Source organism: Mercenaria mercenaria, chromosome 2 (genome assembly GCF_021730395.1).
Source record: "Mercenaria mercenaria strain notata chromosome 2, MADL_Memer_1, whole genome shotgun sequence".
Taxonomy (NCBI): domain Eukaryota; kingdom Metazoa; phylum Mollusca; class Bivalvia; order Venerida; family Veneridae; genus Mercenaria; species Mercenaria mercenaria.
The window spans coordinates 42,075,050-42,141,001 of NC_069362.1; the positions used below are offsets into that span (position 1 = coordinate 42,075,050).

The window sequence follows — 65,952 nt, forward strand, 5'->3', positions numbered from 1 at the left end:
CGTTTAAACAATAAAACCCGTGAGATCTAGTCTAGCCGTGTTCTGTAAAGTCGAAAGCAACATCTTATTTCTAAGACGACTGCTTTACATATTTAACCTAATCTTGGCAATTAGGATTTCTAAAAATAAGTGGACTGGGAAAATAACAATTTCCCCCATGACATCATGATCAATATAAAATGGAAAACGCAAAACGCAAAACAGGATTAAATTTCAAGTGCATTGATGTTTATTATCTAACTTGCTTGAAATTTTCCTAAAGACAGGCATTTTTTTCCTTCGAAATCAAAATTATCTTTTCACAGTAAGCAGATAGATAAACAGATAGAGAGAGAGATTCGCCTCATATGGAGAGTATATTAATTGATTACACCCTTGAATATATTTGATACTGCATACTTTAAAAGCATTTTATTCATGAATATCAACGTAACCGTCATCTATTAGCACTTGCGGGTATTTGATTAGTTGAAATTTGCTCCATTTAACTGTAGAAATGGTTCCGAATTGCACTACGGATATTCTAGGGAATTATGTTACTTTATTGATCAAATTAGCTGATAATAAATGAAAAAATAAATAAATCATAAATGAACATATGGGCTATGATATGGTGAATTAACACTAAAATGTATAGGTTCGTGATTTAGCAGAACCGCACTTAACACGCTGATTGCAAGACATTATTCAAGAAATAATTTATAGCAAAACCGTGTTTTAACACTATTTATACACGATTGGCGGTTATGCGTCGGGTGTAATGATTTCACGAGAGCGTAGCACGTATAACCACCCGAGTGTATGAATAGTGTATAAACACGGTTCTAATATGTCTTTTATAGCAACTTTTAGATCAAGTATGATAGAACTGTTTCCTCCTCGCGTATGTATGGCGCCAAATGGTATGTCGTCCTTAGTTGATACACGCCAGGACCGGAAATGTAATACGTCTTGCGGAAGAGTTCCATTTGGGAGCAAATGATGGGGAATTATTCTGCTGACCGACTAACTATTTCAGTGTGTGTGTGTAAACTAATTAAAACAGTTATGCTATGTGACATTTCGTTTTAAACATGTTTTAAGTAAAATATTTTATCAAATTTGAAAGTGCTATTCCTCGATGCGTTCATAGCGCGTGACGTCAACACTATCTTTGTGATAATTTAAGCATTGCTAGTCATACTAGAATTGGAGTTACTTGATGTGTCAAATGTTTTAATATCATATTTCATCTTAACAGTAGAAAGATCGTAACGTCGCCGTTTAAAAAAATTACACACGGGCAGCCATTTAGTCATATACATGTAACGATTTTCATGTCCGGCTTTTTGTACATCAACTGGATAAATGACTTTACGCCATTACGCCATTCGGGTAAATCAGTTGCGCAGAACTACCTTTATGTAGAGTGTCTTCGTTGGCATCGTAATCATTCCGTAAAATGCATCAATCTGGTCTGGAATACAAACTCGAACGCACGAGTACGTCAACCTGATAAAGTATGTTAGTACAAAAAGAAAGATAAGATAAAAAAATTTCTATTGATATTGCTCGAATGAATTCATTTCATCAAGAAGTCTGCCTACCTTATATACAATATGGTTAGCAGACTTTAATCTCGCTTTATAACGGAAGTGAAAATATTTACTCTTACGGCGGCATTCCGTTAATACCCTTTCAATTTTTCGGCGTGTTCGAAATTGAACGTGTTTTAAGCTCGCCCTTCCCACTCAAGACACTTGAATACGTTTTTGTCAGAAGGTAAGTATGGAGCTAGATGATGAAGAGTTGTTTCTGCCAATAAGTTTGAACGGCAAGAAAAAACGTTCAAAATATAAACGCTTACATGGAATTTGGAACAAAACGTTCTCTACTTTGACCTCTAAATTAGATCAACTCATTGGAAGTTATTTGACACAAAAAGAGCAAAATTATGACTAAGTGACAGTGAAATTTCAGGGTCGGATCATAGTATAGTATATCATCTAAGCAGGATGATGCTTATTCAATCTATGCTGGTGGAAATATTTCTGACTCTAGATCAAATCGGTTTCCCAGTGACAGTGATTCAGTCGTACATAACTGCAAAACGTTGTCCAGTGAAACTGAAAAAGTGTTCATTCGATATTTTGGATAAGATGTCATTGTGAAAACAACAGGAACAAGGCGTGATAGATGAGTTCTAGGAGAAGGTGTTAGACACTAGTTATCGAAGTAGCACACCAAATGCATTGACAGCGTTCAATGGAGATAATTCAAATCATTTTCGGTAGACTCTGAGACAGAAAACTATTTTGAAGTACCCTCTTCAGACAGTATGGAGGAAGGCTGCCTGGTGCAAAGACAAGGAGCTAAGGCCTCCTTTTCTGAAAGCAAGCCCTGTAAAATGATAGAGAAAATTGCATATACAGGTCAACAAGCTTCAAAATAAGGTCATCTTTAATAGAGGGCGTGGACGGTAGCATGAATTGCCACTTACGTCCATGCACAGGCTCAATCAAACTTTCATTTTTGTCGTGTTGAGCGACAGAATCTTCAAACTTTGGTGCAAGATATATTTAAGGAGAAATTGTATAAAAAGATACTCTTGATCGATCAGATTCAGAACATTTTTGCCATAACTACGAAATGTCTTGACCAAGTTGGTGGCTCTGGTGCTTTTCATCACACTATTACAAGAACTGCTATCATGGCTGACATGGCACGTTATCAGTTGAATGACTCAACTTCCTTTGTCTAGTGAAAAAATGCTTGTGTCAGGTTTAGGATGACTTCTTGAATATAGAAAAGAAAGGAAAAAACAAAGAGAAAATTTATTACCAGACATCGATAGTTTTCGCATTCTGTAATTTCCTTAAAGAGAGCAACAAGTCTCAAGACGAGAGTATCATGCTGCGTATGTTCCACACAGGGACAGAAGCACCCATACCATTTCCTATAAAGATCCAACTTCTAAATGACAAGATAAGCATGTTTATAGCAGGTAATCCAGAAATACAGGTCGACTGTCATATTATCAGGCAGATTGGCAAAATATAACATTGGACCAATGGGTTCTCAATATAATTCCAGAGGGATACAAATTAGAATTTGCTTGAAAACCAAGCTTTCGGGTTATAAAAAAAACAGTTTTGCCTGCCAATCAGCTACCTTTTTTGCAAAAGAAATCGAGACATGATGACAGACTTTTACGGCACATTATCTTTACTTTCCAAACAACTGTCAAAAGAGTTTCAAGCCAGGTAATTAACGTCTGACTACTTAACCGGTCTTTGGTGAAGAAACATATCAAGATGATAAAAATACTTAATCTAGTCGGAAAAGGAGACAATATCTGAAGAACGCTTACTTCCACATAAAAATGTTCAAGCATCATTGAAAAATCCTTCGGTTAAATTTTCAAGACCAGGCTTATCAAATACTAAAATGCCAGACTGTTCATACGTCCTATCCAATTTCATCTGTATTCAGCTTAGTTTCATAGGAATGTCAATGTCCCATCCAATTCTGGTTACCCCATTCCTTCCCCTCCCATTCAATGGTGGTTACATGAAGCAAATATTCTAAAGGGTGGTTTCTACAACCGGCACATTTTCCGTTGACGACATTTGTCGTCTTTTTGATTGGAGGACACAGGAACAACAATACAGTGGAAGGCTGTTGGTCCAATCTCCAAAACCTACAACATATCTAGAGATGGAGACAGTAACTTATACAGTCGGGTATTTTCAATTAAAATGCCTGTAACAGACAATACAACTGTATGTCAGTACATAAGTCGTCGATGGGATAAAAAGGTACATAGAACAGTAGAATCTGACACGGAAATCTTGATCTCTTACTCTGGAGGACACCATATGTCTGAGGGCAAGTTACATAGCGATTGAGAAGAATGTAATAGAGGACAGGTTAAACAGACACTCTGCCAGACAAACATAATGGTCTTTAGCAATGGTTCAATGCATTCGGTAGCCGTTCTGAACGTTATGAGTTACAGGATTCAAGACCATTTCTTAACAAATCAAAACATAACAGATTTTTGGACGTTTTCTGTCGGCACAAAATGCATTTATTGCTAAAACCGATTGCATAGTATATCTCGTACAATCCTGTTCTTGCCTTGCATTAAACTTGCACATTAATTTGGTATTATTTCCTGTAATCGCAATCAAAGAAAAATCAGGACCAATGATAAGGTTTTTCTTTCATGAAATAAGCATGACACATTATTCCAAATAACAGTTTTGAATTACCAAAATTTGAATCAGATACATTGAAAGAGGAACATTTTAATCAATAAAAATGTGTTTATAGTGTTCCAAACAGTTGCATTAAAAGAAATACTACCCACGTATTTCTTTTTAAAATGACTTCTTAGCAATATCATGAAACTAACTAGAAATTTTCTTTTTTTAAAACAACCTTAAATGATTCATCAGATGATGTAACGATTTCTTTCATTTTCAATTGTCAAGTTTCGAAAACATGTCTTAAAGGAGTAGCAGATGCATGATCTGAACTAAATTAGATTTCCAATCTATAAAGATGTGATCTTTACTACATTTGAGAATGCAATTGGATATGTTTGTCTTCTTTTTATTTCTCAAGCAAAACATAGCATCATATTAAAGTGAAAATTGAAAATTCTCGAATGAATTGTTCTGTCAGGTTACAGCTGGCAACACTAATCTACAGAAATAAATCTCAATTTACAAACGAAATGTAAAAGAAAAAGCGTCTGCTATTACTTAAATAATGAATGTCGGATTTGTATTTTTCATTCTGATAAGACAAATCTTTTGCATGATTGAATTCTGCTGTGAAGAGCTACGCGCGTACTTACATTTTTCAGAGCTGTTGTATTTTCTGGTCGTTTTCGGAGAACATTTAATTTTATTATCATGATAGAATTCTGCTTTAACTGCTAGTAGGGTGAGGGATGTTGCTCATTTCATGAACTTTCATAACAGTCTGAATCAAACCAAGTTACTGTCATGTTGCTTTGTTGTGTTCTATACTTCCGAAGGATCTTTATACAAATTTTAAACATAACTTATATTTTTCCATATGTGCTCCCTTTAATGCTTTCGTTAGTTCATGCATTTGAAACGATATAAAGCATTTCAATGAATTAGAGTTAATTTCTTCTATAAAATGCAGCTATAAACCTTCTGTAACCATCATAACAAAATGATCGTGTATCAATTTATTTAGGGGAGTAACAAGAATGTCAATAAGCAATAAAAGGGAGTGCTCAATTAAGTACTATTTGTATTCTGTAACATGTACATAGACATGAGATTTACATGTTCCAGCTCTGCATTGAATTAGACAATTCTAAATTCTTATGCTTAACAGATTGTCCAAGCTTCTATTTTATTTATACACAACTAATATTTATAGAATTTAAGTATGGTCAAGTGTTGTTTTATTTTTAAATCACGTAGGTCAGTTGATGTGATGCAATTGACGATCAGCAGGGCATTATAAATGCTTCGAATAACATCACCTGAAAATCTCGAAGGCACTGTTCAATGACACTAACATCCAGCTTAAAAATAAGTAATGTTTAAGTAAACAAATAGATCTGTTAAAGTTTTCGATCCGATGTGAAATATATCAGGCATGTTAAAGGTATTAAAGGAGATTTGATAAAGTACATTATGTCTGAAATCTTTCATCCTCCACTGATTCACATGGAAATATTCATAGTGACAGTTTTTTGCGGAGAACAGCTAAGTATTGACACAGAATCCAGAAATACTAGTTAGGTTAACTGCCAGGCGTTACATAACTTAAATAATGGTGCTTTATCTAAGACAAGAGCTCAATGTAACAGTCATTATGTAGACTTACAACTGATACCCAGTATAATGGATGCCAAGCACAGAATTGAAATTAACTTACTGATATGTCGAAGTTATTATCTGCGGCCTGAAGGCCGCAGGTATATTGGAATGCAACAATTAGTATAGCACATGGAGACTGGGTGATTTCACGTGACTTTTTACCGATATGCGATTGGCTTATCGCATTTATGGAACGCCGTTTTTGCAATATAGCTAGCACTCTATATGATATATAGAGAAATGTTTGTGACTTAGATTCCTCATTCATTATTTCATATAATTTATTCAAACTTTCAGCAATGATCAATATTGATACCTTGTTGTGCATAAGGGTTTTCATGTTAATTGCTCTTCAATTTCCTAGATTATGGTCCTGTGTTGTCAAGCAAGTCCAGGTGAAGGCATGAATCACATTTGTGAAAGCTCTAGTAAAGTATTTCAATAGTCAAGGAATGCGACCAGTTGTGCTTAAAGTTATGTTATACATGAAAGGGAAATATAGTTATTTTTGCTCAAAACAAAACTTTCAGAATTAAGAAATACATAGTTCATATATCTACTTGTAAATCATGTAGAATGGAGTAATATTTCTTACATTAAAGCGTAATGGTATAATAGAAACAAAACAAGTACGTTATTCACCCATAAGTTATACTATCAACAATTTCTGGTCTGTATAACTTATGGCCGCAGGAAATCTTTCGACTTGTGTTCTATTTGGTTATAAACAAGTAAGAAAGGAGTGAAAGTAATAGAAACTGGATTAATTAGATGCGAACGATGTCCTCTTACACGTATATTCATTAATTGTGCTTTTATTATCAAAGTCTATAAAGTATGTATTTACACACTAGTTAACGTTCTCAGCAAGATTTTACAAACAGGAAATCAAATTGCAATACGTCTCTTGTTAATCTCTGTAATCCTCTTTCTCGCAGAATAAACCGGGCAGAACTAGACTTTCGTTCAAGGCCGCAAGATATGTCCGCGATTCACAAATTAAATAACAAGATTCATTGACCGGAAGACCTGAAGAATGTTCCTTATGTATTATTCATCTCTTAGTGCAGACCTTTTGGGAGCAAATTGATTAAAAGTCAGCCGGTCGTACTGCATTAATAGTGCATGAAACGCGTCCTTTGAGATTAAAAGTATTTTATTGTATTGAACTTAGATTTCTGTAAATTAATATTTTTTTCTTGCCATGTGAAATTCTAAGGGAAATAACATTCTTACATGCCATACATATGCTAGGAGTATTGTTTCACTTCTTTTTTTATTTGAAATTTGCCACTACTTTTGAAAAGCATGAGAAAACATTTGTTCTTTTTAAAATGTTATCCGCTGGTTGTTGAGACCCGTCAAACATTGATGATTTAAATACTCAGAAAAAGATATTGAGATGAAATCATGAGATGAGCCGTGCCATGAGAAAATCAACATAGTGGGTTTGCGACCAGCAAGGATCCAGACCAGCCTGCGCATCCGTGCAGTCTGGTCAGGATCAATGCTGTTCGCTAACTGTTTCTGTAATTGAAATAGGCTTTGAAAGCGAACAGCATGGATCCTGACCAGACTGCGCGAATGCGCAGGCTGGTCTGGATCCATGCTGGTCGCAAAGCCACAATGTTGGTTTTCTCATGGCACGACTCAGATGTTCATCAAAGGTTCTACCCAGGTACACACTCAAGCTCACAATTATGACATAAGGGACATCGTGGGTGTTTCTCCACCATCAAAAACTGGGAAAAGTCGTCAAATGGCCTACTTTGCGGGACTATAAACGAGTTTGTCGGAATCTTAAACACTGGTTCATTTTGTAATATTTCTTTTCCGTCTTTTCATTTTTTATTATTAGAAATGGCTGGTAGTTTTAACCATTTAAATTTTAGCAGATTGCATGAAAATTTTCTTATCAGTTTAAGTGCAAACTATCACGCTCATCTCACTAGATGAAAATTAATTCATACGGGTTTATAAATTGACTATAACATGAATGACTTCTCGTTTAAGAAACAATCTGAATGTTTATTTCTAGAAGATATTTAAAACAAGATTGAACATGTTGATCAAATAAGGAATGAAAGATTGGAAGCTGAAATCGGTATTTTAGTTAGAAATCAAACTTTAAATACATTTTATTTCTCCTAAATGATACAATTATTTGACGGAAGCAAGAATTGTCGAATCAATTAATTTTATAATACAACCAAATGCATCACACGACATCGATCTAATTTAAATCGTAAGAGACTTGTTCTAATTTTCTACCAGTTTGATATGCCGATAACTACAACCATCATGCAGTAGATGTGCACTAAATTGTATTTGTGAAAGATCGACTGTTGGAATAGGTATTTCATTTCTTTATTTATATTTTTAGTAACCGAGTTATACATTGAAATTACATTTGCAGCTTTCCGTATGATTGCTTTTCGCATCTACTATATGAGCCATGCCATGGGAAAACCAACATAGTGGGTTTGCGACCAGCATGGATCCAGACCAGCCTGCGTATCCGCGCAGTCTGATCAGGATCCATTCTGTTCGCTAACAGTTTCTTTAATTACAATAGGCTTTGAAAGCGAACAGCATGGATGAGACAAGTCGAAATATGAACCCTAATATTCCGTCAAATACAATTTAGTCTAGATGTATTTTCTTGTCAGTTTGATTTACAAAGTGTTTCAAAACAATCTATACATTGTCATCAAAGTAAAGGATTCTTAGAAATAAATTTAAGATTATAAAATAGGATAGGATTAATGATGTAAATAGATATAAAATTGAATGCAATTTTCATTTCAGAATGCCAAACAAAGTGAAAACAGTCAGGGCATTAGTTAGTACTGATAACTTATAAGAAACAAAACAAACAAGACAAATGTACTTAGATATGAAATTATCCAAATAAAAACCAAATCTGCCCTCGTTACCGCCGAAACAGTTACCCTTGAGCCAGATATTTTCAACGTACCTTCAACCAATGAAGGATTCTTATAATCTACCATTTAAAGTGCAAGTTGGATCAACTCGTCAGCATGGCGGCCGACATAGTTACTAAAATAGACGTATTTACACCTCTAGAAACTTTATCAAAAAGTGACCTTTCTCAACTGTTTCGAAAAAAAAATGTGTGAACAGATTTTATTTTTAAGAAATCCAGACTACTTTACGAGCCTTATTTTAAACTCTGTGGAATTTAATCATGACAATTGCACATAAAGTTCTGTAAATTAAGGAAGAAGACACCAAAGACACTAAAATTGCATTAACTAAACTGGAATTAATCCTGAGAGAAGCTTTTCCACGAGAACAAAAATGAATTAATTAACTTCAAGTCTCGTTAGAGTCGACAACCTTGGGCTTTGCTTTTATTATATTAGTCTTGATTTCAATATAATTATAGCAATGAGTCTTTTTCATACGACATATGAAACAAATAGAGAAATCGTGAATCCAAACAAAGCTGATGTTTTGGGAATATTTTTATATATCACGTCACCTTTATCCCATTGTAGTTTCGTTCATAATCTTCAAAATAAACGTATTTGTACTAACTAAGCATTATCCGTTTCAATTTTTTTTTGGCAATTATGGGTAAAAATAGTATCTTATGTCTACCACTTATGTTCTGCCGCCTAATTCGCTACATTTTTTTGTGTCGTAACGTTGATGGGTATGTTCTTTCGTTCTGTCGCTCTATAGTTTCCGTTCAGTTACTTTTAATAAGTGTGTGTGTGTGTGTGTGTGTGTGTGTGTGTGTGTGGGGGGGGGGGGGGGGGGGGGGGGGGGGGGGGGGGAGGGGTGATAACATGAGCCACGTGTATATTCATGCATGCCAGACAGAATTTTCCCGTGCTTTTGTCGGTTGTCTTGCACAACAGGAAGGATTTTCTCGTGTTTTCGCTGGAGGTGTAAAATCTCGTCTTACAACCATGGATGTTAGATAACTCACGAATGAGTAACTTCTTACACTACTTTAATAAAATACTGCTTATTAAAAGAAAGGCATTCGTTTTATTCATTTCTTCTATTAACTGAAGATGTTTCCATCCGTACCTTCGGCCAGTGAAAGATGTTTAACTCTTTACCCAGTGAAAGTACCCGCAACCTATACAGATTGACAACCTTGTGGCTTTCATCTTGTTCAGCTATCGAGGTAGGATTGGTTTTGAACGAAACCTCAACTCTTTCGGACATGATATTTAAAAAAAAAACATTTTGCGACTTAAAAAAGTTACTTTTATCATGCATCACATAGGACAAACGGTGTTCTCCTGTCTTTTGGAGAAAAGTACGAAAATATGTGTAATATTGACTTTCAACAGTTTCGTCATTGAGACATGTCTATTTCTCACTTACGCCTCTAATGCTGTGTAGATGATGAATAAAAGTCTGGTTTCAGAGACAGGATGGTGCTTTTACCTGTTAATTTACGATGATAATACAGACAAAGAAAAATGAGCCGCGCCATGAGAAAACTAACATTGTGGCTTTGCGACCAGCATGGATCCAGACCAGCCTGCGCATCCGCGCAGTCTGGTCAGGATCCATGTTGTTCGCTTTCAAAGCCTATTGGAATTAGAGAAACTGTTAGTGAACAGCACGGATTCTGACCAAACTGCGCGGAAGCGCAGGCTGGTCTGGATCCATGCTGGTAGCAAAGCCACTATGTTGGTTTTCCCATGGCGCGGCTCAAATATACTTTGTGGCCTCTCGTTGAAGACCTTTGTTATCTACATAGAGTGCACACTGGCCTCAATGAATCATGTGCCTTTAAAAACACTCTTTTCTATGAAAATGCTTTTACCATTCTTTTACTATCCTTTACAAAATTCTCGGTGTGTCAATGCATTTGAAATTACTCGCACAGAAAGCAATGTAAAAAAATCAATGGGATTAGAAAACCTCGAAAAATCCAATGACGAGCCGGAAAAACACTATCACTCATTTCTACTGTATAGTTTTATGAAATGGTCGGAGTCATTCATAACTTGAGCCGCGCAATGAGAAAACCAACATAGTGCATTTGCGACCAGCATAGATCCAGTCCAGCCTGCGCATCCGCGCAGTCTGGTCAGGATCCATGCTGTTCGCTAACGGTTTCTCTAATTGCAGTAGGCTTTAAAAGCGAACAGCATGGATCCTGACCAGACTGCGCGGATGCGCAGGCTGGTCTGGATCCATGCTGGTCGCAAAGCCACTATGTTGGTTTTCCCATGGCACGGCTCATATTTTTTATTATTTCCGATTTTTAAGCCCAAGACCAAGTCTATAAAAATGTCGATTTTTGTAGACTAACGTTAAAACCGTAAGTTACTACATCTTTCGCTTTAAGAACATTCCCTTATTTAACTTTTTGCTGAAATATCATGTCAGCATTTGATCTTTTAAATGTGGTCAGTCACATTAACGCAATGTTGTATGACATCATTCCCTTTTCGTATATTCTAGACACATTATATTGAGTAAGATCTTTATTGGAAAATGTACATTTTATTGTGATGATAAAATTTAATAATTACTCCTCTTCTTTGACTTGAAAATATATATATAATAAATAGCTAGATATTTCTTTGATCTCAATGTAATTTCTAGTTTAACAGTAAATGGTTTTTTTAACAGAATGAACCAAAAAGCAAGTTTTATATCTGCTTGTAGCTTCAGAGTTCATTCATTTTAGATTGAGTAATCAAGATAGTCAAAGGGATGAGGGGGATTTTACAAACGTGCTATTCTAATGCATTTCGGCTTAATATATAAATGTCAGACTGAGTGCAAATCTTTGACGAGTATATTACAAAAGTTCTTAATATATTCATATAATGTTTTAGGCTGAGTAAACGTATAATATTGATTTTTTGGTAAAATATTTGTATCTCAGTTCAGCAACAATGATCGGTAAATCAAATTTTAACAGTGCCTCCAGTGATAATCTTATTTAGTATAAGTAAGTGAAAATGACTAGATGATAAAACAAATCCATTCCTTGACCAACATCTGATTAATCACCTTTAAGGATAATTTTAACGTGCGACTTTTTACTTTAACCCATGTAAGTATTTGACCTTTTGTTTTAAGATCATGTCAATCTTTGACCTTAAACACCATGTAAGCCTTTGGCATTTTGCTCAGATTTCATGTCAACATTCATTCCTTTGCTTAAGGATCATGTTAGCATTCGTACATATTATATTAATGTTTGACATTTCGCTTAAAGATGCTGTCAGCAGATCACCTTTTACTTCCAGGTCATGTGAAGTAATATGCAAGTCGCAATTCGCTTTTTCGTTTAATTATCATGTCAGAATTCGACCATTACTGCTTTAAAATCATGTCATTATTCCATCTTTTTTAAAGTCCAAAATCAGCTTTTCGCAATAAGATCATGTCAGCATTCAAGCTTTAGATTTTAGGTAATGTAAGCATTCGAGCTTTAGATTTTAGGTAATGTCAGTTTTCGAGCTTCTGATTTCAGGTAATGTTAACTTTCGAGCTTTAGATTTCAGGTAAGGTCAGCTTTCGAGCTTTTGATTTCAGGTAATGTCAGCTTTCGAGCTTTAGATTTTAGGTAATGTCATCATTCGAGCTTTAGATTTCAGGTAAGGTCAGCTTTCGAGCTTTAGATTTTAGGATAATTATTATGTCAGCATTCGAGCTTTAGATTTTAGGTAATGTCAGCATTCGAGCTTTGGGTTTAAGATCATAACAGCCTTTAACATCAGGTTTTAACCTCTTGCTTTAAATTCATATACATTTGGACATGTTCGAATGTGCAATTAACACAAAATTTAGCAGAATGTTCCTTGGTGGAAAAAAGAACAAAATATATATATATCTACACAAATACTTTTGATCTCAACACTTCCAGTAGATGCGTAGATTGAATACAATTTTATTAAAATCATTATGCAGATTATCTTTCAAAGTGACTTTGAGAGAATTTTGCTAACCTCAAAGCAAAGTGATTTTCTTCTTGTGAAAGCTTTAAAAATTAATGCTGATTACAACCGACTCGCGTATTACTTCACGGTGTTGAAATTCAGCAACCAGAGACAGATGTAGAAATAAATCGCAACTATAAACCTCAGACAGATTGGGTCGAGACATAAATGACACACAAACTGAAAGTAAAAACCATTAAGTTGTAATGGCTGAAGGATTCAATTTCTCGAACAAGAGGTTGAAGTTGTTCTAAGATGTTTATCTGTTTAATTCTAAGCTATTTTGATTTGCCAGTGGTTTTAACAATGTATGCATAGCACTAGTCAAACTCTCAGTATTTAGTTAAGTTATTATCGAAAGTTTTTCAAAACAAATCATTAACCCTTAGCTTGCTGGTGGCTAGTGATTCTGTCTTTGCGACCAATGCAGACCAAGACCAGCCTGCACATCCATGCAGGCTGATCATGGTCTGCACTGTTCGCTCTTCAGTCAGTGAATGTTCGGTTAACACGCGTGTGGTACTTCAAATTAAATGATGGATTAGTTCATTTTAGAAATTTAGCAGGGTAAAGGTTAAAAGAATGTTTCTTATTAAGCTTGAAGAACTGTTCAAGAGAAGGATTTAAAGAGTTTCAATATGTAGTCCAGGCAGTTAGTTTGTGAAAAGTTACATGAGATAATTTCATTTTGAAAAAAAATCTGAAACGAAGTTTGCACTAATTTACAAAATTCCTCATTTTAAAATCTGAAATTTAATCTCAAAGTTTTGTCAATTAATGAAAAAGACATTTAAAAGACTTAAATTGCATTAACGAACTGAAATGAATCGTGGAAGGAAATATTCCAAGAAAAAAAAGAATTTTTAAAGTTAATTAAAATAGAAAAGCTAATACTGATGTTTAAAATGACATGACAAAAAAGTAGTTTTTATTCAGCCGTCATTAAAAAGATCGTCAAAGGAAATATTTTACGGAAAAAAATGAAATTCTAAAGTTAATTAAAATCGACAAACTAACATTGATGTTTAGAATGACGTGACAAAAAGCACTTTTTTCAACCGCCTTTCGTGTTAAAGATGTTTAATAGTGATGTAAGCGTAGAGACATGCGATATTGTGGTGAAGTAAAATTATGTTTAAAGGCAAGCTGTTATAACATTTTGAAATTTATTTCACATTTGTTCTTTACTAGCATAATTGTTTTATGTACCACGAAGGGGCCATTCAGGACTTGGAAATTAACGTGATTAAGGGTATGTTCAATAAGAGTTGTTTGATTTGGGTAAAAAGCTGTTTTTCCTAAAATGTTTCAGTTACTTTCCAGTCTATTAATATAACCTACCCAGAATTCCGCCATTCTTTGCCAGTACATCGACTTAACGTAACTGACAAGTTCCCGACTTTTGTAGGACTAGAGACGCAGTCGCAAACCTTGCTGACAAATAGTCTTGCTTTTTCCATGTTGAACTAACGAGGTCGGATCCAGTTAGAACAAAGCCGTCGCTCTTTCAAATAGGCATGTGACTAACATAATTTTGCCGTTACAATGTATTCTTATTTTGCGAGAAAAAGCATTACTGGCTACAGTGGAGCACATTTGTTAACTCCTCTACCAATCAGTCTTGCCAATTGATCACTTAGGCTGCTAACTGTTCTTCTCTTGAGAAGGAACACTTAGAATTGGTAAGTCACACTTGACTGAGCAACTAACTTCGTAAACTGTTGTCATTACAAGCTGTCCAATCAAACTCCGTGACCTTAGAAATAACATCTGACGTTAAAATTGAGGCGAATCTCTGGGTGAACATGCACCGCGGAATACATATTACTAAACCCGAGGATGGAAAAGTGGAAATGTTGAAACATGCCAAACATCTATATGATTTGTCACAAAGGTTAACATACGTCGTTACCTTCGAATGCATGGTCAATATGGGGTGAAAACAAACCCCATTGCGACCCTCTCATTGTGCGCAACAAATTCACGCATCGAACCCGGATGTCACACTCAGGACAGATACTACTAAATTATAGCCATGAATTACATGATCAATGACCACTAAGTTTGTTGTGTGCGATGAGGTAGATTGTTAGCGCATCAAATCACTACATTAGGATTTTAAACAGAAAAAAGGCGAATTTATGTCAAAAAGGTAGAATGGTCTTGTCCTTGCGTCCAAATCCTGGGTTCCACACACTGATGACCAATATTTAAAACAAACATTGCAACCAAAATTTTACAAGATGACCATTACATATTTATATCGATGTGCCCTAGAAAGAACTTTTGCTATGCTTTAACTTGTATTATGTATATGATTGATACAAGTCTGGCTCCCGAGACAAGATAGTCTTTATATTTAATTTTACAATAATCATAGAAAAAAAAGAAATATTCTTTGTCATGACTTAAGACTGAATTTGCATCTGACATTTGTCGGTCGAATACTATTCTTTCCATTTATAGAATTTACTTTTCCTAAAATGGGTTTCCCTTTGTGGATTACAATTGGATAGTGCAAATACATTTTTCATTTACTCACATTCCAGACAACATTCCCTTACATCCTAATTTTGATCAATAAAATCTTAACAACTTGTGTATTGTTTTCATTTAACGCAGTTTTGCGTAAAGAAAAAATGTTCTTAATCATTATCAAACTGCACGTGCAAGTGTTTTTCACAGAGATTAAGACCCGTGTGCTTTTCTGTGTTTTTATTATGCGATTATTGAGCAAACACTCCCAAATGATACCACAGAGAGTCATAAATGAAACAATTGCAGAAATATATTCTGATTATTCCGTATTTTTACCAGTATTCTCAATTATAACAGATATCTTGTGTCATTAAAATGCATTTAGTTAGTATGGTTTTTTCCATAAAGACAAACAGACGATTCACGTTGGCAGTTTAAAATAAATAATATAAATATATTCCTGAAACGCTCCAATCTTCCTCTGGATTCAAACTTTTGCCTTTAGATCATGTCAGCTTTTGTTCTTTCGTTTAAAGATCACGTCAGCATCCGAGCTTGTGCTTTGCGATCATGTCAGTATCCGACATCGCGTTTTAAGATCACGCCAGCATCCCAGCTTGTGTTTAATGACTGTGTCAGTATCCGACATTGTGCTTTAAGTTGACGTCATCATCAAAGCTTGTGCTTTGCGGCCATGTCAGTATTCAACTTTGCGCATTAAGTTCACGTCAGCATCCAAACTTGTGCTATGCGACAATGTCACTTAATCAACATTGCGCTTTACATTCACGTCAGCATCCGAGATTGTGCTTTACGACCAGGTCAGTAAGATTACGCTTGCAGGTCATCCCACCATTCAGTCTTTTGCTTAACAGTCATGTCAACATTCGAACTTGCTCAGCATTCCACTTTCGCTTTAAGATCATGCCAGTATTTGACCTTGCGCTTAAAGATCATGCCTTAGTTAATTCTTGGCGCATAGAACTGTTTGACTAGGTGTTCTAAAATGTTTAAATGGAACTCTAAGTTCATCGACCATTAGCTTCATCGCTTGTTAAAATTTTGAACGTCAGCATTTGACATTGCGCTTTAAGTTCATGTCAGCATTCGACATTGCGCTTTCAGGCCATTTCGGAATTCGACCTTTAGCTTTACGATTATGAACGGCTTAGACCTTTCACTTAAAGACACTGATTCTGGTATGCCTGGTATGTGGCCTATGGCGATGATAAGGTCTGCGTATTGGCGATAAGGGCCAATACACAAGTCAGGACCATTGGTAGACTTGCTTCTGTTTATCATAATAAGCTACTGTATAGCTACTGTGCAGTAAATAAATTGCAGGTGATATTTCTCACATTTATAGCAAATCAGTTCTCACCTTTATAACGAGTTTGATTGAATTAGGGCTAATTAAACAAAGTGATAAGATACAACAGTGTTTTGTCATATTTTTAATAAAGTAAGTTTTTTAACAATTACATCTCATTATTGCTGTTTTTTTATCAAAAATATAAAAAATGCATTCAGGCACATAGCTTTTAGAAGTAATAAATTATTGTGTATTTTGAACAATGATATATCTTTATTGCTGGATTTTATTATACATAAAAGAAAGTTAACATTATTTAGACAACACAAGAGGAATTAAGCATTTTTAATATATAACATCCGTCTGTCTATATACCTTCTTTATCTATTAAAAATGCAACTGAACGCTTCCTTAATTTCTAATAAAATCCAGCAATTATCTTTTTTTTTTTCGTTTTTATTTTGTTACTTTTGATAAAAAGATCATAGTCATTTAATAAACAAACTTGTAATTTCTCTTATTAAGTTTTGAATAATTATTTTATAGTGAGAAATGCTTTGCTATAAGAGTTATAATTTAATTGGCCAGGACATTACTCAACATGACTGAGCAATCAAAATTAGTATCTTATCAATTAAAATAATTTTGTGTACATGCTGAAAAAAGACTAAAAAAACAACAGCATTTCAATTAATAAAATGCAAAACACAGGAAATAACCAATTTACCTGTAGGCAATAAAATTTATGATTCTCTGACTATAATTAGGCTACATGTCAAGTCTACAGGGGTTTTATGGACCCTTATCAGACTGGACCAGACAGGATCTTGTATATTGGGGATTAAAAAGTCTGGTAATTGGGGGGGGGGGGGGGGGGGTCACTTATATAGGAGATTTTCTTTGCCTTTAACGCCCGCTTAGCTCAATTGGGAAAGCGCAGATCTACGGATCGCGGGGTCTCGAGCTCGATCCCTGGGCGAGGCGCATGTTCTCCGTGACGTTTTGAGAACACATTGTGTCTGAATTCGTTTGTCCTCCACCTCTGATTTAAACGAGGAAGTTGGCTGTTACATGCGGAGAACAGGTTTTTACTGGTACAGAATCCAGGAACACTGGTAAGGTTCACTGCCCGCCGTTACATAACTAAAATACTGTTGAGAAACGGTGTTAAACCCAAAACAATGCAAGACCTAGATTATTTGAAGATCATATCATGAGAGATTTGCTTTGTAAAATGCGTAACTAACAAATTTTTTCAGTAAAAAGAGCAAGCAAACATCCAATTAAATACTTTGGTCTGAAAACATTTATAACATGCCTAGAATAGAGAAAGTTTCAACATGTTCAACGAAACAATTTCACAGATTATCTCTTCACGCGACCTTTCAGATAAAGTTACGCATGAAAATATGTCTAGTGTTTAGTGACTTTCTAAAACCAGTCTTGTGAACATTTCAAAAATATTGGACGCGACCGGTCTCATAAATTGACAGAAAAATTCCTCAACATATTGGATTAGGAATGTTTACGGCGCTAAAATTCAGCAACCCGAGACAGCTGTGAAAATAAATTGCAGTTATAAACCTCAGCTAGATTGGGTCGAGACACCAATGACACCCAAAGTGAAAATAAATTCCATTAAGCTGTCATGGTTGCCCTGAATGGATACAAAAGCGATTCAGGCGGCAAATGGAATAACCATTAATAACGCAAAGGCTTCTGTGAAGGATCCCATGCCTTTGTTAAAGTAAAGAACGCAGTCGTTCAGTTTAGTTTCCTGCAACACATGCTTGGGAACTTTAATGACCGAAGGTTTTTCTAGGAATATCATCTCAGCGTCAATATGTTGTTTTTCTAAGCATCAACAATTGTAGGTCACTACGAATTTTTTCTTTACATTTTCATGCTAGAACGTTTCTCATCGAGCTTGGTGAACAATATGTTAAGTGTTCTACAGAAGAAGTTTTTTTTCCAGTTTTACCTAATTTTAGAGTCCGTGCAAAGATACTTTAGCAAAATTTGGCGGATAGCCACCAAACTCTTCATGGGAGTTGTTTAAACAAAGCACTCACAATTCTCTACGAAGACTGTAGTCAGGGAATGACCAGTCATATCTTGTACAAACCTAAGAGGAAAGCATTACGTAAAATAACCTCCTGGACTTGTACTTTGAGGTTTTTGTTTAATTTTCGGAATCAAAGCAGGTAAGTCCCGGGCTTAGCCAAATCTGACATCATGGGCATGATCTGAAAATGTTATTGGTTTGGTGAAACTCTGCAAAACAGTTTGAAAAAAATATGATAAGAAACCAACAGACATAAAAGAAACATGGTGGCCGGAATAACATTAAACAAGAGCGCAATAGTTTACTATTGCTCTTAGATCATTAAAACCAACTTGATTGTCATAAACCTCTGCCCAGTCTAGTAAACGAGTATTCCTGACAACGTGATGTCAGTAAGTCGTCCATTCTAACTTAATTCTATATCACCCTGAGCTCGAGTCTTTCCTGTGACCATTGTCGCGTTCTGAGAATGCGTGTGCCAAGTTATTTGAATATTTATCCAAATACCGAAATTCTAGCTACACCAAGTTTAGTGAAGATCCATCAAGCGGTTCATGAGAAGACTTTAAAGGTTTTCAATTTCTAGCAGAGTTGGTCCCAAAAATCAGTCAAGAGAAACCATTTGAATTAACTTTACATCGGACCATACAAGGATGCTCAAGATCAAGTTTGGTGATGATCCCCGAGTAGTTTAAAAGTTTTTTTTTTCTATTTTCAGCTCTGCCAGACCCCAAAATCAGCCAAGCAGAACTATTTGATTAATTAGACTGAGAACATCTCAAAGATGCCACACAGCAAGAGCAAGTTCTGTCATGATCTATCAAGCTGTTTGTTAGAAGAAGTCTTTTAAAAAGCAAAGAGCTAATTCCAGACGAAGGGGGCAACGTAGCCACATCAACCTAGCTTTTGCTTCAGGACATAATCCTGAACTCTTTTACGAGAAAAATTTGCAGAATATACACAAACATTTTTATCTCAAATACTTGCTTATTTAAAATATTGTATGCATCTGTCGTAACTGACTGCAAAACACCAAAATAATCACGTAAACTAAAATGTATACCATAAATTCATCTTTGTGTGCAATTTTAGTCAAACATAGCTTTTTGCTTATTAAACTTCCCCCTATTTTACTTACAGCTGAAGTAATAATTAAACTTTTGTCTTGATACATATTTAATTGAACTCAACAGAAATAGTTTCTTTCTACAGCCATTTTTCCTCTGCAAGACATACATTTTGTTTTTCTAGGATAATACAATAAAGTAACACCATCTCTTCTACTTGTTTTATTGTTTTCTATATTAACATGAAATACAACGAAAAACAATACAGTCAAACTTCAGTTACTTGTTATCGAGTAAATTTACTGCTGCTGAAAGTGACTGGAGATACAAGGGCAACACGAATAAATTAAGTTCACTGTTTTTCAGAACACTGTCCCTTAAGCGATGCTCTTAAGCCAAATTTGCACATCACTGCATAATCTATAACTGCTAAAAGCCAGAGTCTGGTATTTGTCAACAAAAACGTTCTACAAAATGAGAAATTACAACGGATTTTTTTGCAGTTTCTTTTCCATGAAAAACTAGTGACTGAAGTTCGACTGCTGAGGGAAAAAGTGTCTCTTGTCACTTGAAATTATTAAGTCCAATTTTTAAAAAGATCAGGACAGTTCCTTTTCTTATGTAATGCAATATGCACTAAATAAAGACTGCTGTGCACAAAATTGTTAAACCCCTAGACATTACAACTAATTAAACCTTGTGGTTGGTTTTTGTTTTATTTTTATTGTAGCAAGGCCAAAATTCTGGACCTAAACCAAATATTTAGACAATCTTTAAGACAAAAACAAACATTTTATTCCCTCATACTTTTTGCAAAACTTAAAAGTGTAACGCAATAAGTGGCAACTAAAATCACTGGTTTAAATGCATAGCATATTGCAGGTAACAAACTTTTAGTCAAATGGCTGGTCTGGACCCATGCTGGTCGCAAAGCCACTATGTTGGTTTTCTCATGGCGTGGCTCAATTATCACATCTAACATTCAAGTATATTTTTTGTCATATTTCTCATAGAGATTACCCAAAATTATCACTGAAATGTTTTTTACCCTGCCCCACTATGAAGTTAAAACTAACCGATGGTTAAATGAAATGGCTATAATTATTTTACTTAAATGGCATGCAGTTTTGCTATCTAATGAAAACTCTATAGCATAATGAATTACTTGACAAGCAAAGAGTTCCTCTGTACAATATAAATTTAATTTTCTGCTTAAACTCTCTCTAAAAGATTGCAAAAACTAAGTAAATATTTGTGTGTGTAAAGTCCTACAATTAAAACATGCTGAACAATTTAAAGAACTTGAGTAATTTCCCCTTTACATACTATCATGCACTACATTGCTAGTCTCTGATCCAAATCAAGGATTCTGATGAAGTTCTTGTCCAAATGTTTACCTGTACATATACATATTTTTATAATCATGGGCAGTAATTTTAACTTTGTGGAAATTACCATTTTAATTTCACTTAAATTTTACCAGTTTGAATATTAACCAATGATTACAAATGTAATAAACTAATATCAACATCAGTATCATGTTGGTACATGTGCTGAATAAAAGTTTTAAAACATCCATTCCTAATAGCGACATATAAACTTTAAACATGTATATTTTAATTTTTAAATAAATCTTTTACAAAAGTGGCCTTTACAACATGCACGATTTTTTTCAATAAATGAATACAACATAAAGATTTTACTGAACATCTTTGTATATTCACCCATAAAAGTATTCATTTGTTTATAAATTGTAACTATTTTTTACTACACAAAAACTTTACTAATATCACTATTTTTTTATTTTTAGCAAGTTTAACAGCTTTTATATTCATTTAGCAACAAACAGAATATATCAACAGCTTAATTTGGTAGGTCAGACTAAAGTCAGCAGGAACAGTTTAATAACAACAAAAATATACAAAATAAATATGTAAATATATAATGTAACACAAATGATAACATACACATTCGGACAAATTGAGCAAAAACCATAAAAAAAACATTGTTCTCAGAAAATCAACACTTTTCTCTATGTTAAACTACTCACTGCAAAATTATCAAAACCTGTCACTTCATTCACTGAAAGCAAAAGCTTTAGCACCCGAAAACCTACTAACTTTTCAAATTTTAACATAAATGTGCTCCTTGAAATCAAAGGTATGGAAATCAGCTCCATAAAACATCAGACTTTTCACTTTGTTTCATAACAACGTTCCCCACCTTTCTTACATTTTAAAGTCTTCTGAATACATAATTACCAAGCAATTCCCTGCATATGCATATAGTGGTCTGATACCTCAGCATACGGTAGTGTGATACCAAAGACAACTTATGGATGATAAAGGTGCATAAAAAATTAATATAAAAAAGTCTCAAGTGGTAAAAAATCCTATTCATTTGCAGTTTTTTTTAACAATCAATTTCACTATTATTTTTCTAAACATCATGAGTACTGTGGGGGTCGCTTTATATTATTCTCTATTAAATCTGAAAATCACAACTATCGTTTTCACACTCGTTCAATCCATGTATATGAAATGAATGATTTATTATATTTTCCATAGCAAGAAGCAATAAAAATTTGTAAAATAAAATTCCTTAACTGGAAAATCTGTAAAATAAAATTGATATAAAATACATGACTGCATATGTTGTATTGTTCTACATAGTTTGTACATGTAACATAACACGTGTACATGTATATAAAAGGACACTTTACAATAATAATACACTATAAAATGTTGGCTATCACAGTTTTGGAAATACATAACAGATCAAGAGCAAAATAAATACATGAAAATGTATATGAAATATGAAAAAAAAATCTATATACAATATTTGAAAGAAAAAAATCTATGTACAGTTATGTAGCAAAACACAAAGTGAAATGAGTCATAGAATGTGAAAGAAAACTTACATGTTATGTATCTGTTTGTTTTGCTTAGATCAAACTGACCCTGTTCAAGTGCTGAAGTTGACTTTTCATCTCTATGGGGTAGTGGAAGACCCCTCTGGACATTATTATAGAAACAGGTGGGTATCTACTAAAAAATCCACATGATTTATCAAGCCCGCAAGAGCACTTGCTCACACAATGACCCTACCAAAGCTTACTCACAGAATGATCCCGGCAGAGTTTGCTCACACAGTGACCCAATGATAGAGCCTTAACCTAAATAGATGAAGCGAGGTGATTTGAAAAGCCAGTAACCACAACCACTTGGTCACAGAGGACCACACCGTCATGTTAAGAGGGTCAATCCTACAGATGAAAATTTTGTAATACTGTGAAATCATTTAAATTTGCTGGCATGAAATTTCGCGCAAACGTGAAGAAGGACTGTTTCATGCGGGCTTTAATTCGCGCATTTTCAATTTTAGAAATGAAAAAATAAAATTAAAAAATAATAATAGCGCGGTCTTAAATTCGCGCATCGGTCCTAGCGCAAAATAGGCAAAAATTTGTCCTACGCAAATAAAAATGATTTCACAGTAAGAAAAATTCAAATAAATCATCTTGCAGTTAATCAGTATGTTTGAGGCTTATTTCTTCTTTTTTCTTATGATATTTATGCATTCTCTTATCCATAAGACAATTTTTCTACATAGAAAATTCTTTATTTTATAAACTGAAAAGGATGATCCTTTTAATATTCTGACACAAATCTATATTAGCAGGCTAGAAAACCATATTAATCTGGTTTTGTTTCAATTTTGAGGCTGTATGGTTAAACAGAGCTAGACTAAATCTCGTCATCTGCAGCTTACATACAACATTAGGCATGTGGTACAAAAACATACTGTGTTCCATTTGTCATTCAACAATTAAAAATAAACCATATTTTTGAGACATAAGACAATTGCTGACTACTGAGACATTATATCAAGATAAAAAGTCTTGCATTTCTTACTTCTGAAATGACCTACAATGAAAGTTTCTTGATTTAGTCAACAATTTCGTACATTTTCATACTTGGCTACGACAATTTTCTTACATCTAACAGTTATTCTTATCTCCTTCACTGCTATGTAGCCTTATCTATAAATCTGAGAAAATATGAAATACTTCAACTAAACCTGTTAACAAGCACAATATATAACTTACACTGAATTGAACATAGTCTGCTTATAGCCTTGTAGCAATAATGCAATTAGCAAAACTCAAATTCCTGTTGCATGTAAAATAGTAATAGCTACTGGGAAAAAATAACAGTGAAACAAAAAATGAAAATCAAAAGAACAATCCTCATATAGTTTAAACTAATAATTACAAAAACACAACATATTTTACTTCTCTGTGACTTTTGACATCTGGCAATTTCTGTGGGACTACGAATTTTTAAATGCCATTTCGGCAATCTGAGGCTCACAGGGAAGATTGGGCTAAACCTAACTGTGTTGCCTCTATAAATAAAGTCTTTGTTATTATTATTATGTCCTAAATGTAAGTCCTCACCACATGCACTTTAGTACAATAATAAACCCTAAAACTGCATATAGAGAACATGTAAACAGACAGAAATTGTTACTTGTCTATACAGGTCCATTACCTTAAATTGTTACTGTCATTTACAGATCTTCTACCTTAAATAACATTTCTATGAATAATGTACAATGAAGAGTATTTTTGTTTTATACTTATTGCAACTGTAGTATTTCGCATTTGGAAAAAATGTAATGAAAATAACCAAAAGATGGCCACTTGAACAATATGATCATATCACACCTTAAACTCACTCATGTATGTCAAAAAAGCGAACAAATTTGCATCTCATAATTAATGTTACGGCTTTGTAAGCTTGATACTTTGGTCTAATATCTGACAGAATCCAAGTTCTTAAATATTTTGTCATTCTTTCACCTTTGTTTTTTCTTCTTCCATCATGATATAAAATGTTAAAAGTTGTACATACAAATGAACTGAAAAATTAGCAAAATATAAAACATGACTGCGTAGAGTAAAAGCCTGAAGAAATTTGGAATGAACACTGCTGCTTTCTTAATAAGAATTTTCTTTCTTCGACCTTCATCCATAATAATTCCAGACTCAGAGAAAAAGTTTGTTTGTTTGTTTTGGGTTTAACACCGTTTTTCAACAGTATTTCAGTCATGTAACGGCGGACAGTTAATCTAACCAGTGTTCCTGGATTCTGTACCAGTACAAACCTGTTCTCCGCAAGTAACTGCCAACTTCCCCACATGAATTATCAGAGGTGGAGGACGAATGATTTCAGACACAATGTCTTTTATCAAATCGTCACGGAGAACATACGCCCCGCCTGAGGATCAAACTCGCGACCCCGCAATCCGTAGACTGATGCTCTTCCTACTGAGCTAAGCGGGCGTACCTTGATATGGAATCTTAATATCTCCTGAAACAAAGGCATGTGGCTTTAGCACCAGTTGGCTAATGAAGACTATGAGAGATGGTTTAAGAATTTGAAAATTGTGTAAAATCTGCTCAGAGTCTGGAATTATTACATCTGTACCTGAACAAATCTAAAGCACACACTTAACACAGTCTTAGATGATGATGATGAAGAAGATGATGATGATGACTGACCATGATGATGTATTAAAGAGAAAAGCTAATATCAAATGAACTGAACTCATTACCCGACTATGATTGTACAAAAGCTGTTTGATTTTTATTATGCTTATGAATACTTAATTAAAATAATGCTTCAAGTTAGACAGGCAATAATGAAATCTAAATATTTTTCTAATGTTTTGTTTTCGGAATGAGAAGAAATTAACCATTTCTCTCACAAACAATAATGAAAGAATGCATTAACAGTAAGGTCTTTCAGCAACCCTCTAGAATGAAATGAACCCATCAATCATTTTATTCATAGATATTTTCATTCTTCTAGTCACTTACTCAATCACTGTATGCATTAGTATACAATAATTATCAATGTTTGCTCATTGAATAATTTGATTTGGGTTTAAAACAAGAGCTGTCCGTAAGACAGCCAAGCTCGACTATTCGAAATATTGTCACAGAAGCAGGAAATTATTACCCAAAATGTTAAATATCAAAAGAGTTTTTAAGTTCGAAAGGGGACATAATTTGACCAAAATACATATCAGAGTTATGGGACTTGATGTTATCAACTAGTTTTATAACCCCGAAGAAACATGTTAAGTTTCAATTCAATATCTGCATTAGTTTTGGGGATAGTAACTTGCATGTTAAACTTTAACCAGAATTTTCTAAGTCCAAAAGGGGGCATAATTTGCTCAAAATACATGTTAAGAGTTATGGAACTTGACCCAGTGAGGTTGGTAATTGACCTTGAAAAAGAATAAATAAGTTTCAAAGCTATATGCCTTTTGGTAATAGCTGTATGTACTTGCATGCAAAACTTTAACCAGGATTTTCTAAGTCCAAAAGGGGGCATAATTTGCCCAAAATACATGTCAGAGTTATGGGACTTGGTGCTATCAACTAGTTTTATAACCCCGAAGACACATGTGAAGTTTCAATTTAATATCTGTAGTAGTTTTGGAGATAGTTACTTGCATGTAAACTTTAACCAGAATTTTCTAAGTCCAAAAGGGGGTATAATTTGCCCAAAATACGTGTAAGAGTTATGGGACTTGACCCAGTGAGGTAGGTAATTGACCTAGAAAAGAAAAAATAAGTTTCAAATCTATATGCCTTTTAGTAATAGCTGTATGTACTTGCACGCAAAACTTTAACCAGAATTTTCTAAGTCCAAAAGGGGGCATAATTTGACCAAAATACATGTCAGAGTTATGGGGCTTGACCCAGTGAGGTAGGTAATTGATCTAGAAAAAGAAAAAATAAGTTTCAAATCTATATGCCTTTTAGTAATAGCTGTATGTACTTGCACGCAAAACTTTAACCAGAATTTTCTAAGTCCAAAAGGGGGCATAATTTGGCCAAAATGAAGGTCAGAGTTATGGGACTTGGTGCTATCAACTAGTTTTATAACCCCGAAGACACATGTGAAGTTTCAATTCAATATCTGCATTAGTTTTGGAGATAGTAACTTGCATGTAAAACTTTAACCAGAATTTTCTAAGTCCAAAAGGGGGCATAATTTGCTCAAAATACATGTCAGAGTTATGGGACTTGACCCAGTGAGGTAGGTAATTGATCTAGAAAAAGAAAAAATAAGTTTCAAATCTATATGCCTTCTAGTAATAGCTGTATGTACTTGCACACAAAACTTTAACCAGAATTTTCTAAGTCCAAAAGGGGGCATAATTTGGCCAAAATGAAGGTCAGAGTTATGGGACTTGGTGCTATCAACTAGTTTTATAATCCCGAAGACACATGTGAAGTTTCAATTCAATATCTGCATTAGTTTTGGAGATAGTAACTTGCATGTAAAACTTTAACCAAAATTTTCTAAGTCCAAAAGGGGGCATAATTTGCTCAAAATACATGTCAGAGTTATGGGACTTGACCCAGAGAGGTAGGTAATTGACCTAGAAAAAGAATAAATAAGTTTCAAAGCTATATGCCTTTAAATGATAGCTGTATGTACTTGCATGCAAAAACTTAACCAAGGTGTGACGCCGACGCCGACGCCGACGCCAGGGTGAGTAGAATAGCTAGACTATTCTTTGAATAGTCGAGCTAATAAAAACATAATCTCAGTACAAGCATCTCTATTTCCTAATCATTATCTTTTTTTTTTCTTCACCCTTTAAATGGAATTCATAAGAAATACTGCTACATACTCAAACTCTTCTTTACAAATACTGTAAATACCCAGGTATAATGCTAGCCCTCAATTCGGGGGTTTAAATTCTTGGAGAATATCTATTGCAAAATTGGTCCAAGTCATATATTCCACTACTTCCTTTTCTTGATACAAAAATGTACTTTATAATGTATTTTTTTCAATAAAAGAAGAAGAAATCATAAGAATGTAAACTAGGATATTTGGGTACAAAGCATACATTCTAAACCAGTTATGACTAGTTTAAAGTTTCTACTAGGAGTGGTGTGCATAAATTATCTACATTGTTGGCTGACAGAGTGCAAGTAATAATAAACAAGCATAACTTTGTACCTAAGACCTAACAATCTAGTGAAAAGTTATTAATAATATAAAAGTTCTCAATAACAATCCATATACCTTATATCATGGTATAATACAGAAAAAGTATATAAAAAAAACTTTCCTAAATAACTACTCATATGCACACAAAAAATCTGCAAAATTTCATAATTTTCTGATTGATTTTGTAATTTCAAAACTTCTTATATAGTAGAATCTATCATAGGATTTAACAGACTGACCTCTCCTTGTTAAGAAGCTATGGTTCCAGTCATCCTTATATCAAAGCACTAAATAATTTCTGCGTCATAATTTGAAGCCATATAATTTTGTGCATGAAATTTTGTGGTTTTGTCCAAGATAGCTGTTTGGTGGGTATAATAAATTGGTGGATTTCGACCCCTCAACATAAATTAACAGGCATTTTATTGCTTTGTTGAGATTAAATTCCTTAGATTGGCTCTACCACAAAATACGCAAAAAAAGTGTCCTCTGCAAAATATAACAATTCCACAGTACTCTATAAATCCTTATTTGTACAGTAAAATATAACAAACTAAACACATCAGAAATAACAATCCTCTATAGAGTGAAACAACTCAAAAGCACTGACCACACTTCTAGCTACTATGGAAGTACATGAAATAAAAAATATGTAAATTAATGTCTGTATAAAAAAATATCCTAAATATGTGCATACCAATATATAAACAGATGGTTTTAAGGCGCCTTAGTATGTTTACACATTATTATATGTAGAATTTCGGTTAATGTCAATTTCCATATTTTTACAGAAGTCCGGTGTGAATGGTATACAGTTGAAATATTGACATCCTGGACAGTTGTAAAGGGGGAGAACGTAAAATAAAACAACGAGAAGAACGAACAGGAATATGGCACCGCCAAGTGACAAAATAATTCCTATAAGTTTACGCCTTCTGTCGTATGTTCCAAATGATACGTATGGTAGTAAAGCAAATGCAAGCAGGAAGCCGAATAAGAATCCACTGAGATGAGCCCAGTTGTCTATCCATGGCAGCAAGCCAAGCATGAAAAGGACAACTATCGGCACGGCGACTTTGAGAAGCGATATACCAGGACGTTCCAACATCTGCCAGGACTGTAACACTTCTACTAGTAGACAAGCCAGTATGCCAAACTGTGAGCCAGCCGGTCCAACCTATAACATAACAGCCATATTTAGAGATCTCACATTATTTTTAAGTTAGATATTCTATAGTAGGTATTTTAAAAATGTATCTGCATATTTTGAACTAAGATTCAAGTAAATTTTGAACTTGTACTGTAGAACCGAGTCAAAATTGCAAATTTTAAATTGAATTCTACATAATATTCTAAATTCTATAATTCTAAATTTTGCCCCCTTACTGAAAAACAAAATGAAATCCTTCATATCTTTCTAGAAGACTTTTAGTATGAAATTTCAAACTCTGTACTCTTAAAATCATCCAATGCTTAACACAATAAACTATGTTTGTGTTAAGTGTAAAATCTCACCTCAACATGATAAGGTACAAAGATACAGCTGGCTAGGTTACCAGCTATACCCGCACCAATATAGATGATTGCCATTCTGATACTACCAGTCAGTTTCTCTGTGTCTCGCATGATCAAAATTTGGAACCCTAAGGTGATGATAAGATGGAATAATCTACAAGATAAAAATTCAGCCTTTAACATATGGCCAAAGAGCATTGCAGACTGAAGCCTTACATGTTAACAGACATGTTTAAGTGCCAGCTATAACATTTACAGTAAATCTCACTTAAAGGGAAAGGCAATGTTGTTCTAATATTTATTCCGTCTGATAGGTTTTCTTTAATCATTTAAAGAAGTAAAAGAATTTTCAAATTCGGCTTAAAAATGAGAAAGTTATGAGCATTTGAATATTTGATCGAAATAGCAGTCATTTTGTTTCCATGGCAACAGAAAACAAAATGGCGGATTTATCAAATTTCTACACACCTATTTGAACTGTATTTACTTATTTCTGTGAAATAATTTCTCTACATTTTCCAGCTATAATGAAAGAAATTAACTTGTTTTACATCTTACACTCAAGAAACATATGAAATTAATCTATGTAAAAGGTTATTTGCTAAATAAAGAATTCAGCAGTGTGTAAATGACGTCATAAACACACTAAAATGGCTGCCTCCATGATTAGCCATTTTCTTAAGTTTCAAACTGCCATATCTTTTTCAATAGTCCGATTTTAAAAATTCTTTCAGCGTTATGAAAGGCTTGGGAATGGCTTTCATATAAAATTAACTTATTTTCAGGCTTTCCTTGCCCTTTAACCCTTATCCTGCTAAATTTCTATAATGAACTTGTCCATCTTTCAATGTGGACAGTATCATTAACAGTTAAATGGGGTGCTTACCTAAAAGATATTGACAAGAATGGCGAACATTGCAGATCATGATCAGACTGCAGGGATGTGCAGGCTGATCATGATCTACACTGGCCACAAAGGCAGAATCAATCGTGTCCAACATGATAAGGGTTAAAGTCTGGGATAGAAATATTTTTCTGGCCTAATTTTTTCTCTTATCATTTTATATGGAAAACACACTGACAAAATGAACTTATATATATTGAAAACTTGTTTACAAGGAACACATTTTTGTGTTCCAATACGACATTTCACTTGTTTATAATGAACTCAAGTCTGTAATTTCAAGAATCATTGCAACTGGTAACATACTTGAATATGCAAATTTATTTATTATAGCTAAATGTGTGATTACATTATATTTATTTTTTAATCAATTAATGTATATTTTTAATTTGAATAAATACTATCTTTTATCTAAAGGCCTTTATCTGTAAAATACTACAATAGGTAAGAAATGTCATCACCTCTTATTGTCATTGTGCAGTAGGATATCTAGAAGTGTATTTAAACCCTTACCCTGCTAAATTTCTATAATGAACTTGTCCATCTTCCAATTTGGACAGTACCATTAACTGTTAAAAGGGGTGCTTACCAAAAAGATACTGGCTGAATAGCGAACAGTGCAGATCATGATCAGACTGCATGGATGTGCAAGGCAGAATCAATCATGTCCAGCAAGATAATAGTTAATTAGCTTACAGTTAACTTAAACCATTTATTAAGTGTGATACAGCTATGAAGTACATTGTTGTAAATGGTCATGCGTTTTTATGACAAGGGAGCTAATCATCTAAAATACAAATTCCAAATTTATCAAAAGCAGTTGGTTCCCTTGAAGGTAGAATATTTTACGCAGAGGTAAAGAATAAACCGAACGAAATATAAATTCTATGTTTTTGGTTATTACCAATACTGGATAACTGAATTGGTATAAAAAATAATTAAATCAATGACAAATCAATATGAAATAATTAAATAATTAATATAAACGATATAAATACTTATCAAGTACAACTTTTTTGTTAAAACAGCAATTAAACTCATGACAATTTTTCCAAGTCCTGTTTGCTATATCAAGTGTTCGTTATAAAGTTCATTTACGATAAACTGTGTTCGCTATATGGATATAGTGTACCTCAGATATAACAAACACTTTTTGTGGCCCCAACATGTTCCTTATAACCAAGTTTTACTATAATCAAATCAACAGTTGCATAAACATAATTTGAATATTTCATCAACATGAAACCACATTAACAGATTTTAAGTATTTGAAAAATAAAGAATTAAAAATCTAAATTATCTGACACTCTTTCAGTTCTGACAAGACAATATATATTTTTAACAAGAGCACCGCCTTGCAGGTGCTGACGCTCATCTGATTTTTTTTGTATAATAGAAATATTGTCCTACCCATGATTTTCTAAGTCTAAAAAGGGCCATCACTCTTGCAAAAAGCAGGATAGAGTTATGTTTCTTGATGTACAGTGTCCACTTATGATGGTGAAAAACTGTTGCAAGTTTTAAAGCAATAGCTTTGATAGTTTATGAGAAAAGTTGACTTAAACATAATATTCAACCAAGAAAATGATTTTTCTAAGTCCAAAAAGGGCAATAATTATTGCAAAAAGCAGGATGGAGTTATGTTGCTTGCTGTACAGGGTCAGCTTATGATGGTGAACAAGAGTTGCAAGTTTTAAAGCAATAGCTTTGATAGTTTAAGAGAAAAAGTTGACCTAAACATAAAACTTAACCAAGAAATCTGATATTTTCTAAGTCCAAAAGGGCCATAAATCTTGCAAAAAGCAGATGGAGTTATGTTTCTTGCTGTACAGGGTCAGCTTATGATGGTGAACAAGTGTTGCAAGTTTTAAAGGAATAGCTTGATAGTTTAGGATAAAAGCTGACCTAAACATAAAACTTAACCAAGAAAACTGATTTTCTAAGTCCAAAAGGGGCAATAATTCTTGCAAAAAGCAAGATGGAGTTATGTTTCTTGATGTACAGGGTCTGCTTATGATGGTGAACAAGTATTCCAAGTTTCAAAGCAATAGCTTTGATAGTTTAGGAGAAAAGTTGACCTAAACATAAAACTTAACCAAGAAATCTGATATTTTCTAAGTACAAAAGGGGCCATAAATCTTGCAAAAAGCAAGATGGAGTTATGTTTCTTGCTATACAGGGTCAGCTTATGATGGTGAACAAGTATTCCAAGTTTCAAAGCAATAGCTTTGATAGTTTAGGAGAAAAGCTGGCCTAAACATAAAACTTAACCAGGCAACGCCGACTCCGACAACCGCTCAAGTGATGACAATAACTCATCATTTTTTTTTCAAAAAATCAGATGAGCTTAAAATGGCAAAAGAAACATATTTTCAGCAATTTCTACCAGATCAGGCACACTGTAAATTAAATTTTACACTTAGCTGTGTCCATTTTAATGGTTTCAGTAACACCGAAATGGTAACTTTGGGGAGTGGTGATCTACTGGTTTGAGTGTCAGTCACTCAACCTGGAGGCTGCTGGTTTGAGCCCCACTGAGGTCATGACCACACCTTCTCATATGAAACCATTAGTGTTTTTTTTCTTCAGGAAGTGAAGTGATTCAAATAAGCTTCAAGTTTTCATCAGAATCAAACTAAAATAGGTAAGTATAAACTAAATGGTAGCTTCTCAGTTTCAATTTTGGATGAAGGCCAAAGGTGCCACTCTGAGCATTCTATCAGGTAGGGGCAGGCACTTAATAGATAGAGCCATCAACTTTCCTTAGGTCAGTCAAGGGCAAGTGTTTCAGTCAGCTTCAATCCTCTGACCATCAATGTCTTTTACACTTCTCAGTACAATTATCTGCTTGCAAAAGGAATGAAATACCATACCCTCCATGCAGGAAGAGAGATGTCCACAGTCTGTAGAACTGGTCGGGATATTTGTCTTGAGCAAAAGGAATCATACCACAGATCTGCTTCATGCATGCTACCTGAAAGTTTATGCATACCCAGTAGATAAATACACAAATCACTGTCATTCCAATTTCCATTTTCATGTATTAGAAAATGTATATTTCAACAGCAAGACTTTTTCATGGAGTAGGAGCCATACAAAATGGGTTTATTAGTTTCCACTTCTTTTCCACCATGAGTTTTTCACAGCCTAATATATTTGTCAAAACATCTGTGAATTTCAGTTCACACATATAGCTGGGATATTTTTTCATTCTTAACATTTTTTAATAAGTTTAAATTTTTCCCAATTCAAAAATTCATGAGGATATTTTTCAAATTCAACGTTTGTTGGGGCATTTCCAAAATGAAGAAAAAGAGGTCTGCATTTGATGTTAACTGCTGTTGTAAAATGGTCATCTTGATGAACAATGATTACCTGAGAACAAAGGAAGGCATCTTCGTGGAAGTAACCTCTGACAAATTCACAATGTTCTCGTGTTGTAATCATACACTCTCCCTGTATACCGTAGCAACAAGGACGTCCAGAGATCTTACAAGACATGTGACGGTCACCTCGTTCTCCTTCCTCTGGCTTCTTTGTCTCTGTGCACAACTGTAAGATAAAACCAAAACACTTGGAGAGTATATTATCAAACTTCTTACACAGCTACAAAATGCTTTTGTTCTAGAAGCCTACTGTTTTATCCACCTTTTCAGTAATAATATTTTCCATTAGTTTTTCTCTACATATAGACAATTCTATTCATATCATATCCCATTTCAGATAACTCCAAGCTACATTTTAAATAGATAACAATTTTCAATTTATCATAAAAAAAATTTTTTTGAAGGATATTTACAATTTAATTTTGGCATTGTTGGGCCGTAATCTTTCAGAACATTGCAGCTCCATTGGTAACAGGATCCATGCAAAACTTCCAGAATATCTAAGCATGTATACCAGTAAAAGCCATATAAATATATTAACACTTGAACGAAAAAAAAATTGAGCAAAACAGGGATTTTCTTACAAAGTCTGAAAGATTACATTTTTGCTCATCAAATGTATTATAAATTTTTTCAGTTGTACTACACAGGCAGGTTTGTATTACACTGTTACAGTACACAAATATTGTTTGTTTGTGTTGTTGGACTTTAAGTTGCATCATCACAGTTCAGGTCATAAGGCAATTTTCCAGGTTTAAAGATGGAGGAAGACCATAAGTGTCCCTCTGAGCATTACTTCAAGCATGGATGGTCACCCTGTTGACTTCCGCACATGATGACCAGAGAATGCTCGAACCCTTGGAGGTGAAGGGTGAGTGATTCAAGACCTTAACCAATCAGCTGGGACCCAAAATGCGGGAGTACTATGTAAGATAAATAAAGAAGGAACAAAAACTTACAGGCCACTTTGTAATGTCATCTTCCCACTTGAATGGTACAACAGAATTCGGATTTCTACAGTATCTAGAAACAGCAAGACAATCATGTAAAACTGTTACATACTGACATCTTTATTATATTTGGTACATATTTTTAGCTATATCAAAAAAATGTCCTCAGTCAACTTAAAGAAAACATCTAAATGTGCACTAGGGCAATAATTGTTTGATTTCTTATATAATCTTTCTGTAGTTTATCTAGTAATTAACTTACCAAGTGGTTGGATTTCTCCCAAAGCATTTGTTCTTTTATCATCTTAGTCTTGCTCATATTCATAAAACTCACTTCACATTATATAATAAAGTAAAAAGTATTATATTCTTTTTTCATTAATTTACTAAACATCTTTTAAAAAAACACATAACAGGACTCAAATTCAGGGCATGGAGAAGCACTTGTCATAACAGATACTGTATCCACATTAATATTCATAGGAAACTTCATTAATATTCAATAGAGACTTCATTAATAATTGTGATGCTTGACTTACTTAGGATCCTGTCCGCACACGGTCCCTGATGTCCATTCACCATGACCTTTGTTTGTTGAATTCCATTTATGCCAGGTGTTTAGTGTATTCTGAAAAACAAAACAAAATCTTATCAATGTCATCAGGTCTTCAATTAATCTTCAATAGTGAAACTCACTGCAATTAAATGGAACATTTCTCGTAACAATCTGGGTCATGTACTGTTCCTTATCTTAAACCATTTAAAAAATTACACAATAAGACCTGATTTTATCAATAATTAAAGTCTGAAACTTAAATCTAAACTTAAAAACAGCAAATATTCAATTTTCCATAATTTTGTTTGTAGTAACTGTTGCAGAATGCACATTCAAGAACAGTTTCATTACAGTCTGTTCTAATTTATCAATGACAGAGCAAAAAGAAAGTGCAGCATTCTGAAGTTAAAGTTTCACACTCAAAATGAACTGGCACTTAAACAAAATTTTAAATCAGCACATTTTAACGCAACTTTAAATATTTTAATGCTAAAAGCTCAAACTATTTTTTTCTGAGTTTGCCAAATTTTTGTTGGTGGAACTACTGCAGATTGAGTTAATTTTGCACCATTTTAATTTTGTGATTTGGTTTACGAAATATACATTGTGTTGCTAAAAATTACCATACTACTATAGCTGGCAACAGTTTTAGAGATAATGATGATTGCAGGTGTTTTATATTGGCATGCATCTCCATTTGAGCCGTGCCATGAGAAAACCAACATAGTGGCTTTGCGACCAGCATGGATCCAGACCAGCCTGCGCATCCGCGCTGTCTGGTCAGGATCCATGCTGTTCGCTAACAGTTTCTCCAATTCCAATAGGCTTTAAAAGTGAACAGCATGGAGCCTGACCAGACTGCACGGATGCGCAGGCTGGTCTGGATCCATGCTGGTCGCAAACCCACTATGTTGGTTTTCTCATGGCACGGCTCATTTGTGAATACTTGCAAAAATAAAGCAATTCAGAATTACCCCTTTAGCAGTATTGACCTATATAGACAAAATGCTTAAGCAAAAAAAAACCTCTAATATATCTGAAAAGTATTTTAGCCGATCAACTTACAGCACATCTGTTTTCAACCATTTGAGCACATCCTGAGCCATCATCTCTTACACAACAAGCCGAGGACCTTTCCTGGTCTAAATCTTTGTTCAAGCCTTTCTCTATACCCTGATCTCTTCTCATACAAGGGGAATACTTGGCACCAAGATGTATCAAATCAGCCTTAGGAAATGCATGACAATCATTGAATTTCCTTAAATACAGTTACTTTAGTTAGTGGACCCATAAACGTAATTTCTAATTTCTACAACTGTCATTATGGGTCCACTACATTTACTTTTACTATGAAAAGTTTAGGTTCACACAAATTTTTTCCCCATAGGCTTACATTATGTTTCTTAATAATATACATTTTCATATCTTTATATCTAAGTTATAACATGTTTAATCCAAACATATATATATATTAGATATAAAGATATGAAAATGTATTTACATGTCTTTAGAGAAAAAGTTTAAGCAAATTTTGTAAGCAGTACATTTGTGTATTTGTGTATTCAGTTATATTGCAGTCAGTTAACTAAACCAGAGTTCCTGAAATTCTTATTAATTAACATGCTTTCCATAAGTAACTGACAACTTTTCCACATCAGCCAGTGATGAGGAAAACATAATTTTGAAGGCATTGTCATCAGTCAATCACCAAGGAAAACATATATCTCCTGGAGATTATAACTCATTACTTCCCTATTTCATGTCTTGAAAATCATCTATTTACATAACCAGGCTTTTGAGGTGAAGTACTTTATAACACAGCCCAAAAATATACGAGTCACTTTTCATGTACGAAATCTTGTAAAATGAGTCAAGTTTAAAAGTGTCTAAAGATGTTTTTATAAAACATACCTGCCGAGGTCCTATCCACAAGTTATCAGGTTCTACATATCTTGTCAGTTCATATGCCAAGTTTGGTTTCAAAATCTGAAATGAAATAGGTTAGTTGGCATATCAGTAGAAACATTTTACAGGGAGTTCATTGACAACTGGGGCATCTACTGAAGAAGTTTTAAACAAGAACAAAACATTTAAACAAAGTTTTCAGTTTCCTCAAAATATTTTTAAAATATTTTTCTTTACCCTTTTCACAGTATCGATATCCAGAAAATTCATTATCAACAAAAAATTGACATTGCAATAGACGCCGATAGCCTTACATCAAAGTAGCAAAATCAGGAGTTAGCTGACAATTCTAAAATGAAACGTCTTATCAAATGTACAAAAGAATTTATATTGAACTCACAGCTTCCGAGTATTCTGTTTCAGACGATCCAATGGGTGCAATACCATACACGGCCACAGACACTATAAATACCACCACTTGTACAAACGTCACCCAGTACGTGAAAAATGGCCTGTAAAAAATCAAATGTACTATTTAGTTCACTATAACATACAATATAATCAAAAGGTTCTACAGTCTCTACTATGCAAACTTTACCATGAATTAACCCTGGTTTTATCATACAGCTTTGTTCTCATCATCAAGTGTGTATGGCAAAGAATTACCAATAGCTAAACGGATGTGGTTTTTTTCCCCACATATTCTACATTTATCTCCCAGCATAAATCTTTATATTCTTCCGAGTATGACAATCCATCAGCCTCAAGTAAATAATTTGCAAATACTTCTTGCCAACACACATTACATTAATAAACACTTCTTTCTTCATCATGTTTTACATTAAGTATTCTAAATAAATTTTTGTCAAAGCATGAAGTTGCAAATGTTTCCACCAATCTGCAACTAAAATATACTGTGTTCCAAGTAACTCATATACAACAAAACATCCACAACTACTATAGGAGGAAAAAAGTACAAAAGCAGAGAATTAACTTGACTTGGAATCAAACTTTTCACACTGCCAAAAACAAATCTTACCTATGATCATCTAACTCATCAATCTGCTTCTTCACATATGAGTTCATTCTATCTGGACGGTAATTTCTCTGGAACAAACGCCCAACAAAGCCCATACCAACATGTCTCTTGTCTCTCTCAGTAACAGAATGGACAATCTCCTGACGAATTCTCCTCATACCAAAGTCTGGCATATCTAAGCCGGGATCTGGTGTGCCCGGGGCAGGTTTGGGTTGTGCTCCAGGTCTCCATCCAGCCATTGGTGCTGCCCTACTAAATGAAAATGAAAATGAAAATCAAATGAAAATGAAAATCAATCAATTCTAAGCTTCAATAGTGCGAGTTCAAAGACATTTTTGAATCAACACTGCAAATACTAAGAACATCTGGATCCTCCAGAAAATCTCAAATGTAGTAATGCAAACACACCTTTTTAATAGCAAATCAAGCATACACTTAATACTAACTAGAGCTGCTTTTGAGAAAAGTGCTTGTCTCCCACAACTGCCTAATCATCTGAATAGTAGTATATGAGTCAACCATGCACCAAGACCTCACCTGCCTAATCAGACTTTCAGTGCTTTGGTTATTCCCAATCAGACTTTCAGTGCTTTGATTATGAAAAACAAGTTTCAAGGGCCATAATTCCGAAGTACCTAGGCCATTCTGGCTAGTTATCGAACTTGCCCGAGGACTTACTGGCTAACACAATTTGTTCCAAGTTTGATGCAGATCGGATGAGATACATGTATGTTCGACTTAGAGCGCAGACAAGATTTCTGACAGAAACACACACACACAGACAGACAGGAGTAAATCAATGTCTCTCTCCACACAGTGGTGTGGGAGACATAATTAAAGTACAGGAAAGTTAAAACATTAACTTCAGAGGAATCCTATTCATTTTACTTTGACAAGCTCATCGGTTTTTCTTCAACTATGGGGGAAGGGTGTCAGTGCCCTCTGGAGGGAAAAAATGCATCATAAAGGGTGAAAAAGGGGACAACTGGCAGAAAATTGACGTGGTATTTTTAATAAAATTGTAATACTTCAAAAGAAAATTATTTAGTAATGACTCAATTGACTGTAATGGTTTCCATTTCAAGTTTTTATGTGGTAGGAATTCTGGTTAAAAAATGTAAATCACATAAATTTTTCTTTTATTTCTGCGGGGAATTCTGTCAAAAGTAGGGGGAGAAAAACACACAGTTTTTTTAGGTGAATGGGGAGCAATTTTTCCCAATATTTTGGTGGAAAAAACAACAACACTGGAACACTGCCTGCCAAAGGGGCCATCTTAGATTTGAATAAACATTAGCCAGCAGTCTATGAAGTTTTTTTTCATGACCAGAAAAAGTTTAAATGAGGTTATGTAAGATTAGAACCAAAGTTAGAAAATGTTTCGATTCTTTTGCCAAGTGGCACAGCTTCGTTATACATACCTGAGAGGCGCTGTTTCAGCAAGATCTGCACTTGTTTCCTCTCGTATTTTAGCTAACTGTTTCTCAGGTATACCAGCTGTTGGCTCATCATAGAATACATCATCTACCAGACTTAACTGATCATGTTCAGGCATCTGAAACTATTTTATTTCATAATGTAAGTTTCACTGAATGGAAGTTATATTTCTGAACAATTTAACTACTTGTGGAACCAGAAACTGATCTACTGTATCAGTGGAAAATCGAGAAGGAAAGTTTGCAGACTTTGCAAATTCAAGGAATTCTCAAAAACATTAGTCAGCATAAATGTCGATGTCCACCAAGACAGGTCATTATAGTCATGTAAAGATAAACAAACTTAAGCTTTGGCACTTCAGTTTTCTGCGATCTGCAAATATTTCCACTTGTGAAATGCCTTGAATAGGCAATTGTCAAACTTTCTGACCAGCTTTTGAATATATCCACCAATACTGCACACTCAAGTTAAACATAATTGATTAATACTGTTGGACTTATCCATTACATCAAACTAAGAGACCAGAACGATACCTGAAATCACGCTCACCTCTTCCCACATGACCAGTTTTGAGTATGACTCGTTTTTTCTATTATCTTGACATAAGTGACCTTGTTTTAGAGCTCAAGTCACTCATGTTTTGAACTTGACCTAGATATGTACAAGATAAAAATTCTGACTCATTTATTTTTTAATGAAGATCCATGAAAGGAATCATGGACACTAGAGAGGTCACAAGTTATCTAATTATTGACCTATTGACCTAGTTTTACGAATACATGACCCTGTTTTGAACTTTACCCTATAATATCATCAAGGTGAACTTCTCACTAATTTTCATAAGATCTCATGAAAAATATGCCTCTAGGAGGTCACAATGTATTTTTCTATTGTTAATACCACTGGCCTAGTTTTTGACCGCAAGTTACCCAGTTTCGAAACTGACCTAGATCATCATCAAGGTTAACAATCAGATCAATTTCATGAAGATCTTGAAAAAAAATAGTGGTACTCTAGAGAAGTCAGATCAAAGATTAATAATTTTAGACCTACTGACCTAGTTTATGACCGCAGTTGACCTAGTTTCGACTGACCAGATATCATCAAACGACATTCCAGACACCAACTTAATACAGAATTCCATACAAAAGTATGGCTCTAAGAGGTCACAAGTTTTTTTATTTACTTTCACCTCTAGGCCTAGTTTATTTAAGGCACGTTACCAGTTTACAAATTTGACCTAGATATCATCAAGGTAAGATATTGATGACCAATTATAATAATCCATTCACAAGGTGAATGGCCTCTAAAGAGGACACAAGGTTGTCTATTTTAGACCAACTAGACCTAGCTTTTTGATCGACACATACCCTGTTTGCTAACATGATCTAGAAATATATCAAGATACACATTACTGACCAATTTTCTATCAGATCCCATGAAAAAAATGGTCTATTAGACTCTACTGAACCTAGATTTTTTGACCGCACGTGACCATGTTCAAATTTGCCTAGATTTTATCAAAGGTGAACATTCTTAAGACAAATTTTTATGAGATCCATTTCACAATAATGTGCCTCTAGAAGGACCAAGGTTTTTTCTATTTTAGACCTACAAACTAATTATTTTATAGGCACGTGAATCACTTTTCGAACTTGACCTGATATCATTCAGATCGACATTCATACCAACTTTCATACAGATCCCATAAAAACATAGAGCTATCACTAAAGGGGAGAATGTACCCCTCCGCATGCACCGACACAGTACATTGCACTTTGACGCACACAGAGATTGCATAATTATTGTGACAGTAAATGTATATAGACGTATGTATACATATAGTAACAAAACAAAAATCCCATAACTATGCAGAATATTTATCTAAAAGAATGTAACATGCATCATGCACAACTAGAGTTGGTACTGATCACTTGTGTAATTTTATTAAATTGTGTGTAAGGGTTTGGTAGATTAGGCACGCACAAGATTGCATATGCAGACTGTATTACATAGTAAGTTAACAAGAAACAAAGTCCCATATCTCTGCCAATTTTCGCTGAAAGAACCTAACATGCCCCATGGTACACACTGTTGTTACTGATCACTTGTGTGAAATTTCATTAAATTGTGTCAAGGGGATGAGGACAGATGGTGTCACAAGTTTGTCTATGTATATATATAGTAAAAAAAAAACAAAGTCCCATAACTCTGCAAATTTTTTTTCTGAAAGAACCTAACATGCCCAATGCACAACTACTGTTGTTACTGATCACTTTTTGTGAAGTTTCATTAAATTGTGTCAAGGGGGTAGGAAAATGGTGCGCACAAAATTGTCTATGTATATAGTATAGTAACAAAAAAGCAAAGTCCCCCTAACTCCCGCAAATTTTTTTTCTAAAAGAACCTAATCTGCCCCATGCACAACTACTGTTTGGACTGATCACTTGTGTGAAGTTTCTTAAATTGGTGTCAAGGGAAGGGGGAGAAGGTGGCCACAGATTGTGTCTATTAATAGTATAGTTACAAAAAACAAAGTCCCATAACTCTGCAATTTTTTTTCCCAAAAAAACCTAACATGCCCATGCCAACACTGTTGGATGATCACTTGTGTTTAAGTTTCATTAAATTCTGTCAAGGGGGTAAGGGAGATGGTGCGCACAAGAATTTCGTCACGGACAGACGGACAGACAGAAAAAACGGACAGACAGCAGACAGACGACAACGAAACAGTAAACCCCCCCTTACAACTTGTTTCGGGGGTTTCAAAAATGGGTCAGAGAGGAACACAAGGTTTTATTATAATGACCTAGTTTTTGAGGCACGGACCATTGGAACTTGATCTAGATATCATCAAGGTGAACATTCTGACCAATTTTCATGAAGATCTCATGAAATAAAAGGCCTCTAGAGAGGTCACAAAGGGTTTTTATTTTTAAAACTACTGACCTAGTTTTTGACCGCATTGACCAGTTCGAACTTGACCTAATATCATCAGACGAACATTCAGACTAACTTTCATACAGATCCATGAAAAATTATTGGGCCCTTTTAAAAGGTCACAAAGATTTTCTATTATTTGACCTACTGACCTAGTTTTTGAGGCACGTGACCCAGTTTCAACTTGACCTAGATATTAATCAAGGGAACGTTCGACCAATTTTCATGAAGATCTCAGAAATTATGGCCTTTGAGGGTCACAAGTTTCTATTTTTAGACCTACTACCTAGTTTTTGACCGCAGCTGACCCATTTCGAACTTGACCTAGATATCATCAAGGTGAACAACTGACCAAATTTTCATGAAGACTTGTGAAATATATGCCTCTAAAGGTCACAAGGTTTTCTATTTTAGACCTACTGACCTAGTTTTTTGAAGGCATGACCCATTCGAACTGACCAATATCATCAAGTGAACATCTGACCAACTTTCATAAAACCCATGAAAAAAGTCCTCTAAGTGGTCACAACAAAGATTTACGGACGCAGGCACGCACGGGCGACGACACCGCACGTCACAAAAGCTCACCTTGTCACTTTGTGACAGGTGAGCTAAAAAGTGAAATGTAAGACAACAGACAGAATAACAGAAACACAGGATAAAGCAGCAGATCTCTTACTTACAACAGAGGACAAAAGGTTACCAAATCATTTCTAATACTCAATTTATTTCTTTAACTTCAACATTTGAGAGCAGACTGCATCAGGACTGTCAAAATTTTATACTTTCCTAAGCCACCCCATAAGTTGTTATTATTCCATAACCTTATGTCAATGGTAAGTGATAATAAATTGCTATTCTTTTTATTCTTTTTAATCTTTTATACAGATATGATTAACGAAATACAAAAGCATAGCTATCACCAAGTTCACCCTACATCCCCCATACTCCACTAGACTACTGAGCATAGCCCTTTCACTCGCTTGCCTCAACTTTTCTGTTCCCAAAAAATATACATACATGCTTGATCAACCCACTTTTCCACAAATTCAAACAGAGGTTTATGTAGTACAACAAATGAATGTTTTATACTGTTTAAAATTAAGATATATTTAATTTAACCCTTACCCTGCTAAATTTCTATAATGAACTAGTCCATCTTTCAATTTGGACAGTACCATTAACTGTTTAAAGGGGTGCTTACCAAAAACATACTGACTGAATGGTGAACAGTTCAGATTATGATCAGACTGCAAGGCAGAATCCACAGTGTCCAGCTGATTAGGGTTAGGAAAAATTGAGTTAATTATACTGGATCTCACGCCAAAAGCTCATAAAATCACAAAACCACACACAAAAAAACCCAATGTATATTCCAAGGCTAATCTGCCAAACCACTACAAAGTTAAAATGAAATAACAATACAGTAGTAGTATATTTAGACTTATTAACCTTTAAGTTTCAATTTCAGGCACGGAATTTAACTGTTTCTACCAAAGCTCCTAAGTCCTATCACTTATATAATGTTAAGTATAATATAGAGTAGGACTTGTAAATAACATCCCCAGGGAGTGGTACATCCCTAAAAAGGGTGATATGAGTGTCGCTGTGCAAAAACCAACATTAGGGCATTGTGACCAGTAACTGTATGGATCCAACTCAGCCTGCACATGCATACTGTCTGATCTGGATCCATACTGTTTGCTTATCAGTCGCATACAAGCGCTGAAACTGATAACGTGAGGATAACAAACAGTACAGATGTGCACTGATCTGGATTCTTCCTGGTTGCAATGCCCTTATGTTAGTTTTCGAACAGAGATGGTCATATATTCTTTCCAAATTACATGTAATTCTGAGAAATTCAATATTAATATCTGCATAGCAAAAATCTACATGTAAAACCAGAACATTGCAGTTTTCCTGATGGATTTTTACTCAAAAGGGTTTGCATGGTTGCTTAAAAATGGTAACATGTTGAGATTTTTGATATCATTTTCCAATCTAAAGTACTGAATTAAATTGTAGCCAACTGCAAGTACTGCACTAGGCCTTTGACATTTAAACATATCTTTAACTCTACAAAATTAATGTATTTTATATTGCATATATCATTGTTACAATGCACATGATACACATTCTTATTGTCTACGTACAGTTATAGTCTGCATTCCTTTCCAGGTCATTTTTAGAACAGAGTCTTTGCGTGTTCTTCTTGCAGGAAATCCACCTCTGGTACTCGGAGTGTATGTACTTGTGCTCGAAAGTGGGGTTGTACGTCTAGAATACTGGGCACCAGCACTGTATCTGGCTCCAGGAGCTTAAAATATAGAAGTTAATACTGAAGCAATACACTTTTCATCTGTTACATTAAACTGTTAACAGGTCAGGTGTTTATTTTTATTTTTCATATTTTATATGTGACAACCGTCTCACTCCTAGGTACTTTCATCTATTTCATTTTCTTTTTATTTTATGCATAACTATGTCCAAATATTCATTCTGTAACTAACTTTAACCCTTAACCTGCTGGCGGCAGATGATTCTGCCTTTGCGACCAGTGTAGACCAAGATCAGTCTGCATATCCGTGCAGTCTGATCATGGTCTGCACTGTTCGCTATTCAGTTAGTAAATTTTCAGTGAACACCCCTTCGAATAATAAATGGTATTGCCCAAACTGAATGATGGAACAGTCCATTTTAGAAATTTAGCAGGCTAAGGGTTAAGAGTATGAACAGATGCACGTAAACAAAAGTTACCTGACACATCAAGTATTGTCACAAAGATACATATAATGAGAGAGGGCCAGGACCCTTTCCCACAGTGGTGAAGGCCCTGGGTTCTATTCCTGGCAGCAGTGTGCACTTGGACAAGGCACTTTATCGTCATTGCCTCAGTGGATCCCGATATAAATGGATACCAGCAAATTGCTGAGGGTAAGGTATAATTGGTTTTAGCTATTCTTATAATAGAGTCGCTCAAAAGCTCTAGTTTCATTGTTTCACAAAGCGATAGTAAATAAAATTTACCTTAAGTTTACTTTTACCTTTTTTACTTTTATGACATGAAGTTCCATTTTATTTCATTTGCACATAACTTAATAAAATTCTCGTAAAATATCACTATCTGATTCAAGAAATATATTAAAGAACATAGTGTGACTATAATCAATTCCCCTTTTCGGTGAAAAATTAGAAATTAATCAACACAACACGCACATAAACATCAACAGAGCCTTATCACTCACAGCACATGATAAGCAGTGAGTGATATGGCTTATATCTCCCTGACACACAGTATTTCATCGATTAGCAGAAAACAAAATGGTTCTTACCTTTCAGTGGGTCATGTATATATCTTACTGAGGAGTCAAGCTCATCAAAGTCAGTTGTTTTAGTCATATATCCATCCTTCACCTTTCCACGGTAGTAACGCATGTGACGGTTTTGCCATTTAGAAGACTTTTGACAGTCCTCGTCACCAAGTCCAAAAAAGTCTGCAACGCTATGCTTAACTGACCTACAAAGTAGAATAGAATCAGAAAAATCTGTCTATTGACAATGTATGTGTTAAATGAGATAATATTGCCAAAAATGTGGTAGGAAGTCTCTGAACTTGTTATTGCAAAGTTTTCTGTTGCTCTTCGATCAAATTAAAAAAGTAACAAGAGCTGTCCGTAAGACAGCGCGCTCCACTATCCGGCGATTTGACAGTAAAATGAATATATGTCTCAATAAGAGACCTCTACTTTAAAAGGAAGGTACACCAAGGGGCATAATTCTGTCAAGAACACAAATTAGTTACTGGGATTGTTACCACACATGCAGATGCTGATGGTAAAGATATATTTTGAGTTTCAAGTCTTATCTTATAAAGTACCAAAGTTATGTCCAGAAAACAAAGTTTGTTAAAAAATTTAAGTATGAAAGGGGCATAATTTGGTCAAAAATACAAATCAGTGTTATGGGGATTGTTACCACACATGCAGATGATGATGATAAAGATAAATTTTAAGTTTCAAGTCTTTATCTTATATTGCATTAAAGTTATATCCAAAAAGCAAAGATTGCAAAAAAAACTTTAAGTACAAAAGGGGCATAATTCTGTCAAAAATACAATTAGAGTTATGGGATTTGTAACCATACATGCAGATGATGATTATAAAGAAACATTTTTAATTTCAAGTCATCATCTTTTAAAGTACCAAAGATATGTCTATAAACGAAATTTCGAAAAAATTTAACACGAATAATTCCAAGTATAACAACTTTTTGACCTTGACCTTGGGTATAATGGGCCCAGCCCCTACACATAATTTGTTTGTATGCTGAACAATGTTTATGCGAACTTACAGTAAGATATAAGCAATAGTAACAAAGATATGACAGAAAAACAAAGGTTGTCGAAAAACTTTAACCTTAAAAATAACCTAAGTATAACACCTTGGTGACCTTGACCTTGGGTATAATGGGCCCAGCCCCTGTACATACTTTGTTTGTATGCTGGGCAATGTTATGTTAAGTTACAGTAAGATATAAGCAATAGTAACAAAGCTATGAGAGAAAAACAAAGGTTGCCGAAAAACTTTAACCTTAAAAATGACCTAAGTATAACACCTTGGTGACCTTGACCTTGGGTATAATGGGCTCAGCCCCTACACATACTTTGTTTGTATACTGGACAATGTTTATGTGAAGTTACAGTAAGATATAAGCAATAGTAACAAAGATATGACAGAAAAACAAAGGTAGCCGAAAAACTTAAACCAAGAAAGGTCATGCCGATGCCGGGGCGAGTAGAATAGCCCCCCTATTCTCCGAATAGTGGAGCTAAAAAATGTACTATATGGTATATTTTTCTGGTTTGCCACCTGTGTGAAAACATAATGGTTGTAATGAACAAAACACTTGGCCACGGAAAAGGTAAGGTAGCTGTATGTTTATATCAACAAGCAGATTAAACAGTGATTGCATTATACATAACAGATATAGTTCTGAAAATCCTGAGGCCATGCTTGACAATGATAAATTGGAGTACAGAGAGTCAAAGACAAGTGAATTTCATAATTTGAGAAAATCTATGTATATTGAGTTAAAAAGAAAATTAGCAACGGAAAGGATGATGGTGATATACACACGTATCTTTTGATATGGCAAAGGTATTGGAACTTGTAACTGTCCATGATATTGCCAAGGAAGACTGAGTGCAGGCTATAGAACCCTTAGATCAGTTTTACAATTATGAAACAGAGGTTGTCCTAATTCCTGGAGACATTCACAATTTTGTTGAAAACAAAAGTGCTGTCCCAACATTGCTAAATGCAGAAAAACTAGAAACTGAATGGCCAAGGTTAAACTGGATCTATTTTTTTTTTTTGTTGGGTTTAACATCGCACTTACACAATTAAAGGTCATAATATCATGGCAACTTTCGAGCTTTTCATGGTGCAGGAACTTGAGGAAGACTCAAGGTGCCCTTCTGTCATCATTTCATCATGGGCTGGCACCTGGGTAAAACCCTGACCATGGCTTTTTGCACATGAAACCCACACAGGTGAGGGACAAGTGATTTGAACTCAGCTACCTTAACCACTCTGCTATGCGGGCCCTTGATCTACTGAATGCTTATATTTACCTGCCAATTTTGCTCATTCTAGATTGCTGATGCTGCAGTCTTTTCTCGTATCTACCTGTGCCAGCTGGGGCACTTACTTGACGATCCATCCCTGTTTTCAAAATCCTGAAAATAAACAATTATTCTTTGAGAAGCCACAATTCATTTGTTTATATAATATCATACAGATATTTCATCATCTACATCAAGAAATTTTACAGCCTACTACTGAGGCTACTGTATGAGCTCTCTAGGATGAATAAAGACTCCATGACAGTAATGTATGAATCAAAGAATTATAGTTCACAAGCAGAGCTATTTTTTGTGATGACTTGACAAAACACAAAGTATCTTAAGTTGTTCATCCTCTATCTTTGACATATCAAGTTCAATGTAGGGAAACTGTCACTCATTTGTGTAGAAGTCATTAATACTGGTACAGAATCAAGGAACACTGTAATCAAACAAGAGGGCCAAGATGGCCCTAGGTCGCTCACCTGAGAAACACACCGTAACAGTGTAAACATGTTTGACCTAGTGATTTCATGGAAACAAATATTCTGACCAATTTTCATTAAGAATAGACCAAAAATGTGGCATCTTAAGTGTAAACAAGTATTTTCTTCAATTTGACCTAGCCAAGATGACCTACATTTGAACTTGACCTAGATTTGATCAAGGCAATCATTCTGACCAAATTTCATCAGTCTCAATTGAAAAATACAGCCTCTATCACATACAAAACGTTTTATTTGATTTGTCCTAGCGACCTAGTTTTTGACCCCAGATGCCCCATATTCAAACTTGAACTTAATTTCATCAAGGCTATCATTCTGACCAAATATCATGAAGATCAGTTGAGAAATACAGTCTCTATTGCATACAAAAGGTTTTTCTTTGATTTGACCTAGTGACCTAGTTTTTGACCATAGATGACCCATATTCTAACTTGGCCTAGATTCCATCAAGGCAATCATTCTGACCAAATTTCATGAAGATCAATTGAAATATATAGCCTCTATCGCATACACAAAATTTTTCTATAATTTGACCTAGTGACCTAGTTTTTGACCCCAGATGACCCATATTCAAACTCAACCTAGATTTCATCAAGGCAATCATTCCGACCAAATTTCATGAAGATAAATTGAAAAATACAGCCTCTATCGCATACACAAGGTTTTCCTTTGATTTGACCTAGTGACCTAGTTTTTGAACCTAGATGACCCATTTTAAAACTTGGCCTAGATTTCATCAAGATAATCATTCTGACAAAAATTCATAAGATCTGTTGAAAAATACAGCCTCTATCGCATACACAACGTTTTTCTTTGATTTGACCTAGTTTTTGACCCAGATGACCCATATTCGAACTTGGCCTAGATTTCATCAAGGTAATCATTCTGACAAAATTTCATGAAAATCAATTGAAAAATACAGCCTCTATCGCACACACAAGGTTTTTCTTTGATTTGATCTAGTGACCTAGTTTTTGAGCCCAGATGACCCATTTTCGAACTCGGCAAAATTTCATGAATTCAGTTGAAAAATACAGCCTCTATCGCATACACAAACTGACAGACGACAGACAGATGCCAGACATGGAGCGATCACAAAAACTCACCCGAGCATTGCTCAGGTGAGCTAAAAACTGAAATACTATTAGTAAACCCAATTTAACAAAAACGTTACCTGTATAGAACTGATGCACAGGTCTAAAACCTGTTAAAGGTACATATTAAAAAAAAATTATTTAAATTACTGAAAGGGGCATATCAGCAAGCGGCTCCGCTCCCATCAGCAATAAATAATATTATGCAAATAATTTTTTCAAGAGAGAAACCCTGTCTTAATAAAAAAAATTATATCTAGTACCGGTAATTGTAATGTAAAGACTAAACTCTACAATGTTTGATTGTTCATATTAAGAAACTCTCAAGTAAATTATTATATGAGCCGTGCCATGGGAAAACCAACATAGTGGGTATGCGACCAGCATGGATCCAGACCAGCCTGCGCATCCGCGCAGACTGGTCAGGATCCATGCTGTTCACTAATAGTTTCTCCAATTCCAATAGGCTTTAAAAGCGAACAGCATGGAGCCTGACCAGACTGCGCGGATGCGCAGGCTGGTCTGGATCCATGCTGGTCGCATACCCACTATGTTGGTTTTCCCATGGCACGGCTCATATATTTCTTCAAAAATTAATCCTTGACTGATTCTTACTCTGACAATCATAAATACAGTTTGATTAACTACTTCTGTAACCATGGTAACAGGGTTTTCCAAAAAAATCTACTTTGTTTTCTTATACACCATACTGAATTCTGATAATATTTCATGCCTTGGGTTATTGCCAAAATGCATATTAGATAAATCCATGTTAGTAATAATTTGATTTGAAAATAAAGATTTATATTTTAATATTTTCATCAAATATTTTAAAATATACTGACATTTAGAAACCTTGAACAAGAAACTGAGAAAGATATATATATTTAAACAGTTTTGCAGGAGGGTCAAATGCTTCCCTGTACTATTGAGTCTTTTCCTGTGACAGAAACAATGATGAAACTCAAACTGTTACCTAAAGTAGCATTAGTAGTGTGTATTTTCCAATCAAATTCACAAAATAACTTTTTTTATTTTTCATGTCAATATGGTGTTCTAGACAACTGTAAAACCTATAAAACATTCTTAAAAAATCTCAATTTGTGGGTAGTGTGTAGTTCCAACAAAGTTAATATAAAATTCCTATTCATCTCTACCTTCAAAGGTTTTACGGTAATCCACAAATTCATATCCCCAAGAAATAGCCATTCTGGTCTAAAACCACAAAATCATATGCCCAGGAAAAATAATTACTTTACGGGAAACTTAACATCGATAAAGACAATAATAAATAATATTATCCATGATAAAATTTGATCTGTAAGTATGTATTTATTTACCTATAATTGAGGATATCCAGCTGTACGAGGATGTAAGGCCAGAAGGAAGTCCAGTATAATGAGGATGTAAGGCCAAAATTAAAATCAGATTTGCTTCCTGACTCCTAACTCGCCCACTGAAAACACTGCACTCCAATTTTTTTTACAGGATTTTTAACAAAAGGGTCAAGATGGCCCTAGGTTGATAACCTGAGAATCACACCATAACAGTGTAAACATGTTTGACCTAGTGATTTCATGGAAACAAATATTCTGACCAATTTTCATTAAGATTGGACCAAAAATATGGTCTCTTAAGTATAAACAAGTATTTTCTTCAATTTGACCTAGTGACCTAGTTTTTGAGCCAAGATGACCTACATTCAAACTTGACCTAGACTTGATCAAGGCAATCATTTTGACCAAATTCCATGAAACTAAATTGAAAAATACAGCCTCTATCACATACAAATTGTTTTTCTTTGATCTGTCCTAGCAACCTAGTTTTTGACCCCGGATGACCCATATTCATTCTTGACCTTAAATTCATCAAGGCTTTCATTCTGACCAAATTTCATGAAGATCAACTGAACAAGAGCTAGTAGAACACAAAATGCCCCCCTTGATGCATTCAGTAATTGCACAAGGAACAGAAATTATTTGGTCACTGTACACAAAAGTTCTATTGTTCTGGGTCAATGTGACCTTGACCTTTGACCTATTGACCTCAAAATCAACAGGGGTCATCTGTTGCTCATTATTAACCTCTCTATCAACTTTCACGATCCTATGCCCAAGCGTTCTTAAGTTCTCGTCCAGAAACGGTTTAATTGTCCTGGGTCACTGTGGCCTTGACCTCTGCTCTCAAAATCAATAGGGGTCATCTGCCGGTCATGACCAACCTCCTTATCAATTTTCATGATCCTTGGCCCAAGCGTTCTTGAGTTACCATCTGGAAACCCTTTCACTGTTCCTGGTCACTGTGACATTGACCTTTGACCTACTGACCTCAAAATCAATAGAGGTCATCTGCTGATTATGATCAACTTCCCTTTCAAGTTTTGTGATTCTAGGCCCAAGCGTTCTTGAGTTATCATCCGGAAACGGATTGGTCTACATACCGATCGACAGACCGACCGACATCTGCAAAACAATATACCCCTCCTTCTTCGAAGGGGGGCATAAAAATACAGTCTCTATTGCATACACAAGGTTTTTTCTTAATTTGACCTAGTGACCTAGTTTCTGACCACAGATTACCCATATTCTAACTTGACCTAGATTGCATCAAGGCAATCTTTCTGACTAAATTTTATGAATATCCAGTGTAAAATGCAGCCCCTACTGCATACACAAGGTTTTTCTTTTATTTGACTGGGTGACCTAGTTTTTGACCCTAGATGACCCATATTCTAACTTGGCCTAGATATCATCCAGACAAACATTCTGATCAAATTTCATGAAGATCCGGTATAAGATGCAGCCCCTATTGCATTCACATGGTTTTTCTTTGATTTGACCTAGTGACCTAGTTTTTGATCCCAGATGACCCATATTCATATTTAACCTAGATTTCATCAAGGCAATCATTCTGACCAAAAATCATGAAGATCAATTGAAAAATACAGCCTCTATCGCATACACAAGATTTTTCTTAGATTTGACCTAGTGACCTAGTTTTTGATCCCAGATGACCCATTTTCGAACTTGGCCTAGATTTCATCTAGGTTATCATTCTGACAAAATTTCATGAAGATCAGTTGAAAAATACAGCCTCTATCGCATACACAAGGTTTTTCTTTGATTTGACCTAGTGACCTAGTTTTGATTCCGGATGACCCATTTTCGAACTTTTCCTAGATTTCATCAAGGTTATCATTCTGACAAAATTTCATGAAGATCAGTTGAAAAATACAGCCTCTATCGCACAAACAAGCTAAATGTTGACAGACGCCGAGCGATCACAATAACTCACCGGAGCATTGCTCAGGTGAGCTAAAAATAAACAAAACACCTTCAAGGATAAACATTTAGGTGTTGCACTTATTTATTAAAGTTATTTTCTAAATACTTGAATATATAAGAAACATTTCAAATATCTTTTTTGATAAAATTCCTTCCCCAACTGAAAAATTATCTCCCTTTCCCATTAAGCCAAATAAGAAATAAGTAGTTTTTGAAAATCTATATATTTATCCCTTAAATTCACAGTACCGGTAACTGGACCTCTAGAAATTTCAAAATGTTAAGATAGTCTATTAGAATTTGAAGAAGCACAGATATTATTTCTGTACATCAGTCTTGAAAATTGCAAAATGTTTCTAGAAGTTATCAACCATCTTTCGGAGAAAAAAGTTTGAACATCACCAAATTAATTTATAGAAAGAAAGAATTGTTTTACATGAAAATTAAATAGCATATAAAACATTTGTATTATTTTACAAAACCATTGTTAATTTACTCATATATGTACTGAATTTTGGCATTCTTTTTTAAAGGGGGACAACTCTTTTAAGTATCCGATTCTACCGGACAGAACAGATAAAAATGTATTTGACAGATAGGTTGTTTGTAAAGATGTTGTTTGTTTACTAAAAATTTCTGTGGTTTTCTGATATACTGCTAAACCGTAAGCAGATCATAATCTGTCGAGTCATTACTACATTTCTACAGTATATATGTGTAACATGTGCAATTACAAAATGCAATGTACACCATTTAAAGCAGCATGCCTCCAGATCGTTCGACAACAACAACAAATTTTTTTAGATATCTTGAAATAAATGCTGTATTTCTTAAGAAGGCTTTAAAACTTAATTACTGACAAACTTTGTTACGGAAACACATGAGAATTTGCTGTTTTTACTACTTTTTACGATGAAAATCGAAAAGCGTTTGTCACGCTTTTACTCCAGGTAAACTGTCTCGATTATAAATATCTATAGTTTGAAGCCATTATTCACTACTTCAGCTATAGCGTTATTGGTTACGATGACGGGAAATGTCTTTATTGCTGCGGCGGTCCAGGGTTCAATTCCTGGCGCGGTCATATTTTTTTCTTGATTTGGAACTTTTAAAATATTTTAGAAACAAAAATTCATATTCTAATGTTCATAATATGACCAAACTTCAATTCGAAAGAAAGATTATTTTTTAGCCAAATCTGGAGGCATGCTGCTTTAAAGTCTGAATTTATTCATTATTCAGCTGTTATTATTTCCTTTATTATTATTATTATTACTGCATTACAAAGTGTCAATGAAGACATTTAATGATAAATCACATCAATTTATTATAATATGGCATTGGCAACTAATACATGTACTTGGGAATAACAATAACAGAGCAACATAATTTTCATTGCTTATTAAACAATAAACAGCATTTATGTCAGTAATAACGTTAATGTCTTTTACTGGTTAATATTGGTAGACATAATACATATATATTAACTGGGCATTAATTTTAAACTGAAAAGTTTACAAAATGCAATGTACACCATTTAAAGCAGCATGCCTCCAGATCGTTCAACAACAACAACAACAATTTTTTTTAGATATCTTGAAATAAATGCTATATTTCTTAAGAAGACTTTCCTAACAGAAATATGCAGAATAAGTTTGGACATGACTGGACAGTAGTGATGGAACATCAGTTAGAGAAAAAATAATCGGTTGAATGTTATTTATTTTCATACTTGTTTATTCAGATATTTTTGTCTTTAAAGTGACTGTTTTACTTAAAATTCTTATGCTCTTTTGAAAAATAAAGAACTACCGTTATCAGATGTTGTAAAGCTGGTTCCTGGTAAAAAGAAACTTGTTTAGTAATCACTTATTAGTTGCAGACAGGGAAACCACAATAAATTGTAATCCTGTGTCGGGTGGGCTCAGATCAGGGTAGGAATCACTACCATTGCTTTGTTACCAGATCAGATAGAAAATATGATATGTCAAATATGCAGTATTTTAAAAGTTTCATAATGGTGAGTCTTTAAGCTTTCACTGCATATATGATAAGGTATGGTTCTGCCGAAAAGTATGATCACAGAATGACATTATGTTCCTAAAAAGTAGCATTTTGTAGGCATTTTCATGTTGCACTTGAATTTTTCTGTTTTTGGAAAGAAATTATTTTAAAATTGAGTGAAGCAACTGATTCAATTTTGCTATTTCCCAATAAAAGAAACATCATAGAATATAAATTTTTTTACCGATTTCAAATCCCTCATAAAATGAGGAAGATATTAAGAAATTTGTAAAGGTACACCATCGTTACCAAAAGCTTTATTTTGACCAGTTTGATTGGGCAGTGTAATTGCTATCAAACATAAGCAAAGGCATTGTATTTTGAGCTGTAAATGAAAATTCAGGTGTCTGCTTATGCAAATATTACACTGGCATCGTTCAAACATTGGGTCACTCAAACATCATACAGCTGAAAAATGCTTATTTTTTTGTATAGTCCGTAGACCAAGTTTTCACAAGGAACAATTACTACAGTTTTCAATCCTGTCCAATTAGATTGTTGTTTTCTATTGCATAGTGATGGAAGTGAAGAGCAGCAGAAATATATTTCAAGTGCATGCAGTAAACTGCCAGTCTTCAGGCTATTATTTACAAATAATTCATTTCATAAATCAATAAAATGTTAGTGTTTTCCTCAAATATCTTAATTTTGTACTTGTTATAGCACACATAATCAACACAAGTTTAACTAGCAAGGAAGTTTTCAGTATTTAAATAAATGAACCAGTGTAATAATTGATACTTAAAAAGTCTACGGACTCTACAGGAAACTTTATTTTGCAGTTTAAACAATGCGTTTCTTTGCAGGAAATTCTACCAAAATGAGAACTAGACACAAAACTGACATTTCTGTATATGTATTGGATGGCTTGACACATAAAGTATGTGCTCTTCACCACTGTACCCATGAGTCATGCAACATCAAGTTGTAATAATGAAATGAATGAACTGGCACACAGAAAAGTGCCATTCAAATATTCCACATGAAAATACAAACACAACCTGCCGTGTCCAACTGTTTAAAAACAGTTTGGTTAATTTTGATTAATCAAACGTAAAATTATAATCACTTCCAAATATTATGTATCAACACATCCCGACATGTACAACAGTAGCCCGACGAATTCCCCGGAAACACCACCAGATAAATTCCCTTGCGAAGAATTAATGGCAAGTTAAAGCCTTTACGCACGCACAACGCTCCTTGCCTATCCAGCCCGAATCCGAAGAAAACCCCTAAGCAAAACTGTTCACATGTCTTCTTCGAAGTTTATATCTTCCATGAAAAAGTGATTATGGAGATTTTTATACACCATTTGTTTTAAATCAATATTCATTTTGTGTAAGAACCTAGCTAGATCCTTATTGAAGGAGGCTATCAGTTTAACCGTGCAATCACTTTGAATATCGCAGATGATAAGACAAAAGTGTTTGTAGTAATTGTGATGATCATCCAATCTGCCTTCTGTTCCCCAAAAAAAATTTTTATGTGTCATTGGTTACTTGCATTTGTTTCAGATCTAAACGGCTGCTGTTTGCCATCCAAAAAACATCTTTTCAGTCAACAAGCAATCTATCCATCCTTATATCCATGTGATCATAAGAATGGTATACCTAATTACTAAGAAGTATTCTTCTTATGTCCTTGACCCAATCCATGTCTAATGATAAAATTGATCAAAGTGTTGAACAGGTATTCTAATATGCTTGCCTCTGTTAAAACACTCGAGACTTACGCTAGAATGACGTCACGTTTACGTGCGATGATGTCAAAGTTTTTGTTGCGACAAAGAAAGAGCGCTTCTTTATTCTGTCTAATGTTTGAGATTAAGGGCATATTAGAATCGAAATAATTTATAGCAAAAGAGTGCTTTAACACTATTTATGCACGATAGGTGGTTATACGTCGGGAGTAATAATTTTACGAGGGCGCAGCCCGAGTGAAATTATTTGAACGACGTATTACCACCCGAGTGTATAAATGAATAGGTATTATTAGTCTGTGTAATCAACTAAGATTGATGCACGTTCCGCATAATTATGACGTATTATATTTGAAAGTCGATATATATAGTCGAGGAAAATTATTTCGTATTTCTGGCCGGACAAAGCAGATGTGTCTTGGGAACTCCTGTCATCAATTACTCATAAACCTGGACAACCGGTTGTTAGCAAAAAAAATACAAATAGGAGAGTTTTATTCTCATTTGGAAACTGAGCATATTGTAAGAGGGAGACATTGACAATTATAATGCTCTGTGAAGCGGATTAAGCGCTTATTTTGATAAACGTGACATATGTGAAGTTTCTTTTCTTACGTGTATAGTCTGTAGACTTCCACTTGTGCTGTTAGGTGTTACAGTTTTTGCTGTATGTTACCTGTTACCTGTTAAAGAAAACTAGTTTCTAAGTCAGTTTTTCCAGTCTTTCCAGTTTTTTCCAGTTTTGACGTTAAAACATATGTGAAAATTATATTTTTTTACAGTTCACTTACAAAGTTTTGTCTTCGGCTATTGTACTGAAGAAACATGAAAAATTTGGGTACATAAATGAGAAATTGTAAATATATTTGCATATTTCAATCATTGTTCAAACTGAACATTGTTTAAATGTTCACAGATTGCCGTTAAGATAGATTAACTTTATCATAATGATTTTGTTCCATTTATGTATAGTCTGTATACCAAGTTAGTTTCACATGTATTTGGTTCAAATAACTGTATAAAATACTACAATAGTTTTTTCCTGTGTGTCAGTTGACAGTTTTCTGTTCTATTGTGCAAAAAACATCATGGTACCCCGGTTATTGCTGCATTTGATAATTTTTGTACACCCATATAGACAACGTTAATGAAACATAAAACACTTTGTAAACCTTTCCCAAGGCTGTTTAATATTTTAGTACTAGAAGGCACCTTTTTATAAAATATGAGCATTATCCATGCTAAAATTGCATTTCAGTTGAATTTAATTGATATTACTCACTGCAGTATGTGAATATAATAACTGTATGATATATGTAGAGTCCGTAGACTTTTGAATGTTCAAATAACAGCTTCTATTATGAGTATACAGTACTCTTTGACAGGAAAAGGTTGTGTGTATTTTGTTCCATGAATCAAAATACATGTGTCTTTGTATGTTTCTTCATGTCAGCTATGTTATGCAACTTGTAGATGTATTTGCAAGATTCTGTTCAGTTTCATAGAAACAAGAGAACAACTTCCACCTGTCAATCTTTTCACATTAGTCAATATTTGTCAACAAGATGTGTTTTATTAGTTTTGTATTATCATGTTCCAAACTTTTGAGCAGTTTACAGTTCTTAGACAATACAATTTTCTTCGTTATCAATTTGTTTTTGTTAATGATGTATAGTCCGTAGACTCTTATACCTAGGTCTAATGAAAATGGGCACAATTCTTCATACATCATGGTATCGTAACGCCGTTTGGAGGAAAAGTCGCCGAAAGTCCATACAATTAAAACCAGTAAAAATTTTAACAATACATTAGACTTTATTTTTTGACACAAGTGCAACATGCTGTCCTACCCTGATCTGAGCCCACCCGGTGTATATTGTATCATAGACTCATAGCTGTCATTTGTGACAGCTGACTGCTATACCTGTACCTGTAACATATCTAGCATACAACAATTAAGTACAAATATTTCAGTCTTTCTCTAGCTGACAAAAACAGTGATTGTAGAAAATCATTAAATGAGTGCAGTCATTTTTTGGTAATATTAATATTACAAATGAATGTTTATCATAGAGGTAAAAACAATAAAACACCATGACTATACATAATAGCAAGACCATTGGAATCATATTGGCAAAGCATCACTCTCAAAATCCAAGATCTCTTAATATACAGTGATACAGTGTCCAGAAAACACCTGGAGTACCTACAACAAAAAAAGTGTATTAGAATAATGTTAGTTGTAGGCTCTCTTCATGTGTCACTTTCCTACAAAATAACAAAAAAATGTTAGTTAGCTCTGGAGGCAAGGGTTGCAAAGCCTTTCAGTCTTCAAGCAAAATCAGTGTTTAAAGAAAAATGGGGGATTTAAACAAATTAAATGCATGTTACAGTATTACATCATTAAACTTTGTTTTTAATTACTTGAATTTAATGCCTGAAGACTGCCATAGCCACAAAAGTTTAAAATGATTAACTTCTTCGAGCTTTGAAATCATTTTTCCCCGACTTTTCCCTGACTTTCCAGGATTTTCATTTTTCACTGACCAAATTTTAAAATTCCCTGACAATTCCCTGACCTTGAAAAAGAAACCAATTTCCCTGACTTTTCAAGACTGCTGGCAACCCTGCTGAAGCTATTTTTCCTTGCTATTAACTATCTTTTTCCACTTCAGTCTTTTAATATACCAGTTTTTTTTTCACCAAAATATTTGGCGTAATTCTGCCCCATTCACCCCCAAAATAGTATGGTTTTTTCCCCTTGTCGATGCGTAAAATTCCCCTCCGAAAATAAAAAAAATCGCCAATGGTGAATCAATGAAATCATAATTCACTAGTTTATTTTGTTAATTTTTATAAAGAAAACAGGTTACCGTGGTATCTCGTGTTTTGTTTATACTGACACCGGTATTATACGAGTACAAGCTTTGGGACAACCTGGGCAATATGGACAATTCAATTTGCCGCCCCTGAAGACTTCCCTTGATAAATCAGTATCATCGAAGTGCTTTATTATTTCGCACAACACGAATTCTCACTCTGTTCAAATGTTAAAATAAATGACTCGCATTCTATTTATCTGGCCGCATAGTGTTGAGTTTTCCATCTTCTGGTCAGTCAGGGTTTGATTTTATGCTTTGGGAAGGGACTAGTCCAACTAATCTGACGCATACACTTTTTTTTTACAGTTTGTTTTATATTGTGACAGGCAGGGCTCCAGATAAGATGCGTATTAGCATAAATTACGTATAGAAATAATGCAAATACGCATGTCTAATAATTTCTAAGCGTATAAAAACGTATATGAAATTACAGAAACACACACAATGCTTTTTACTAGCGTAAAAACAAAATCTGAATCGTCTGGATGCGTTACGTAACATAGCCGATCAGCATTAATTCTCCCACATTGAATGAACGTATACACGCATCGTATGATCTCTATAAACCTAGGTTACTCTATACACTCAATGCGTACATTAACTAATATTGATGGTACGGTAGTGTATTTGAAAGCGGTGTCGATTTAAATTATCAACTTCCGGTGTGAAGTTAACAAAAACAAAATGTCTCTTTCGAAGACTGCTAATTTCTAAAGGTGAAAAAACGCTTTAGTCTTTCTTTCAACCTACAAAAAATGATCAAAAAAACATCATAAAAGGTATATTGGCTAATCTTTTGGATACCGTAGTGAGTAGAAAGCCGAAGCATGTTTCAATTTCGGAGAAAACGCATGCGGTTTGGAAAGAATTATATCCTTGGAATGTTATTGATTCTGGCAATCCTATACAAACTAAATTAAAATGTGCATTATGCATAAAGTGTAAAATGAACAAGAGCTGTCCGTAAGACAGCCAAGCTCGACTATTCGAAATATTGTCCCAGAAGCAGGAAAATATTACCCAAAAAGGTTAAATATCAAAAGAGTTTTAAGTTCAAAAGGGGGCATAATTTGACCAAAATGCATATCAGTTATGGGACTTGCTGCCATCAACTAGTTTTATAACCCCGAAGGCACATGTGAAGTTTCAATTCAATATCTGCATTAGTTTTGGAGATAGAAACTCGCATGTAAAACTTTAACCAGAATTTTGAAATTCCAAAAGGGAGCATAATTTGCCCAAAATACATGCCAGAGTTATGGGACTTGACCCAGTGAGGTTGGTAATTGATCTAGAAAAAGAAAAAATAAGTTTCAAATCTATATGCCTTTTTTGTGTTTTTTTTCTCATTTATGTTTTTTCAGCGTTAAAATTACTCCTAGTCAATTTCAGATTTTACCATTTTACTAATTCACAAGAATTATGATGAGTAAGGCCAAAAAAAAATTATCTGGAGCCCTGGACAGGTCAAATGTAACGGTAGCTGCAAATGTCAGAAATAAAAAAGCAGCCACTCAGCGACAGTAAGCCAGTGACAGGGAAAGAATTTTTGTCCATGGGACAATGGCCCATCATACACAATTTATTATGTGACATTTAAAAATTTCATGTGACATTCAGAAATTTCTATTGGACATTTGCGACTTGTGTGCTAGGAATTGGCACTGTAGTATGTATATATTTCAGATTAAAGAAGCTCTTAATTAAATACAAGTATTGCAACTAAAACTGTAACAGCTTAACAGCTTTAATGTCAATAATATTCAAAGCAGTTTACATTTGATACTGGGTAATTTGGAGTTTGTTTACTCTACTTTCCTGGTAGAACTGAACAGTACTCCTTTATACCACTGATAATAAATGTAAGTCTTCCGAAGAATGCTCTAATCATACCCTGTATAACATTCTTAAAAGAATTTTACAGCAATGTACCTGTATGTGATAAAAGTAAAATTTGCCAACATTTAATACTTTGGAAGAAGAAGAAGAAGCAGACCAAGTGTACTGTTACTTCTATGAACAATTATTTAAAAGCACAGAGAACTTCACGTGTAACAGTAGACATCCACTCAGTATTAGACTAGGTATTACACTAAGAGCACAAACTGCTTGTTTACTTATTATAAAAACTTCAACAGAAATAAATATATTTAAAAACAGGGTGTTGTTATTTTCATCGCAAGTGAATTTCTCATTATTGTTGATATCCTTTTTGTAAAACTTAAAGGTAACTTTTTTTGCCCTTTTACTAGCAACAATTTCCTCTTTCTTGGGGACAAATATTGAAAACTGACATAAAATCAAAGTCTAGAATAAAATACTATGTTAACACATGTTTTTAAACACTGAAAGCACTTTGAATCCCCACACTGGTTACATTCCTTTACATAACATTTGCACTATTAAATAGTTTCATTCTTTTGCATTCAATACAGTTTAGCTATGTGACACAGGGCTCATCAGCACTTAAAACTTACGTGACATTTTTTATTTTTATGTGACTATGGCTCATGTCTCATGGGTTTCCCAGTCACTGGTAAGCTTGTCCAGGAAGGGCCCTAATGTCTGTTGTAAATTTTGGTAGGTCAGTTTTTCTGGGGATTGAATGCTCAACATTTCCTGGTCAAAAATGGATATCTTTTCCTCCACATTTGAAAAACTTATTTGGTTATATAACAGTTGTCTTGCCATCTGGTATTACTGTGATACATTGCGGTAGATGTCATGTCACATGCTCTTATGGGCCAGGCCTTTTTTTATGCTGATTTTAGGGCCGAAATTCGGCCCCATTCCCCAATCTAAAAAGTATACTTTTTTCCCCACCTTGGCCAAAAATTCCCCATGCAAAAAAAAATGAAATTAGTTTTGATTTTCAGTCCTGATTTTAACAACTTTTCAGCAAATATATTCCTCCAAACAATGATTTCGCAACGTAAATTTCCCCTCCAAAAGGGACCTGGTACCCTTCCCCAAATTTACAAAAAAAGGGCTGTGGGCCCTGAATTTATCACTAAACTTGAAACTTGTTTATTTCAACACCAACAAAAAATCCCCTTTTCTTAGTTTTATGTCATTTTTTCCCCCTCCAAAGGGCACCGACCCCCTTCACCTATGTGAAAAAAAACACTGTAATATTCTTTGTGGTTTGACGCGCCAATTGTCTATATCCCCGTGAGGGGTTTGACATCAATGGAAGATCTATGGAACGTAGACGTAGAAGATAGACAGATAGATAGATGTGGCAGTCATTTTGGAAAGTGTAACAACACTATATAACAAAATTTCCTTACTTCTACCAGATACAAGAAATCGCTAAATTTGACAAATCAAAATAGAATGATGCTGGGAAACCATAACAGGTCAGGTGCTTCGTGAGGTCAGCAAGAATTCGAAACATTTCAATAAACAGCGGTATAAATTATTGTTTAAATGATAAGTATGAAATTCTATATCCGATAGATAACATTTATAAGTAACATCATTCCAAGAAAGTCATAAAAAACATCAAGTTTACCTCTCAAAATAGAGTTGCTAGAAACACAGGAAGTGAAATTTGAGCATGCGCATTAAAAAAGTTTTTTCCTAATAGCCGTACCGTTCCCGTACCGGATTATGCCTAAAGTGCGAAAAGGATTCCTTTTAGCATAAGTAATTATACGAAAAGGAGTTTTGTATGCGAAAAGGAGTTAAATTTCTCTCATTATTGAATATAATGCTTTTTTCCAAGCAATATGAGTAATGTAATGGAGAGGTACTTCCTAAAAACAACCTAAATTCCCAAGCATATGTGTTTGTAGCCTGGGCTACAGGTTACAGTTTTTCTCACTATTGAGGACATTTTTTTACTTATGTAATCATAAAACGTTTTTGGATATGGGGTTACAAGGGTTACACCAGGCAACAGGAGGTTACAGAATGTCACAATACGTATGAAAACTTAGCAGAATGCTTTTTGATACAGGGTTACAAGGGTCACACCTGGCAACAGATGGTTATGGCTGGTCACAAATAAATATGAAAACTCAATTTCAGTTGATTATTTTTAGATACAGGGTTACAAGGGTTACACCAGGCAACAGCAGGTTACGACAGGTCACAAATAAATATGAAAACTCAATTTCAGCTGATTTTTTCTAGATACAGGGTTACAAGGGTCATCTCAGTGTTGTTATATTTTCTGGTCCTTCGGGATCATTGATTTCAACTCATTTAGATTTGAAGATTGAATACTGCTTAAGCCGGTGCTAGGGGGCGTGAGCAGTGTTGCATATTCCATTACTGCTCATGAACAGACTCAATAAAACCGAGTCTGCAATTTTCGCTGTTTGCTTTGTTCTCGGTGCTTCCGAGGGATCTACTTTCCAGATTTTATTTACTTCACAACAGCGGGTGTTAAGTGCTGTGTGGCGGCCGTAAAAAGTCGCCCCGACTTCATCTCAGTGTTGTTATATTTTCTGGTCCTTCGGGATCATTGATTTCAACTCATTTAGATTTGAAGATTGAATACTGCTTAAGCCGGTGCTAGGGAGCGTGAGCAGTGTTGCATATTCCATTACTGCTCATGAACAGACTCAATAAAACCGAGTCTGCAATTTTCGCTGTTTGCTTTGTTCTCGGTGCTTCCGAGGGATCTACTTTCCAGATTTTATTTACACCATGCAACAGAACGTTACAGCAGGTTACAAACATATATGAACACTCAATTTCAGCTGAATGTTTTAGAATACATGGTTACAAGGGTTACACCAGGCAACAGAAGGTTACGACAGGTCACAAATAAATATGAAAACTCAATTTCAGCTGAATGTTTTTGGATACAGGGTTACAAGTGTTACACCAGGCAACAGCAGGTTACGACAGGTCACAAATAATTATGAAAACTTAATTTCAGCTGAATGTTTTTGGATACATGGTTACAAGGGTCACACCAGGCAACAGAAGGTTACAGCAGGTCACAAACAAATATGAACACTCAATTTCAGCTGAATGTTTTTGGATACATGGTTACAAGGGTATTTTTTTCGTTGGGTTTAACGTCGCACCGACACATTTTAGGTCATGTTTTAGAATACATGGTTACAAGGGTTACACCAGGCAACAGAAGGTTACGGCAGGTCACAAATAAATATGAAAACTCAATTTCAGCTGAATGTTTTTGGATACAGGGTTACAAGTGTTACACCAGGCAACAGAAGGTTACGGTAGGTCACAAATAAATATGAAAACTCAATTTCAGCTGAATGTTTTTGGATACAGGGTTACAAGTGTTACACCAGGCAACAGCAGGTTACGACAGGTCACAAATAATTATGAAAACTTAATTTCAGCTGAATGTTTTTGGATACATGGTTACAAGGGTCACACCAGGCAACAGAAGGTTACAGCAGGTCACAAACAAATATGAACACTCGATTTCAGCTGAATGTTTTTGGATACATGGTTACAAGGGTTTTATTTTTGGTTGGGTTTAACGTCGCACCGACACATTTTAGGTCATATGGCGACTTTCCAGCTTTGATGGTGGAGGAAGACCCCAGGTGCCCCTCCGTGCATTATTTCGTCACGAGCGGGCACCTGGGTAGAACCACCGACCTTCCGTAAGCCAGCTGGATGGCTTCCTCACATGAAGAATTCAACGCCCCGAGTGAGGCTCGAACCCACATCGATGAGGGGCAAGTGATTTGAAATCAGCGACCTTAACCACTCGGCCCCCTTTACAAGGGTTACACCAGGCAACAGAAGGTTACGGCAGGTCACAAATAAATATGAAAACGCAATTTCAGCTGAATGTTTTTGGATACATGGTTACAATTTAAGGGTTACACCAGGCAAGAAAAGGTTACAGCAGGTCACAAATAAATATGAAAACTCAATTTCAGCTGAATGTTTTTGGATACATGGTTACAAGGGTTACACCAGGCAATAGCAGGTTACGGCAGGTCACAAATAAACATGAAAACTCAATTTCAGCTGAATATTTTTGGATACATGGTTACAAGGGTTACACCAGGCAACAGCAGGTTACAGCAGGTCACAAATAAATATGAAAACTAAATTTCAGCAGAATGTTTTTGGAAACGGGGTTACAAGGGTTACATCAGGCAACAGGAGGTTACAGCAGGTCACAATGATAATGAAAACTCAATTTCAGCTGTATGTTTTTGGATACAGGGTTACAAGGGTTACACCAGGCAACAGCAGGTCACAAATAAATATGAAAACTTAATTTCAGCAGAATGTTTTTTGATATGGGGTTACAAGGGTAACACCAGGCAACAGGAGGTTACAGAACGTCACAATACTTAGGAAAACTCAGCAGAATGCTTTTTGATACAGGGTTACAAGGGTCACACCAGGCAACAGATGGTTATGGCAGGTCACAAATAAATATGAAAACTG

At 34.7% G+C, this 65,952-nt stretch overlaps 1 protein-coding gene across 1 annotated transcript; it reads right to left on the minus strand.

The window, feature by feature from the left end:
- Positions 1-19,927: 19,927 nt before the first annotated feature.
- LOC123563810 (inactive rhomboid protein 1-like) lies at positions 19,928-50,915 on the minus strand. Its single transcript, XM_053525393.1, has 16 exons — positions 50,779-50,915; positions 48,031-48,135; positions 45,731-45,915; positions 44,552-44,715; positions 43,302-43,328; positions 39,440-39,576; positions 38,019-38,270; positions 37,380-37,491; positions 36,986-37,060; positions 36,140-36,301; positions 35,058-35,146; positions 34,528-34,591; positions 33,558-33,734; positions 33,056-33,156; positions 29,279-29,432; positions 19,928-28,940 (listed from the first exon to the last, which is right to left on the minus strand). The coding sequence occupies exons 2-16, from the start codon at positions 48,117-48,119 to the stop codon at positions 28,500-28,502; spliced, it is 2,229 nt and encodes a 742-aa protein (XP_053381368.1). The 5' UTR covers positions 48,120-48,135; positions 50,779-50,915; the 3' UTR covers positions 19,928-28,499.
- Between the last annotated feature and the right edge of the window lie 15,037 nt (positions 50,916-65,952).

Excerpts from the sequence above, each read along its gene's own strand:
- LOC123563810 (XM_053525393.1), bottom strand. The coding sequence starts at position 48,119 with ATGGATCGTCAAGTAAGTGCCCCAGCTGGCACAGGTAGATACGAGAAA. Across the intron at positions 45,916-48,030 it reads AGAATGAGCAAAATTGGCAG|GTCAGTTAAGCATAGCGTTG; the intron begins GTAAATATAAGC and ends TCTACTTTGTAG. Across the intron at positions 35,147-36,139 it reads TGGTTGAAAACAGATGTGCT|AATACACTAAACACCTGGCA; the intron begins GTAAGTTGATCG and ends TTTGTTTTTCAG.